The following is a 72,089-nucleotide window of genomic DNA, read 5'->3' on the forward strand; positions in this document are numbered from 1 at the left end:
ACATTCTGTGCTCTCCTTTTTTAGTAAGGAAAGGAAAGAAAAAAAAAACTTGGTTGCCTGGCTGAGGAAAAAACAGTGTATGTGATCTTCCATTGGCATTATCCATTCCTAGGTCCCACCTGAAGAGAAACATTCCTTGAACCTAGGAAATAAGTCTGCAGGGAAAAAGCTGAGTTATCTCTATTGCCCTTCTCTTTGCTTTTTTGCACCAAGACAAATTGGGTGCTGTCTGGCATGGCTGTGTTCCAGACCTTCTTGGCCTGGATATTATAGCAATATAAATGGCTGGTTAAAGGCATGTTGTGCTAGGACTGATAACCTGGAGGCCCACCCAGTTCTTATCAGATATGCACATCAGGGTGCCTGTGAGCAGAAAGTGTGAAGAGCAATGCAGTAGGGAAAAAGTAAAAACAAACTGATTAGAAGCAATGAATGAAAGAGGAGAGGTGATTTAATGAGTAAAGACTTGCAACTAGTCAGATTAAAATTCATTTTTCCTCCACATGGGATTCCAAACTGCTGGTGCTCCATCTGGCTGCTGCCCCTGAGAAGTAGCTTCCAGTCTCTTGCCTCAGTGATTTCAACTACTGAGTAAGCAATAAGAACAATAAAAAAAAGTCCTCAAAAGCAGTGCAATTTAGAGCTGGTTGGATTTTTTTTTATTTTTGATAACAGAAGGTTCCCAGAAAACATCATTTCTAGCAATACTTGATGACATTTTGACTTGTTTCTTAACGGACCACCAACCCAAATTCTTCCACTTTTTGGGCTTTTTGCCAGCTTGGCAACTAAATGAAAAGTGCTGTAGAGCCAGAATTTCCAGGTCCTTGGAGTCTGGTAGCTCATTTAACAGACCGGCTATAGCACCTGGGAACAAAGAAGCACCCTGAGGAGATGTTGGTTTTATTGCAGGTCAAATAGTAGTTCCTGTTTTGTGTCAGACATTAGCAACCAAAATTCCAGCTTCACAGCATCTCATTCCGGAGCCTACCAGCAGCAGGAGCTTCCAGAAACTTGGGGTTCCCAGATGCATGGCCCTACCAGGCTGCGGCAAGCTCCAAGTCCCAGCTTCTCTGGAACCCACCTGGCAGGATGACATGAAACTGGGGCTTGCAGGGGAGGACTCCCAAGATCCTACATTCTCTTGTTCCTTGATTGTCAGCCTGGCTATGGAGCTGGGGAGCCCTAGAAAGACAGGATCAAAATATTCCAAAAAATCCATTTTGCTTCCTGTAAAAGCACTTTAGGAAGAAAACTTCTTTACCCAATGTTTCACATATCCAACTGTTTGCTTCTAATTAAAGCAAATTTTTAAAAAATCATACTAAATTATCTAGTAAATGAAAAATTCTAGTTTCCATATAGTTTTAGTGGTTGTAGATAGGTAGAATTGGTTCAAAAACAAAAGTTCTGCAAAGTATGGAAAAAGCTGTTTGCTCCCCTTCCTCTCCCCCACCCCACCCAATAGATTAGAAGTTTTACATCCAGGAAGAAATGCCAGGAGGGCCTGGTAGAGATCTCTGAGTGGTACACATGTAAAGTGTGCCAAAAATTAAATGGTCCAGGGGAAATAACTGAAGAGAAAAAGGAATGCCACATTGTGCAAGATATTTAAGTGTGACTGGACAGAGTACTAAGCAATGTAAACAGGCAACAATCTTGCTTTATGTTAAGATCACTAACAATTTCAAATCAGCTGACTGGCAAAGCTTTAGGATTTCACTGAAAGAGCAGTATGTGTGTTAGGTAAACACAGCAATTTTTTTTTTTTAATTTGGCTTAAAAATAGGTGAGATATTTTTAAGGTAAACCTTGTTCTGGGTGACAATTACTGTGAATCCCAGTGTCTTTATTCTAAAGCAAGTACTCTGTAACATAAGCTTAGCTAACTACTTTTTGGCCTATTTAAAAAAAAATAAAATACACCAGAAGACCTGAATAATTGAAAGAAACGCATCGTGGTAGTGCTAGGGAATTTCAAAGATGCTGTTAAACACTAGAGGAAAAGGGAGGTAGAAGAGTCTTTTAGTTACCCCCCTCCAAAAAAGAAAAGTTAATGAATGCACTAGAATATGATCTGTTAATTGTGTCTAAATTGCCTTTCATCATGACAGATTTCTAGCCCTCTATCATCTACCTTCTTTTAAAAGAGGGAGAGTTGGGCAGAAAGAAAAACACTTGTAATTTTGAAGGACTGTTTCTTGCTAGCTCCAAAGGCCAAATTCAAATATGCTATAAGGCAGGAACAGGTTTTTTTGGGTTGGTAGGTTATTCTTTTATGTTGCAGTCTTATCAGCTAGATCCCATTCCTCATAGCCAAAACACTGGATTCTCTAGGTTTTTGGTCACTCCCTTACATATGCAAGAAGCACCCAGAATTTAGGGTCAAGGGCGAGGAGGGAATACGTTTTTGTTTCTTAATCAAAACATTTAAATGTAATATTCTTACGCCAGACAGCCTTCCTCTCAGACAACAGGTCTACCCCGTTGTGCTGAGTTTCTTCCTGCCTCCTTAGATTCCTGGCATATGCAGATTACTTTGAGGTTTGGCTAAAGATGGCCAAAGGGAAAAAAGGTACATCTCTAACATGTATAAAGAACACTGCAGTCTCTCTTTCGTGAGACTCTCAGAGTGTCATCTACCAGAGGATATAAAGCTTGTCTCTTGCCAAAGGACTGCATTCACCCTACATGATGGACTGTCACAAAGAAATCCCTTAGGATGCCCCTGGAGCATTTGTGTCCAGCCCTAAGGATACAATGCAGAAATGTCAGCTATGATCCCAAACACCAGTTTCCCAAACCAGATCCCAACACCATCAGATCCCAAACGCCTTAGCACACCAGTGCAACCATGAAGTATAAGACAGGCAACACATCATTCAATTTAGGAGACTAGTCAGTGTTATCTCCTTGTCTCAGGGGAGATCCCCAAGAAAAACTCTTCATCAGTAAAGCAACTGCCCTCTTCAAAAGTCAGTTTTCCTATTCAAAGAATTTATTGTCTTGTCTAGGACAGTTATATTTCAACAGAATCACCATTTAAGCCAATGATTGTGTTAGTCCTGTTTCAGTATCTCTTACAAAGTTAATTCCTCTTGGGGGGGGGGGGGAAGCTAATCTGAATATACATTCAAAATGGGGCTCTGACTGATTGCAGAAGTAATAATCTGACATCAAATCTTCACTGAACAGACTGAGCCATCAATTATCACAGACAGCCCAAATACTAAGATTAAATATAACATCAGATTTGTGCTCACATAGCTTTAGAGGAGTTTAAAGCTAGGTATTTTCTTTTTAAAAAAAAAAAAAAATCTCAGAAAAGAAATAAGATAATTTGCAATGTTTGGCTCTAGAACTACACTTCTAATTTGAGCTCCTGCCTTCCACCTGTCTTCCCATTCTTCCCACTGGAAACCAAAGTCTGGCTTGAACAAAACTGATTTTTCAGATGTATGTTAATATAGCAACAGGCCTAAATTATGAAGTTTAGATCCATTTTTAAATATTTCCAAAAGGTTGTTGTAAAGACGACTCTAGCTATAAAATCCAAATCCAGTCTGAATGCTTTCCTTATTGGAGGAAGTTTGAGACTGGTGCTGCAGCTGAGGTGTGACTTGAAATGCAGTTTAGTCCAGAGATGGACAGAATTGAATTGTGTGGAATTTTGTTATGTTTGCTAGTTTACATATTCAAATCTTTCCAGCACCCAATACTAAAGTTATGGTCTACTTCCAGCACTCCTGAGGTCAACTTGTAGGCTTGCACCAAAAAACAACATAAAATCGTATGGTTTGCTGTGAGAGCTATTACAATGCAAAACATATTGCTTTCAACTGAATTTTGCTTTCAGGTTTGGATTTGTTTGGAACCAAAACTAGAATGAGAAAGTCAGGTAGAATACATTCAAGGAAACTGCTCCTATGGTGAGGATAGGAGCTCAAAAACTATAAGAAAAATCTGTACAAGGGGGGAAACTCTTTCTAAACATCCTTTAAGTGCAAAGCCTGTCCTATGGATTACTGCAGAAAAAGAATGATTAACTAAATTGCAAGTTTAGCAAGATGTCTGCAGAGGATACTTCCAATTCTGTTTGATAAATCATTGCTATGATCCACATAATTCTGTAACTGAGAAGGCCGCCCCCAAATCAGTTTGGGGAATCTTGACATTGAGTAGGTTGGGGTCATTTCTACATGGAAGGCTATGAACTGGTACCATAGTAATAAGACAAAGTGAAAAATGTTCTCCATGGCTGACAACAGACAGACAGAGCCAGAACAACTTGCAGCTACCAGAACAAACCCACATCCTTTTATCTGAGATTTGTAACAGCCATCATCATGCAGTGCTTCATGCTGACTCCTTCCTACATATGAAATCACCATGACTGTTGCAGAAGACTAATAATTTGTGGACCTATTTTGTGTCGTTTTCACTGGCTCAGGTTTTTTTGTGCCAGTATAGCTCTGCTAGCTTAATTTGAGCTATTCCTGATGCTGAGAGCACAAGGAGGATTTTTATTCTGAACTGGATATTATAGTCACTGAAAACTCTATAATAGGAACATGTTAGTCCCATTWGTAAGTTATCTCAATTTAGTCACTGTGCTGTTACAGTTATCATAATCATGCTGACAATTTAAACTTATGATTAACACCTTGAATCACTAATAATTAGTGGTGCGGGTTATCATTAACAACATTTTCTTCTATTTGTCAATGTCCTGTCAATCATCAACTACTAAGAATATTTTTGAGACAGTGAGACTAATGTCAGATTTGGACCAATTCTCGTGAGCTTTAATGCTGAGACTTTGACAAAATTACAACAGCAAAGAAAAATGAGCAGGCTCTCTAAAGGCAGGAAGCATACAGAACCTAAGTTGTCAATAGTGACTTTCAAGACTAAGCCAAAAAAAACCCCCCAAAAAACAACAAAAAAAAACCCTGCACATCCTTATCAACTCTCAGCATTTAGTTTTGCTACAATAGCATCAAATAGATGGGAGGAGTAAGGAATTACAATAGATTGTAGGAAAGCAATATGTTCCCCAACACTTGTATTTCACCAAAAATAACACTGTGTACCAACTCAAATGGTTGTATATTTTAGGATTCATCTGTAATCCAGCTAGGGAATCATACACAGCTGGATCACTTCTAACTGCCCTAGCCAAAAGGGTCATTGTTCCACTGCCATTGGTAAGTGTGGGTGATTCACTTAAAAGTCAATTCACTAAGTAAAAGGCAAAATTCACAAAGGCAATTCACTAGCTTTGAAAGGGTTTGGTAAATGTTTGTTACAGAATTTTTTAGCATTTTTTTCCCCCAATGAATATATGTGCAGCATGGTTATATGCAATAATAATAACTTGATTATGATCTTGATCAATAATAGATGAGGAGATAGACTGAAATTACCTGAAGTGGGATTAGACCAAAATCAAAGGTAGTACAGGATATTGAATAAAGGATAGATCAGGAATGCAGTCAGGCTTCATGAGGACAGCTTTACAATGGTGTCACATACACAGTCATCACCTCCAACTCACATTTTTCTCTCTTGAAATGATGGCTGTAGTCTTCTCTTCCCATACACTGACTCCTCCTTGTTTGTTTGTTTTTTTTTTCCTCTTTTCTCCCAGTGACTAAGCATCTAATTTGAATCAACTGTGGGAGAAGAGAGGATTGAAGGTAAAGTAGTGCTTTTATATTATTCAGGTTGTCGTTAATTGTTGTTTTCAGTTCACAACATTTAAATGAAATATTCACACAATCAGGCCAGTTGTAATTCAATCAGAAACCCATCCAACTACCCTGAGGAATCCCATCAGGGCTCCTTATGCAGCAAGGAAGAAATTTTAATTAGAAATTTGAAATAAGCTTTCCTCCAGTTTTGCCAGGAACAAAATGGGCTGGTGCTTAGTGCCTCCATATGGGGAATTAAAGCCTTGACAAAAATCAGCATTTAAAGAAACAACTAGAATTTAATATTGTGATAAATGAGTATATATTTGCCCTTTCTGGTAAGTCACAGTCAAGAATCAGAATATTCTGCAAACATTTCTATGTACAAAGTACATGAATTACCACTTATGCTGTAAGTATCTGAATTTTTAATGTATTAAAACAATGAATTGTTTAGTCACACACAAAGATATTTTTTTGAAGATGTAGCTCATAAAAGTTGGGAGCTAGAGAGCAATTTAGATTTATCTAAAGCTAAAAAATGACTTTTTAGACCTTTAGGCATTTTAAACGGGTCACATGGTATTAGCTTTGAGAGGTACCTTGAACTGTATTAGAAGAATTCTAGTAAGAATCCCGTTCAATCCCCAGAGCAAGAGTAGCAGCAATAAGGCCAGTTTCCGTTTTTCAGAAACCATGATTCTTAAACCAGTTATTAATTTTGAGGGGTATGATTCAACTCTAATGAACTGGGGAAGGTTGGCAGGGAGCAGCTATCTGTCTCCTCATTTTGTTGCTGTAGAGCAAATCAGTCATGCTTTTTCTCTTTCTGTAACAATTGTGACATCTAGAAATCTCTTGAATTAAAACAACTGCAAGACTTGTACAGCATTTACCATCTGTTATAAACCTGAGCACAATGCAAGGGTTGACACTGTTTGCTTTACAGTAGTATCTGGGAACCAACTCATAGGCTACAGCAACACAGTCACTAGGTGGTAGGTAAGTACCAAGGTGTGGGTTTTGGAGGCTTTTATTTTACTCGTTTGTTTTTAGGCTGGCATTCTCTCTTTTTGTCTTGCATAACTGTTTGAACAGGGCTTGGAGGGAAATAAAACAGTCTCTTCACCTTAGGCTGCTCTCACTTTTGCTTCCTGACCTTTACGTCCATGACTTGTTTTACTTCTGCTAATCCCTGTCCTAAGAACTCTCTTACAAAGAATACAAAGTAGAACCCAGAAGTCTTACCCTAAAATATAGGGATTAAAAGTGACACTCGCAGACCACTGCCCTGCTTGCTTCATCATGTTTTTCCTAGCTTTGCTGCCTTGGAAACTGAAGTGCTTTGTGTTCCTCACACTTACTTTTAATTAGAGAGTGACAAGCACAGTGGGATCCCATTCTTGAGTGTTCCCTAACCATTTGCTCAAGGCTGCTCAGCTTATCGGTGAGATACAAGACTTGCTCTTCACTGTTCAAATTGCCAGAGCAGGCAATTGTTCCAGCCCTTCCAGTGAGGTAGAGAGAGGGAAATGCAGAAGGGGGGTAGGGGGGAAGCACTGAGTGTGCCCCTCCTGACTCCCTCACATACTTGTCCTTAGTGGTGCCAGGCTGCAGATAAGGAAAAACACTATCCACTTCTCTTGGAAGAGCCACTTTTTTTTCCACTGCTTCCCAGAGCTGACACGTGAGTCGGGGTGTTAGAGCTGGAAGTGTTATATTAGCAATGCGTAGGTTCCTACTGTGATGGCAGAGTGGAAGCTGATGGCTAATGGGGAGGTCTCCTTTTCCCACTGGTAAACCTGCCTATGAGAAAAGCTGCAGAATTGTAAGCTAGATCCTCAACTCATCTAAACTGGCAGTGGCTTCATTGACTAGACTCACACCAGCTGATAATCTGTCCTATTTAAGTACTGTCTTAATGAGGAATATCCTGATGTCAAAGCCAGACCCTTAAGATAAGTGTCTTCCTCCATGCTCAAAAGTTTTTGAATGTATGAAACTAAGCTTCCACCTCAAATGCTTTTTTTTTTTTCCTCCTGCTGCTGCTTAGGGTCCTTAGAGATCTACTGGGAGGTAAGATGAGCCTGAATATTTGCAGGGTGAGTCTGCAAACATAGCTAAAACCCAAAAAAGCAGTCCTGTAATTTTTTTCAGCGTAAGTAAGGGCTTGACGGTAAGTTTTTCTGGTTTTTGTCTGTTTTTATCATGTACTGTAAGTCTTGCTGGTGCACACATCTCAAATGAAAGCTCACCCAATAAAAGTTAGCAGCTATGTTTTGTGTTAAAGCATACATTACAGTATTCAAGGCAATCACCTTGTTTCCATGCTGAAAAAGGAGACTTTAGTACAGCTAGTTAATTAATTGTGCTGTGTGTTTTATAAATCAAGGTTTTTCTGTCCAGAAGTATCCTTGTTTCACAAGGATTACACAACTTGAAAAGCAGTCTTAACTAGAAAACAGTTAAGTTCTTGGCAGAGGAAATTAGTGTATTTGTATAGCAACCACATCTACTAACAGAATAAGTGTTCCTTAGAGACACCTGACTGGTTGTACAGTGTACAACCAGTTTCACGTTTGATTAAAGTTCTTTGGAGCATGATACTTCAGAATAGAGAAAATGAGTCCCTTGTACCTCAGTTATTGCCCATTTCACAGAAGTTACTATAAAATGTTTATTTGTACCTGAAAACGAACGTCTTCTCTCCATTTCAAAAGACTTAAGAGCATGTTTAACTTATAGTTAAAAGCTCTGTATAACACTCTGACCTAAACTAGATGTCCCAGTTCAATACGCACAAAAGCAGCTCAGGTTTGTAATCACTATTATACACCAAGGGTTGGTTTTAATTAACAGGAGCAAAGTGATGTTAATGAAAAGGGGAAAGTTTATTTAAACAAAAGCTATTAATCCAGAAAGGGTTCAGATATCATCCCAAGGGAGTTCTCCTTAAAATTACTTAAGGAGATAATGAAAAGAAGAGGAGCAAAAAGGTCAAGGGTTTAAAGAAGTCTACTGAAAACTAGTAGTCATTAAAAGAAAAGAAGTAACAGTCCTGGAAGTTGAAGTCCTCTACTTGTTCTCCCTTGAACATGGCCTCTTTTACTATCTTGTCTACCATTTTGGTGTTTCCTGTAGGGGCACTTTCTATTGTGTAGAATGGGATGTCTCTGCCAACCATACTGGTGGTTTTAGGAAAAAGGTAACCCTGACAAAGGATCCCTGACTTAAGGAATTAAATACTTGGCTAGAACAATGAAAAATCACCTCTAACCATACCAAACCTAGAGTTTTAGTCTCTTTTCTTTATTCTTTCCATCTGCAATATAAAATAGTAATGCACAAAGTGCTATAGTTAATGGAATGTTATCTATACACAGTAGCTTCCACAGATATTGGATCAATCTGCTTTCCAGCATCAGCTGTCAATGGCCTTTTATTGCTACAAAAGGGGTAGATTCAGTCCTTAGCCTATGTATGAATCTACAACCACAAAAAAGGTAAACAGTATTCTTCCTTTTGGTGCTTCTCTTCAGGTACTACAACAGGATAAGTGATTTTCTTTATATGAAAAGAAAAATGTCCTTTAAACTATCTGTCAACATACTAATTCTTGACTGGGCATTAGCTTCAGTAGCAAAAGGCTATATTCATTTTAGGCTGAAAATGAAATCTTTTCTCTTGTCTGCTTGAGAAACCCTAACCTACTCCCTGGTTTCCAAACCCCACAGTTGTCAGTTCAGACTTTCCTCAACAAATGTAACGTAATGATAGTGATAGGCCCAGAAATTATCCTACAGAGCTTTCTTTGGCAGCTGGGAAGCAGCTGCACCATAAGCAGAGAGAGAACACGCACAGGCAAGGCTCTCTAGCTACACTGATGCACATCATGTGTGTTCCTTGGAGAAACTAATCTCTTTTGCTACTTCCCATTACTCAGCTTACCCAGCACATCTCAAGTCATGTCTAATCACCATTTCCACCTTTTAATCAGTCCAAAGAGATACTACTACATCATTTAAAGCACACATCCTATTCTTGTGTTGATACAGTGCTTTACTTCTTCCCTCTCCCTTCTATCTGAGCTTTTACTAAATCTGTTTCTTCAGTTGCAACTCACTTGACTTGCTGCTATGCATGCGAACACACAATTCCAGATCACTGAAGTGTTTTCCAATGCTTCTGACACTTGCTCATAATACTTTAATAGGCCACACTTACTGATTTTTTTTTTTCTATTCTTTCTTGCTACCATCTCTTTTCTATGCCCCCTCCATCGCTGGTTTGGGTACCCTAGGCACTAAAACTGGATCTTATCCATTTCTACTGGAACCACGCTATTTAAATGAAGCATGTATAGATGTGTACAAACAGCAGCATTGATGAAACAAGGAACACGTTGAGTAGCTCTCCGACTCACTCTAGAGCAGAATGCTCCAGACAAAGTAGATGAGGTTACTGATTTCTACCAAACTTTTACTACAGTCTGATTAGTACACAATGTTTCTGACTTGTTAGATTTGTTCCAAGGAAAGTAAAGATAGTGCAAGTCAGTTCCTAATGTATGACTGCTTTAAGCTCGGCTGCTATTAACTGAATTTCTTCTACTCTTTGGTAAGCATAATAGCAACATCTAAAACCTTGTCTTGGTGATTAACGTATTGCATTAGTTCTGTGGGTTGTGTTTCTTTTTTTTCCCCTGTCCTAATTTGACATGGTATTTTCTTAAAATGCTTTCTCAGTAGTGATTCTGTCTTGCCAGAAATGGAGGAGTGTGAAATATTCGCTGACTTGTGAAATTTTAGACATTCCTGTAGAGGTAAGATGAGCACCTTTCACTCACCTTAAGCATTGGAGGAATATCTTGAGCTGACCTAACTGATAAGAAGTAGCAGAGTTTCAACACCAGTGAGAAGGAAACTATCATGGATGACAAATACTTATCTCCAAGAGTTGCTATTCTTCATCCACATTGAAACTACAGTTTGGTACTCATGGACCTCTTGAATAACCTCCTGAAAGGAAGGGAGATCAAAACAGAGTGGGTAGGGTAAATAGACTGTTTCCTCAATGGCTGCATACCCCACTGAGGCCCAAAGTGGTTAAAAATAGCACAAGGTACAAAAGATACTGAAGACACGAATGTGGAAGCCTGTGCTTGTTCTGGCAGTCCCTAGCCAGAACCAAATTAGTACAATTTAAGACTGAGATAGAGATATAAAACAAATGTTTGCCTTCAAAACTTTGAACTGGGGAAAGAACTGTTTTTTTTGGGGGGGGGGGTTGTTTTTTTGTTTTTTTTGTTTTTTTTTTTTCAAAGGACTGCTCCTTCAGTTGTCATGTAGTTATTTTTAAAACAAGATATAGAGAATCAAGGCAAGGTAAGGAATCCTATACTGGGTGGGTGCTGTACCGTTGTACAGTATTTACAAGCTCAAGCTTTTTTCTACACACCTGTATTCTCTGCACTATTCCCATTCATAGGAGCATGGACTGTGTGTGGCTGTAGAGGAGTGAGTTCTCTACAATTTTTAGTCAGCTGTGTTTTGAGGTTTATTTGTTTAAGATTCAAGTTTGGAGGGATGTTATTCACAGTTTTACTGTGCAGACTGATCAATCCTTCCTGACAGCTTTCTATAAAAACAGAAGTTACAGTACCAGTGCTGTTCTTGAATTATGAATAGATAACACAGATGCATCAGTTCTGTGATTCATATACCTAAGAAAAGATCTGCTCTTTGCCCTCTGCTCTCCAGAGCCCTAAACATTTTAATAACAAGTGACAGGAGACATGACCAGCAGAAAGGGTTTATGGATAATGTCTAGAGCAAGTATTTTGTGTTAGGGTTTGTTTTCCTATACACAGGCACAAATAGGATACGAAAAATTAGCTCAATTCTTTATCTCAGTGTGCTTTCTTCTCTATCCTGTGAAATCATAAGTGCTGTAGTTAAACCAGAATGAACTTTTAATTTCTTAAGTTAGAGGCTGCTAGGTGTGCCAAATAGCAGGTCATCTCTAGGAACCTGGTTGTTCCAATTGCCAAACAGCATTATCTTATGAACTGATGTTTCAATTTATTTGCACACTACTTCCAACTGGTATCCTAGAGTTAAAGTCCATGCATTTTTCCGTTTCCAGCTCCTGACTATCAGTGTTGCTAATTACCCAATACAGAAGGGATATTCATGAGTAGATGCACAAATCAGTCTCTCTTTTCTGTATCAGTCAACAGAGGTAGTGACATGGGGGGAAAGGTAATGCAGAAACAGAAGTCTCTTCAAGTACCCAGTAGTTCTAAGGTGCCAATAATAAATAAATAAATAAAAACACACACACACACTATTGAGATAAACATCTATCTTGCGTTACAGTTCATCTTCATACTTAACTTTTCATTGCCTTCATGTTTAACTGTTGGGATGTTTCCAAGGAAAGGACTCCTGCTATAGACTGTCTCCCTCTGCAGAACCACAGGTTGTAGTCCATGTTTTCTTTAATCACATGCCTAGGATAATAAATCATAGCCAATTTTCAAAAACAGCTCTAGCCCTTACTCCTGCTTACTTGAAAATCTTAACTACATTTTGACTCTGACATGCAGATATTGTAAAAGGAGGATACTTGTTGGAAAAAAGAGACAGCTACAGCTGTTGAACCAGTCATTGTTTTGAAAGAGACATGTTTTTAGCTGTAAGTACAACACTATATGATCATATCAGTCAGATATGAAAAGTACAAAGAATACACAAGGATTAAAGGTGCCTTCTGGTCTTTGTAAGCAAACATCTAAAAAGTAAATTGAATGCAACTTAGTGAGAACACTAATTATTGCTCTACCCCTTTTAGAGTATGGAAACCTATTCCAAAAATAATATTTTGCCTATGGTTCTACAGCAAAACTGAGGTAGAGCTTGATATAGAATCTGTTAACTGTGTAGTTAGCAAACTGAGTCGTGGAAATCCAGTTCTGCATAACATAGAAATTTCAAATTTGGATAAGAATATACAAGTTAAATGTTTTCATTTTGCAATGCAGTATACTCAGAGGCTATTCCAGTTCTCCCCTTTTCAGGCTCTATCTCAATTTATTAGCTGTCCCTTGAAGCAAAGTGAAATTAGGTTTTGCTTCAGTTAGCCTGTTTCAAAATGAGTAAGTCTTGAACCAAACAGCAGTCTTTAGCACAACTTTGAAGATAATCAGTGTTGCAAGTCCTAACTGAGGGTTTACATTATAAAAAAGAAAAAAAAAATCCTTTTCAGCTGAAACTTGTTCAGCCTACTTTTTTCAGAAAGTTGTTTGTTAAATAAATACCAGTAAATTCATGAGGCATTCAACAGCACTGTTTGGATTTTCCACTGAATTAAAAAGATGCATCTACTGTCATAGTTTCCTGTACTAGAACAAGTCAATTACAGGAGGAAATTAGAATTTGGAATAAAGGTCAGAGAATAGGTGAACAAGGGAAGGGTAGTTCTGAAATCACACTGATAGTGCAGTTAAGGTCCGGTAGTCCTCCTTCTGTGGGTCATGGGAGCCATGGCAGTTTTGATAAATGTTTTTAACTTTTACAACAGATCTATCATGGATAACAATGGTAGAGTAAAAAAGATCTCTTTACAAAATCACTTACACAATAGGAGTCAAAGTTCCTTCAGCTTCCTTAACCTCATTGAATCGGGGCAATTCAACTGCCAGTCCAAGACTCAAACTTCTTGTTCTAGAAGCACTTGTGAACTTTGCCAAACCACTGGTTAAATCTATATACTGTCACAATTGACAGAAGATTTAAAGTTTCGAACTTCAGCATGAATAACTCCACAGTTTTCTATTCTAAATCAAAGTAATACATCACATTAGATTTCATCTAGGCCAGCTTTAATAAAAATCTAACCCCATTGAAACTCTAAACACACTTTATGTTCCAAATCCCCATATTTCAGTAGTGTACTGTATGAAATGCACTCCACACTCACAGTTTTTCCCTGAGGTTGCACAGGGGGAAGAGTCCATGTCACATGAATGAAAAATTGTTTTTGTTCTGTTTAGAAGTGGGCAAGGTATCAAAACATATTACTGCTGTGATGGTAAACAAGGCAGTGAGGCCAAAAGCATATGAAGAAAAAAAAGTTAAAAACAGTAGTATCCTTATGCTGCTATGGTGGTCTCAGTATCAATCCCATATACTGCCATAATTTGAATTAATATTACTACTGCTAGGAATTTGTCACTGTCATTTAAGGAACTACGCTTATCCATTATTACAAAGCTCCTGACAGAAACAGAACTCTCAAGTTATTGCTGAAAAAACCTAAGAAGGGGGCAGGGGGGAAATCACAGTGAAATGCTGCCAAAATGAACCTCCTTCCCTTCCAACTTCTGTACTTGCTTTTGCAGAATTGGTGTTTGGAGGATCACCTCATTTTAAAGCATTTGACAAAATTACAGTACAGTAGAGTCTAGAACTGGATTATGTGCAAATCAGTTTCCTAATAAAAAGGTTTTTTTAAAAAAAAAAGAAAAAGAAAAGAAAAGAAAAGCCTGCCAAGCCCAGATAAAAAAAAAAAGGATAGCCTGCCAAGCCCAGATAAAGCAAAGAGCATATTGCAAGAGGAACAACTAAGGAAAAGATCCTGACTAGTAACAGAGGAGCAGGAGAGGGTTTGCAGTAGTGTACTTGCTATTTAGAGGGGAAGTCTTTTTGTTAAGCATCAGAAGACAGAGTCAGAGAAAAATACTATAAAATGATACCTACAAATCTTTAGAAAGGACCAGAGATGAAAGCTAGTGGCCACTTTGAATAGATATAGCTAAGATTTCTGAACATGGAAACAAAGAAAAACCACTCAAACACCCCCAAAATTTTCTGGGAGCACAGGAGAAATTGGCTCTGTTAGAGCATAGACTTACAGGAGGAACACAACTGAAAAGCTTTGCTGTCTCCAAGCAAAACTGTTATAGGGAAGTAAGAACTGAGGACAAGAGCAGAGTCAAACATCTGACTATATGTGTCAAGTCCACTTTCCATACGTCTCCTGTAGCTGACACCAGATCAGAGTTCAGGAAGCAGGAGTTTCAGTAAACTGAGATAATGTATGGCATCAGGTACAACACCACTGTTCTCAATCTACATATTTCCTTTGGTTCTCCAATAATGCATTTAAGCATGTACTATAAGAAGAAATAGTAAAGAGTTAATCCTATGGTTTTATAAGACTATCATCCCAAGTTACTACTCATAAGAACTAATTGTGTTTAAATTTTTTTTTCTTTAAAATTATACTTAGTTGGTCATTATTTCTCTCCCTTTTTAGCATGCTTTCACATGTTAAAACACAAAGCATAAGCAGAGTGTTTAATTTACATATAGATGTAAGAAAAAGCTTTCCTTTGAACTAGTGAGTCTTCTTATGACCTGCATTTAATACATAACAATAATATCTCACAAAATTTAGTCATGAAGATTACCCATTTTAATTAAAAGCACAAGGCTCGATTTACTTTGGGAAAAGAAATGCTTATCTGAGGAAGATGCATCTATTACAGCAACACCTCTCAAAGAGGCTCTATCGGTATTGTGCTGCAGCCACTGACTGTGATTCCATGGCTATATTCTGTGATTAATCACTGTGTAACCAGTTGGATACAGCATAAAATTTCCTGGTTTTGATGTGCTGATAACCTCTCTGCTGATATTATCTTTTGAGTTGGACACTCTCTGTATCCATCCTGAGGTTCTCATAGGGGAACACAATGCAACATTCCACATACTAGGCCTTAAGGACTCTTCATCATCCACCAGGACAACCTAGACTTGTTGACTTTTTCCAAGAGACCATGTGAGTGATCATTTCAATTCTGGAATCTGTTTCAAACCTGTTTTGTTCTAGGTGGAAGATTGGGAGGTTTTGTACATTCGTTTTTAAATAGTGCTGCTCTCTGTGAAGTAGAAGAACTGAAATGATTAAGCCCGGGTGCCCTTATCTCTTCAGACAAGGCCAGTGTCCTGCTTTTCCCCCTCACACCTTCTATAGTGTTTTGGGTGAAAATTAGCAGACACAGGAAGGCAAAGAGAGTGTTCAACTTTGAGAATAGTTGCCATCTTAAACACCAATGCACGGAAGAGCTAAAAAGCACTTTACAGCTCATTTAAAAGTTCACTAGTCAAGTCTGTTGAGGCTCTTCCCGCATATTCTAACTTCCTGTTGTGTTTTTCTTCGTTGACAGGCAGCATACAGAGCATCTCAAAACCTACCTCTCCTCTATCTCAGCATCAGTCTGGCACGTCTCTCCCTAAAATTCTTTCTCCTCACAACCAAGGCAGCAGCTTGCCTAAGGCCCCAGAGGAGTCCAAGGAGAGGAGACTAATCATACCCAGCATGTGCAAAAGCCAGATGGAGAGCACATTCTGTCCACAAAATCTACTGAGTGTCCCAGAAAGAGTTCAAATAAGGGACTACACAAGAAACAAGCCTTCTCATTTTCGGGTTTAGTGAGACTTAGAGAGGTATTAACTGCTACAAACACCTCTGAGCAGGAGGCACAGAAGAGACAGTAATTGCTATAAAAGTTAACTGGAGTTCCAGAGGACAGATGAGAATTAGTCCTTGACCTAAAACATTAGCTAAAAAATACAAAATTGAGGTGGGATATTTTTCCACAGGAACCACCCCCTCCGATACACAAATTCACACCTGCAGAGATATCTGGCTTATGTAAGGAAAATTAGAGAGGACTTTCAGAACCAGGAAGGAATGGTTAGCAGGATAATATCCCACTCTCCAGCTGCAGGCAGATTGATGTACTCTCTCAGGCATTGGCGAGAGAGAGCAAGATACACATGCACAGTTGAAACTACAAGAGAAAACAGGTCAGAGTTCTAATGTGGTTCCTTCAGCAGTTTTCTTAAAAGAGTTGGAGTAAAAAGCTCAATTCCTGCACAAAGTACTAGTTCTACATTTTGCAGTTCATCTTGGTCATGGCACTTTAGCCACCAACCTTGTTACCAAAAGATTAAACACAGCACATAGAGCAATATATAGCATGTGTTCCATATAGTAACACTTCTATACCAGAAGATTACAGTGATTCAGTAGGTGACAAGTGTTTTCTGCAGTTCCCGGACATCTGCTTGAAAGCCTTCCATCCAGTGATTAAACACATAGATCATCATTTCTCCAAGGGTTAACTCTGAAAATAAGTTCTCTAGTATGCAGTCAGAAGATATGAGCATTTAAATAAAAAGCAGCTTGCCTCTTATGATCAGTTAGTAGTCAGAGCCACAGTGTGCACATAGTCCTGAGTATTGGACCTTGCCCCTTGCACCCCCTTTACTTAACTTTGATAAGTCACAATTTTGTTTCAAACTTGAAAGTATTGAGCCTATGCAACTAGAACTGATTAAACAGTGTTGATTCCTTTGCTAGCCCAGGACCAGAGAGTCACTTCTTATCCCAGCTGAGTACAGACTAGCACATTTCATCAGCTCTGTAATTTCAATTAAGATTTATAGATATTAATGACAATGGGGATAGGATGGAAAGAAAGAAGTATTCAAACTACTGTGGGGGCCTCTTAACCAAGCTCTAAATATACCGAGGCTCACATAAAAGCATTTAATTTACTGAGTAAATGAATTCTCAGTATATGCTGTTCTTAATTCAAATTCAACGAAAGCTGCACTAGGGTCTAGAGTGGCAGCGCTGGAAATGCTTTATTCGCTATACAGTCTGCAGAGGTAGGAAGCCTGCTGAGGTCTGTCCAATGCTCTTAGCCTTACAGGCAATCAAGCTTCTTTGTTCTGTGATGCTGGCAGTCCTCCAGTTTCAGATGGGAGTGGAATGTAGTTTTAAGTGAAGTTTTAAATCAATAGAAAACGTGGGCTTGATCATGACTACTGTGCAGTAGCAATAGAGTTTTCCATGAGTACATACAAGAGAGAAGACCTCTGTTTCTATGTTGAATGAACCAAGTCATGAAAGCAGTATGAAGTAACAATATTTTGCTCCCTGATTCAAAGTAGATCACTGTGTGTCCAAAAATTCTGAATTATTATTAGCAGAACAGGCAACTGTAGATGAGACAGCTGTAATATCTGATTAATACTGTAACTCCAAATGAATGAGAAAAAAATTTAAATTACACACAACAGAGGAGCCAGGAAAAACAGTAGTTTTATGAATACTGGCAGGAACCTTAATTTGTGCATTTTAGAAATATTCATGGACATAACAAATCTGACATGAGGCCTACGCCCACTAAAAGTTACAGATTTCATTCTGCATTTAAAAAAACAACACATGCAGCTGAACAGTAAGAGCCTAAAGGGACTGGTATCTGTTCTTGGAAACAACATCTAGCATGTCATGAAAATTAAGTTCTCAGGCACACTTAAAAAACTGTAGTCATTAAGTTTTGCATAAAGAAAAAAAGGGAGGTAGAATCATTTGGATGAAAGCACAGAAGTGTGAGCATTAAAATGGCCAAGTTCTGCAACAGGAAAGGAAGGAGGTTACAGGTCCAGCTGTGCCTTGGACCCCTTTAGTCTGCCTCAAGCCTACCAACTAGGTAACAGCCACAGCTTCTGTACCTCCCTTGCTTGGAAACAGCATGGTTTGCTGCATTTATCAACCATGTTAAAAACTGGTCAGCAAGATTACATTTCCAGCTTTTTAAACCTCTTTCAGTGGGGACCCATGGAGTTAGCTAAGCAAAAATTCTGCCTTCATTCAAGATGAGAAATTATTTAATGGTCAAATGGATTCTTAAGTTCTGGATACTGAGTTGACACAATAGACCTTTGTACAAAATGTCTTACAAAAGCTCAGTCTCTGTAATAATAGTTCAGGTGAGATCAGCTGACTCACATTTTTGGGTTGAATGAGCCAGACAGACACTTGCTGTTCCTTTATTTCATCATCAGCTTCAGTCTGCTCGCAACCCATTTCGTCACCATCTTGCTTAGGTCAGTATTTTCAGTTGTTAGGATTCATATGAACCTGGCATTTGGGGTAGAAGTGATGCAGAGCAAGATGTTATTTTTTTTTCAAGCTTTACAAAGTTCAGCACTTTTTCAGTTGGTGCTGTTTTAAAAAAAGCTAAATAGATTTTGGCATGTAGAGTTTTTATGAGCAGCGTCACTTTTTTGCAATCCCATTTAGCAGGCATCAGTGATTATGGAATTATACTGATTTCCAGAGGTGTTTCAACAGAACCTGTATCAAGTAGTTGAACAGCTGTTTGCAGCTGAGAGATTGCAGAAGAAAACCCATTACTGAATGAACCAATAAAAGCAGTCAAAGAGAATCAACATAAAATGAAATTATTCACAACAAAAATGTAGAAAGGAATATCAACATCTAGAAACTCTAGAACTGATGCCAGAAAAATCATCATTCACTTGGACGTTTGCTGACACTCAAGAAGCTATTAGTTAAATGGGCAAAAAAACCCACTCTTACTCCTTTAGCAAGACTTGGTCAACTGCTAGCCCTCCAGAGAGGCTGCATCTGTAAACATACATAGTATTCAAGATTCAAAGAAAGAGCAAATAACCTGTGCAAATTTTGTATGCTCTCGCCAAAAAAAAATTAGCTTTCGAAACAACTGGCAAATGACAGCATCATATGGGAGTGAGCAAAACAGTATGAAAAGACTTTTAAAGAAATAAAGCAGCAGCACAAACCCTTTGGTACTAAAATGGGATAACCCAGAGAGAAGGCAGTCTTAAGACAGGATGCATCACAGACAGGAGTAGAAGTAGCATTAATGCAATCAGGGTGTCTGCTAGCATCTACTACCTACATCAAGATAGATACAGAGTTAAAATTATCAGAGTGAAAATCTGTGCAAATTGAAAGACAACCTTGTAGCAGTAACACTTAGGATGAACACATTTTAATCAGAAATTTATGTCTGAATAGAGGGGGGGGGAAATCAAAACAAAACATTAGAGAATAAGATGAAGAAATCTGTTTATTGGATCCAAAGAAAATGAAATGGATGCTATTTTACAAAGAGTAGTATGAAGTGAGAACCCAATACTGATCAAGCAAAGACATATTAGTTAGCTAATTATTTGCTACACCTGATGAAGCTTTTGGTTTGTCTAGCTCAGTATCAGTATTCTCCCAGACAACAATACCAAATGCTTAAGAAAGAAGGTTAAAAAAAAAAAAAAAAAAAAACACACACCACCTTAGTTAGATATAAGGTTATCTGTCCCTAATGCAAGTCTCAGCCTACTCCCTAAAATTTAAGAACAGTTTTAGACTACAGGCTACAGCATCTTATTTACAGTGGCTGACAATTACCAACAGTAGTGGAAACCTAAGCATGAATCAAAGTTTTCTCCCTTCCCAATTCCCTTCTCCCAAACACACACTTTTCTTTATAATAAGAGCAACACATTATAAATGCAGCAATAAAATGCCCAGCTCAATAGGCTATACAGGCTTCTTTCCTGAACTGATATATACTTAATTTAGAGTCCTACAAAACATACTAACAGTAGGTTACAGATCACAGTGTCAAACACACACAAAGTCCTAAAGAAAAAGATTTATAGCACCTCTGTTGTTACAGTTGTCTAAAATGCAGTTCTGAATGAATCTGAAAATGTCATCAGCATCCTCCATGTGAATCACATAAGGGTTATACCAGAAATATTTATCCATTTTGACCACAACCTATACACAACAGTTTCTTTCTTCTTAACCCTAAAAATGCCTCAAATAGTATCACATCCTAGACATCATTCTGTCTACATCAATAACTATTAAAAGCACATTTTAATAGAATATTTACATATGATTTACACTGCACAAAGGTAGTCAATAGAAAACCAGTTAAGGTTATTTATGGAATCTAGTCCATATTTTGTCCAGTCTTTGATAGTTTGTCAAACAATCTGTCCAGTCTTGCTTGATTCAATTTTTAACCGAAATTAAACCTGAATACCAAATATCTGTCTTTTGTAAGACTATTTTTAGATTTTAACTGAAAAGATATTGACAACCTTAAATGAAACTTATAACTATTTTCTAATATGCAACCATGGCAAAGCAATCTCAGTTTTCTGGGGGGTTGTTTGTGGGGTTGGATTTCTTTTAAGGATTAAAGTGGCCATGAAAAAATAAGACAAATAATTTAATATCATTTACAGGTTGATTTTGAGGATAAACATCTACTGAGATGTCCTTGCTATCTGTCCTTTTTTATTGTCCCCTATCAAAATGGCAGAAGCGCAACTTCTGTAAGTAGACAGAAGTGATGAATACTCCTTCCTGTGAGCCACTGGACAATTTTGCTGTAATACAGAATATGGAGTTTTCTTGTTTTCCTTGATAGGTTTATAGAGAAACTTCAATCCACCAAGGAGTTGAAACAATATTAGTTGATCAACAGACTTCTGTCTGATCTTATGAAGTTGCAAAACCTCTTCCTTAAGGCCTATATCAGCAACATGGGAGAGAATAATAAAAGAGAGCGAAGACACACCAAAAGGGGGATAATTAAAATAGGCCTGGGACTGCTTGAAGCAGGCATGACTACATTGGCTAGAATGGGTCCATCAGGGCAGATTCATTCAAGTAAGAGTTGACAAATAAATGTTCTTCAGGGAGAGAGGGAGCCTAGGAGGCAAGCTCAGCACTGACAAGGAAAATCTACTGCGGGAGAGAAGGGAATTGAAGAATTAAGTGTACAATGAAACTCTGATTTATGAACTTGAAGACAGTTGTGGCTAACCCCCAGCACCTAGCCTAATCCTAATCTGGACCTTACTGCCAGGGAAGCACTAAATCCTAGGACCATTCAGTGACTGGTACTCACCTGACTCATAACAAAGAGCAGCATGACAGAATTATCTAATAAAACGTGTGCTAGTCATCTCCCTGTTATTTTATGTGATAGATTCCTGTACAGAGTGTGTAGGTAGCCTCTGTTCTGTGACACTGACAATCCACCATGGACTAAGTATTCCTATGGTTTTGTATCAAGCACCAATTCACCCTAGTGATGCATGTCAGAATTTCCAAATGCATCATTTAACTGCACAAGATTCTTAACTCAGAAGGGAGGGAGGATTAAAATGAAATGGTGGGGTTAAAAAAAAAATAATGAGAAGTTAAAAGTCCCACAGGACTTAGTAAAGTAACTTAGCTGAAAAACTTCTCTTGCCTGTTTGTATGTTGCCTGGCTGCTGCAGATTTCACTAGCAGTGTATACCAAGGTGCCTACTGAGTGTATGCAGGCAGCATATATCGAGACAGTGTCTGTTTCAGGCCTTTTGGTACAAGAGATGCTAAAGAAAGGTAAAAATAGGAATTCCAAAAGTCTTAGTTCTAATCCTACTTGTGTTGCTCCTTATGCCTCAGTTTCCCATCAGGAAATTAAAAACAAAACCCAATAATCTCATATCAACCTTGCAAAATAGGGAATAAATCCATTCATATTTCCAAGGTGAACAGATTCTACAAGGACACAAGCATAGCTTCAGATGACAACTATTACACTGATTGTTTTAGTGCAGACAGGCTACCAGTGACTTTTTATTCCAATAGCAATTCAGAGCCAATGCAGCTAAGGGAAGTAAACTAGAGTGAATCCTTTTTGACACTGAATCAACATAGCTGTTTGCTTTCAGGCAATGGAATGACACTGGTGTACCATTAGTGTTGCTTTCACTAGGAAGAAAGCATTGGTTCCCACCCACCCACCCCCAAGTGTTTTATTTAGTTCATTCTAAATCTCTAGTATATTGATGGCAATATGTACTTTTATACTGAAGAAGTACTGAAATTTAACATGGGACAACATGTGATATATCCCCAGCTAGCTAAATACTGATCGTTTTGTCTAGTTTTAGGTTTTTAACATATTAGTAAACAGATATTAGGTGAAACTAGGGAAAAAAAAAAATCTCTTCAACAAGCATAGATACAGCCTTAAAGAGTCTAAATCTAGGGCAATATGCCTTTGTAACAGGTGAAAGCCAGAGAAAAAGCTCAACTTGAACATTCAAAGAAACAGCAAGAAAGGGCGCCTTCTTTTACTTCTAAACTGAGCACATTTTATTGAAAATAACAGACATGGAACTTTAAAGTCCTTCTAGTTTCTTTTCAGAGCACAGACAAACTTTAAAGCCTCATCCAGAGAAATTATACACAGAAGTAGGAAGTTGCCCAGGGTAACAAATCACCCTGTTTTGCCTCTATGTGATTCTTCTCCGAATACCTGACTATGGCCTCTTGCCTGCACAGTTCTGCTTTTGCTGAGGGCTGTTTAAGGCAGTCCCGCAGCAGGAACAGCTGCTACCACCTCTATTCCCAGCCTCATCCTTACCACAAGCAGAAGAAAGCCCGACTCCCCAGGATTCTCCTCTAAAACTTCGTCATGGCCCTGCCCTTCACATCATCCCTCCTTGCAAAAAGAAGGAACAGGGCATGTGGGGAAGGGAGAAGACCCCCCAAATCTCACATTCCTTCCCAACATGCCGCTGACTCCTCCCTTCTACCATCCATACCAGCTACTGTTAAGTGATTTTGGCTTATGTGAAATCTTGCTAAACCCTCTCCAAAGCCTGCAGTCCCCTACTCATCACTGACGGCCCGCTGTCATGTCATAGCTCTGTCCCCCATACAGAGCTCCTGCCCTAGTCCCAGCTTTCCTTCCCTGCCCTGGCCCCATATCCACCTGGGAATCTCCTGAGCCCTCCCTGCCTCTCCTCCACCTAGTCTGCATGACCCACTCCCTACCTAGCCTTGGGACAGCAAACCTGAGCATTGCACACCCTGCTGAGAAGCCTTGTGCTGACTCTGGCCCCATCCTCTTGAGATTTCTTCTTTAAAAATTAAATATCGATATGTATTTCTTTGGCTTTACATCTCTTAGGTCAGAGAACAGCTTTGGAAGGTAATGCATTTTTAATGAAGAGTAGAAAATGAACAAACCATTTTTAGGTACAGCTGCAACAATTATTTTTCTCCATCTTTTTAAGCTTTTTTTGCTGCATAGTAACTTTAACACAGTTGTTTCTACAGCTATATACTCACTGAAACACTAAATAGAAAGAATGACTCTCTGGAAGAGAAGAATATTAAAATTACACTATTCATTAAATTAGTGCAGGTTTACAAATCTTCTCTCTCTCCCCAGTGTATTTATGTGACAGGAAGAGAAGAAGATAAAGATACAGAGAAACCTGTGTTGTGAATATGGAACAGAAGACCTCTGTTGTCTTGGGGCCAGTTCTTTCCATTTTTGCAGATCAATTTAACTCCATGGACTTCAGTAGAAATAAATCTGCTTGCAGCAACTGAGGATCTAGTCTTGGCCTTGTGTGCTAATCCAGATTCCCTTCTGCACTGGTGTAACTCAACTGACTTCACTTGTTCACTTGTGAAATAACCTTGCTCAACACAGAGTATGATTGGTCATGCTGTATTTATTTTTCCCACATAGAAAAAAAAACAAACAACAAACACTTATTTTTTTCCCCATCTCCATTTTCAATGTTATTCTATTTTCATTGCTTTTTTCTTACTACCTGGCTCTTTACCTAGAACGTAAGCTTCTAAATGGAACTTGTCACCCCTCTCTGAGTTCATGCCAAGTCTGGCTGTGTCCAAGTTTACTGGAACAGAAAGGAACCCCTTTGCCCAGCTCTTACATTTACCTGTCAGCAATCACCTGCTCACCTTTGACTATGTTGAAACAATCATGTTCTGGTTTAAAATCCATCTTATTTAAAACACAGAGAGAAACAATACATAAGAGAAGCACAGGTTACCAGGCTGCTTATCTGTCCTCCTGAACCAAGCCCGGAGCACTCCCATGTGCTTTCCTTGACAAGAGGTATACAAACTCTGCTACCATGGAGCTGGTGCTCGAACCTAAAAGCTGATCATAAATAAATCTCCCCCACGATAAAGCTGCACAATTATCCTACTGCAGCATGGGAGCGGAGCCTAGTTATGAAACAGCACAGGACATTGAAAGAGATCAATGGTATCAGGACCACTGATCTATTATACCAATTTCTTGCTCCCCTTATGGACTAAATCAAGCTTAGCAATTCACTCATGTAGAAGACAGATTTGGTATTCATTATAAACCAAATGTTTACAAAGAGCAAAACATTTGCTTTTAACATACCCAACCTTCTCCCAGCAGGGCCCATTCTCTGACATCTTGGCTGTGCAGGGTACATGCACTAATAGCGAGTGGTTATGCTCTCTCTCATTAGCTAAATTTGCAATAGAGGAGGAGTCAAGATAAATGGCTGCTTTGCTGCCACCATCATTCAATCATCTGGAAATCTAATTTGTATCTTATTTGGCAGGCAAGCAGCCATCTGCTCCAAGGAAATGCCTCAAAGGCAGCTGCCAAATATTGAGCAGACTTTCTGCTATAGGAAAACTAATTGCTTTTACTGGACTGATACAGGCTGAGAGTTAATGGCATAGGATGTTTCCTCACAAAAGAGCTAAAAGACGTGCTTTTAAAAAAAATAATAATAATTAACTACTTTAACTTCTATAAGAGCTAAGCACTTCAAATGACTGACAACCACCTGTGGGATCATAACACAAAGCTGTATGGGCCAGAGCAACAAATGAGAATGTTTTCAGCCCCACAGGACTCTTTCTGCCCTACAAAAGCTAATGCACATGTGCAGAAATGCACCCTGTATAGTTTGCAGCCATGAAACCCGTGGAAGTGTATCAGCTGCATACAGAATATAGACAGCTTGAAAACATTACACCCCATGAAAACATTACAATGTCTACATCTTAGATCACTTTCTTTCAGGATTTCCAATAACAACCAGATCAGAGAGGGAAACGGCATTCCCACACCAAAAACAGTTTCAGGATTTCAAAAGTATTCCCATTCTGCACCACAGTGATACTATACCTTTCAGGGGAGATGAAAACGAGGGCAGGAAGACACAGTCTAAAACAGTCATCACATGGTTAAGCATGCCATATGCAATAAGCGTGCAAAGTGTGACACCTATATTCAGGCAATTATTCTATTTAATTATCTTACACCCTTCCCTACAATTCATCCCAAGTTTGAGAATGTTCTTGGTAAGTTTGACAAGAACCAGTACATCCCCAGAAATTTTCAGTTGTGACAAATGCAGTATTTTCACAGGATTCCAAGGAAACTGCTTCACTGGAGAGTTGGGGGAAATGGCCAGTTTTAATCACAACATAAACAGCCCACAGCCTAGAAATTCCTTCTTAAGTTCAGGGGAGACACCTTTTCATTATCCAGATATCACCAGCCTTTCCCTCACTGCTCTTTTCAAACACAGTGACTACTGCCCACACGTGACTCAGGAGCTGTGTGAGATACCTAACCAAACTAACAAGGAGGCTAAATGAAAAACATTTCTCTACATTTATCCAGTGTTCTCAACTAGACTAGTACGCATTCCAACTTGAAATGAGGAACCAGATCCAGAATAAACTGTTCACAAAACATCCTGCTCTATGGACATTCCTCTTAATACTACCAATAAGTCTGGATGGGCAGTTCTAGGACCTGCCAGCCTTTATTTGTTCATGGCAGTAGATAAAACATGGTTATTTGTGGTACAACTTGCACATGTGTCTTTCCAAGTGCAGGCAGAGAGACACCCAAAGTGTATAAGGATACAGTTCATTTTATGTATCCATTGGGATTTATCATCACTTTTAAAAGAGCCCACTGATGTCAGTCATGACAGATGTAATTATAGAGATTTCTGTCCAGAAAGAACAAAGCAGATTGTCACATTCTTTCTTGTATGAGTCCTAAGGATTATACAGACAACAAATTTCCTGCATTGCTGACCTGGAGTGGGCTTGAACCAGAGTTTACAAACAAGGAATCTCTCTCCATTTTTCCCCTAATTCCCCCAACTATCCAAGTTCGCCATGTGACAGAAGGACTACTAAACATGGATCCTAAAGTAGAAATTTTCAAAATCTAACTACACACTATGTTTGCAGGATGCCCCATTAACATAAACACTCCACTGCTCCTCTGTTGTCTTTGGTTCTTCACTGACAAAGGAAAAGAACAAACATATTTGGCAATATAATCTCTCTTCAAATAATATTTACTGAAATAGTAAAAGAAAAGGGGGAGGGGGGAAAGAGAAATAAGAGAAAATCCTGAAGTATTTAAAAGACTCACAAAATTAATTGCCAGGAGCAGGTTTGGGTAAATGGGGAGAGGGGAAGGAAGAGGAGGATTTGTGAGAGTTAAGTCAATGGGTCGGGCCATTCTGAGCATGAAAATGGAAGTCATCACCCAGGAAAAAATAAAATAAAGGGAAACAGTATCTTCCATCTGCCAATGATAATGTCTTCTGCCAAAAATAAATACATACCATATCCTAAATCTCAGAATGCAATAGCAACCACTTTTACTGAATGAAAGCACAACAGTGTTTAACCAGTCTCTTCTTGTGGTATGACTGGCAGCTTGAGTGCTAGCAGGGCAGAAGGCTGGCTAGAACAGGGCATAAGGGTCTGGGTACCTCCGCTCTGAGTCTTGGTCCAGTTCCTACAGATCGGTAAGCTCTGGGCTATTGGACATGCTTTTGTGCCAGAAGTCATCAGTCACCTGGTCCATTCTGTCTTTCTGTCCTGTAACCACACCCAGGATAACATCCTGGCCTGCACTGCATCAGATACCAATATTCTGTCTGCTCTCAGGGGCTGGAGAGCTGCATAATGTCTAGGAGTCCTTAGCCTTCTTGTAAAGCCTTTCCCATTCTTGGTTTTAATAATGCCTATACAGTATCCTGGCTCCTTTAACTGAATAATATTCCTCTATAAGGAATATTATAAGGAATATATCCTTGAGGAATCTTGTACCATCACCTCTTTTCAGAAAGTGGAAAATGCAGAAACCTCAGCATAGTTTCAGCTGGGAGTCAGACAGTCAGACATAGAAAAAAGATAGTATATATGGCTTCCTGGATCACATTCCTGGCATCCCTGGAGCCCCATTCCTGGCCTCATGGGTAGCTGCCTTCCAGTGCTTAAACACTGAGGTAGTACCACAGTATCAGAAGCCACAGAGTAAAACAAATAAGCATCTCGGGCTGGGCACAAAGCAACTTGGGAAGGCCTCAGAATCTGGAGAATTATTACAGTACATTGGTGCATGCACACAAGTTCCAAGCATCACGGCAATGTAGGTTGTACCAATTTGATGTTGCTCCCAGTTTCAGCAAGAGTGAAAGACTGACAGCAACCTCTATGCTACAGTGATGTAAAGTCTTCTGCTATGCTGGCAAAGATCTTTTACTTCAATGCATTTTAGTTCACCCTAACATAAACAAGCGTGGCCTGTGCTGCCTATTTTTTGCATGAAAAAGTAGCACAGTAGCTACTGAATGTCATTATGACAGTGCAATGCAGATGTCTGTAAAATTATGCAGCACATATGGGCATGAACAGGATAAGCATGTCAAGCATGCAATGATGTATGGAAGGGTTCACCTTGTTATTAGGCACACGCACAGGCATAATTGTTACTTAGTTTTTTTCTGCATTATCAACCTTTTGCAGAAAAACTTCTGCACAGAGGATATCAAGGTAGCAAAGAAAGGTCACACATAATCCAGCAACAGGACAAAATAATTGACACTAATGGGAACCATGAAACCAGTAAAGATGGAAAGACTATAAAGAACTGAGAAACGTTAAGGATGTCAGAAGGTTGTTTATACCCATAACTCTTGGAAATGTGCATTGAAAAGGACAGACTCTCCCCATGTTTTGATGATGTTTTCTCAATGGCAATGACACCAGAACCTCATGGAGGATAGGTTTGTTTTAACAAGACACTGACAGGTAAAGGCATCCACTCCAACAAAGACAGAACAGTAAAGCTAGGAAAAGAGCAACTCAGAAGATGCGAAGGAAGGAATAAAACACTCCAAACCACGTGAGCGCGTAGAGGAAGGCATTCTGTAGATGACTGTTACTTGTTCACAACAGAAATGACAAAGGTACCTTCTGCATAGCCTACATTTTGGAAGAGTGGAAATTAATTGTGTCAGTTCCCTTTCTTTTAACAGTTCCCTCTTTTCTTGAATTCTATCAGTTTSCTGCTCTATAATAGAAATTTCAAACCTGGAAAGACAGCTAAGCTCTATACCCAACAGATCTCATTGTACATCACCGACAATGTTAAAATGCAACACTGACTGCTTTGCAGGGCCATAGTATCTCCAACTCCAAATAGCAGCAAATATGTCAAGAAATGTAGAAGCGCTGTGCCAGCACTCAAGTATGTACTCCTGAAAACTGAAGTAAGAAGGTTTCTATGAGAATCACTGAATTTCAGGGTTTTGGCGCATACCACAGGTAAATAATCTATTTAAATAATGTTTAAGTATTCAAGATACATAGGTAAATCAGGCAAATTCTCAGTGCTATATGCTCAGAATAAGTAACTGTCACTTTCCATCTCTATCTGGAAAAGTACAGCTAGTTCTCACAAACATATTTTTTTTCAATGGCACTACAAGCTCTCTTTTCAGCTCTCTGAATGACAGATGCTGGAAGCCCTAATAACTGGCCTGGCTGGCTACATCCTCTCCATGGGTCATGGAAAGTTTGCTTTTCCCAGTTCAGTGACGTCTGAATGTGGCTGCCCCAGCCCTATACACTGCCGGAACATGGCTTTCCCAGAAGCTTTTGAGGAACGCTACAAAGCTCCAGCAATTCAACAAAACATTTTTTTGCCACCTGGCAGGAAACTTCCATCCACATCCATTAACATTCTTCCACTGGTTTCTTCCATTATGATGGTCTTTTTCCTGCATATATTTACTACCAATCATTCATTTCATCTCAACTACCTTTTGTGGAGAAGGAGGTTGCAACTACATAAGCAGCAAGTATTTTCTTAAGTAAGTTCTCAGAATTGCAAACTGTGTCAAAAGAGTCAAACTCCACAAAACAATCACTTATAGTAATCTAGGGTTCTTATCTGTAGTCCATGCTTCAACCCTTTAGAGGGTCATATTGTTATGTCAGAAAGTTTATATTTAAAAAGGGCATCCAAGATTATTAAAGATTTATGTGACTTTGAAACCAAAATGTCAAGAACATTGCCAAAATATTATGAATACAACACTACAGTTTACCTGAATTTCTATTGTTTATGATACAGAGACCACAATCAAAATTTTGGATTTTCATTCCTCTGATTTCTTCTTGGAATTCTGCTTTCTACCATTCATCTTCACACGGCTCTTTATTCCACCATTTCAGATATTAGCCTACAAATTGATCTATTTTTGTGTGTATGTGTTCTTTTTAAATGAAGGCGTAACAAGACACAGTGGTAACCATAAGCATTTCATACTCATTCATTGCTGTTTTCCTTGCCTGCTCACAGGCTCTTTCAGCTTTGGGAATTTTATTATTCTTGTTTTATCTTGTTGTACTGTATTTACATAAAATCCTAAAACCTTAGGGCACGTCACTTACTTTGCCATCGCTCTGCAAGACCCAAAGGATGATTCTTGAAAAGCTCAGTGTAGGATCAGGGATTGGATTATAAATCCCTTTGAGTAAAGATCTGGAAACGTCTGCAAAACGCCACACATCTCTGTAGCACTGCTGTGATAAAATTAAAACCACTGCTCAGAGGAGGAAAAGAAAGTATGAGCTATCTCTTTAAAGAAGCTGATCTCTCACTCTCAGATGAGGTTAGGTAAGGATACAGGGTTTAAAAAAAAAAAAAAATCAGTAAATGTCACAGCGATATTTGCTGGAAGAGTCATGTAAATATTATTTACTGTGCCAAATGCATTTCCAAAGCAGATGTCTTCCACAATCTATTTATTCAGCCACATCAAAATAAAATAGTTACAGTTTCAGCCTTCTAGGCAGTTTTACCATTCACAGGTCTCTATAAGGCCACTTCATTTCAGCACCAGAATAGCAACTCAATTTGTTCCTCTACACTTCCCTTCAGTCTTCTTTCAGTTATACAGCAGATCTTGTCTATCACTAAGTGCAGTGGTCTGAGGCACTAAAAGCAAGCAGTTATATGGGACATCCTGACCTATACCTGTGGGCACAGACCTTTCCAAATTGTTAGTCATCCCAGAATCTGGTTTCAGAGGCACTCAGACATACATACTCTGCCCTTCCCTTTGGTATTGCATCTCTGCTACTCATACAAAAAAGTCTTGGAGAGTGCAGGACTTGGGCTCAGCTCCAAAAGCTTTAGCATCAAGTGCAAAAGTTGGCAAAACAACTTAAAACTTCACATAAATGTGATTTATCTGACAAAGATAGTGCCAGACAACTACCAGATTCATTTCAAGTAGTACCTTTACCCCCTACCCCTTACTCATTTGTATATTTAGACTGTTTAGACTTCAGAACAGGGATTTTCACAATCTGAGCATTTTTATGGGGCACTGGGAGATGCTAGACTTGAGTGACAGATCAGGCTGAAATACATTTCAGCAGAGAATCCTATTTCTTTATGGGAACATTTTGAAAGGTACACAGATCTACAACTTTCTTTCAGTAAAGCCTAAACAAAATACCATGACCTGAGCCAAGCTGATCCAAAACAAAAACACCAAGCTTTTTTAAAGTACAGTCAGATATTTGATTTTGGGTCAGTTCATCTTTAATCTACATTTGTTTAAACAGGCTGCCTCAGCAGCAAATGACCCTAGACATCTTAGGGTCCTGTTTCTCCTCTGTTGCCCAGACACCTTTCACAATGTCTCCTATTCCCCTTCTCTGCTGAGCAAGTACATAAACAGGAAGATTACACAATTACAGAATTTCTCCTGGGAGCTGAAGTCCGACTACTGAGACCACTCTGCAGAGTTGAAAGAGCTCAGTCAGCTGAATACTAAACCCTTGATATTTCATATTTTCATTTCAAGTTTGGGCAAGAGTGAAAAATTTATGTACATACTAGATTCTTCCCAGAACAGCAAGTTAATTTTCATCTAGCTCTATTTAGTAATAATGATGAAGGTATGGGATCTCATTCCCTCACCAGGATACATTACATTATCACAACACATACCATTAATACATTACAGCCTCTAAACTTATAAAGTTTGCCTTCTTTACTGAAATCCAGTGACCACCTACATGTAGAACTGGATTATTCTTTGCAAGGAAAAAAATCAGTACCACCAGTAACATCCCAGCCACCACTGTCTTCAAGAAGCTTATTTTCTCCACAGCTTCTTTGGCTACTAAATTACCTTCCCTTCCCTTCCGAATCCTTAAGATCCTGTAACACAACCCATGTGATTTCTTTGCTTACACTTTTACAAAGCAACTCAGAGTCCTGCTGAAGCCTCAGCAAGAAAAGTTGATCTAGAAAAGCCATTGATGTAAAATCTAAGCACTGATATCCAGAGAAGCCCCAAACCTATAATTATTCCCACCCATAAGGTTACTTTTTATTGGAGGAAGGAAGAAAGGGAAACTGTAAGTCAGCTAGTTTCATCTCTCCTGCTATCAGGTTTCTCCAGGCCTACTGTGACTAAAGTTGAAATGCTTTAACATTGTATATACAGACAAGAATTTTTCTCAGTTTGCAACCTCACATGAGATGAGAATTGCTAGAACCTATGCTCCCCAAAACAGACTTTGCCTGGGGTTATAAAACCAGACATTTTTAAAAGCAGTGCAGACAAGTTATAGATAAACATTTTTGACTGGGTCCTTATCCCAAATGCCTCTTTCTGAAAAAGCTCCTACTGTTTTTTTATGGGAGCTTGAAAGACTGTCTCAGAATCCTGAATTGCAAAGAGAAGTTTGCAGGTACAGAGTTCATACAGTTTAAATAATGTATCCACAACAGCAATTTTTTTTTTTTTAAATAGGGCTGAATATGCTTAAGGATTTACCTCTATGACCCCTTTATGTTTTGTCCTAGTTTACCAGGGAAAAGGTAGCAACTGTAAACTTCATTTGATAACTTTTTGATAACTGTTCTATGTATTTGGCAGTGATCAGAGATCACATGGAGGAATTTAAAACTGTGACTTGCTAAGAAGTTTCAAGGCACTTTGCATTCTCAAGATCCTGAGCTGAACCGTGCACCACTTAATAATCCTTTAATCTGAATGTGAATTAAGGTTCTCATAGCCAGTGTCAGCAGGCAGGCAGGCACTGTTACAGCACCAGAGAGCACTAGGGTGCAGGAAGTTGTGGTTTTGTTTTCTTTACCATGCCAACAGAACTGCAATGATACACAAGTTTGAGAAATAGTGGAAAAGCTGTTATGCCAGATCTGGTCTCCTTCCTGGGACTGATGTCTATGCTAGATTCTCAAAGATTAGAGTCTTTTGTCTCTCCTTCACCACCCACCTTCCTGCCCCTCCCCCCCCTCAGCCATTGCAACTCCCCCACAGAACAATGAAGCCCCAGGACAGCAAAGCATATCTTATTAACTGGATGCAACGCTGAATAGAACATCTTTCTCAATCTGACTAAACTGTTTTCATTCTTTATTCTACAAATGCCTTATGTTTATCCTAATATTGCTCCCTTCAGCCTTGCTCAAGCACGTTTGTTTAGACTATAATTTCCAAAATTTATAATATATCATGAATTCAGCTCTAATGAAAAATTAGTGGCTCCAGAGACTCATATCTTCTGTTTAGATGCAGAACTATGCAACTGTGTAACACCCACATGTAAGACTTCGCAAAGAGAAATCAGTGCTGCTGTCATAGAGGGTGAAAGGAAAGAAGGGAATGAAAATTGTTTCTATAGGCAGTTCAGTCCTTCGGCACTGTGTATTGGGTTTTAACTTTCTGTTGTTTTGTGGGGTTTTCTGTAACAACTGTTAGCTATGCTGGAGTCATCCAGTCATTTTACAGGCACCACTGGGCTGCCATATTGAGGAGGCTGTAGAGTTTATAGTTAAGAACACAGCTGTGCATTACACTACAAAATAGAACACATTCTTTGTTTTAAAATGTTATTGAAAACAGCTCCTTTCATTGCTGCTAGGAACTGTAGTTGAGTCAGAAGGACACTGACTGTGCAGCACTACACTAGTCATATTGTAATATCAGAGAACTTTTCAAAAAATGGTTAACTCCCCTCTGGTTCTCTTCTCTATTTCATTTTATTAATCAACAATTTCCATTTCATCAGTGCTAAATACCCATACTTAGTTCCATCATTCTGCATAAAACAGGTATGGTTAATTAAGCTGAACCTGTGATTTTTAGATGACTGAGACATGGCAACAGAATCCCTTTGAGCATCCCTTCTCCCTTGACCTCCAGCATGGTGGCATGTTTCACTTCAAGGGCTATGCTAGCACGAGGAAAGATTTGTCTCCAGACATCTTAAAGCTTGTCCCTCCCAATTATAGGGATCATTGTGGCATGCTGGAGGGGAGGATTCCAGGTTGTTCTTGACCTGTCATTCAGGTGATCTGTTGCCACAAGCAAGCTAACCTTCGAAGACTTGCTTGGACACCCAGGTATTTGCATTCTCATGCTATCTCTGACCTATGGCAAATGAACAGAACCCAAGACGTAAATTAGCAATCTGTAACAAGCATCATATTCTTTCCTCATGCAAGAGAAAATTTTACAAATTACTTTCAAGACACATTTGTTTTGCAGATATGCAGAGGTATTTATCTTCGATCAGGAGAGAGCGAACTATCAAGCCAGGTATACTTTTGAGCCTGCTCTACCAACTGCAACAATGAGAGGGCTGCACAGCTAGTCTGGAGCAAGTTGAAACATGACCTTGCCTTTCAAAGACCAACTGCAAGATGAAAGTGTTTGGATGATGTTATAAAGCTGCTGAAGAAATCCTGTAGATTACTACTGGCTGGTTTTACAGAACTCACATTTGAGTAACTTTGCTAGGGCTGAACAAGAAACCCTCAGCTGCCACAAGCTAAGGCAGCTGAGATCAGCAGTACTGAAAACGGAAGTTGAGTAGATACAAATACAAAACCCTGTTCAACTCTGTCTGTGACAAGGATCTCCTCTGAAGAATGATTTTCTATTTCACAGGATTTTTTTGCACCATGAGTAGAACAGGCGAGGTTTTTAATCTTTCAAAACAGTCTAATCATTGAGACTTCCAGAGACTAACCCAGTGAAAGCATTACAGCTTTTGTCAAATCAGTCCAGGCATGGTAGAGATTCTGACACTCCACTGTTTACAAATCAGATTGGCCGTGAATACTGCAAGGGTTTCCAGAGCTAAGTAATTCCCTTCAAGAGTTTTCAGGTAGAACATATTCTGGAGCATGTAGACAACTGAATACAACCTGAGGCAGCAGTTTCCCAGGAGCAGGTAAGACATAAATGCCACAGTGTCTGTCACGAAGTGCAGTCATCTTTTGCCTTGTGAAATGCACACTTGCAGTCTACTTGAACTGTTTGAGGGACTCCCATTGCTCCAACAATAGGGATGAATAAACAAAAGGAATATAGGAAACAACAATTCACTTACAAAAGTAAGACCTTTAGCATGCCTTCCCTCAGTACTGGGTCTATCTTCTCAAAGCTATTTCAGTTTCACTAATTTCTTTAGATGATGCAGGATCATTAAGAACCATGATACATGGTTCCTGTTCAATCACATCAATGACAGCGTCCGAAGATGGGTGAAAGATGGTTTTAGCAAAGAAGGAAAATGTTCTATTTACCTACCAAGACTCAGACTATTTTCTGTAAGAAATGTTCTACCATAAGATTTGCAAAAGAGTATTAATTCAGAACTACAGAATACAGATCTGATATCTTTGATGAAGCACTTGGTAATGTTTGTATAAGTAGGTGATCTCCTCAGCCTCCCACTTTAATTGCATCTGATTTTATAACATTCATTTTTTGGATGTCAGCAGCCGCATTGAGAAGTCTAATGTACTTAACAGAGAAACTTTTCATCTTTACATTATTTGAATCCAGTCAGTTTTGATATCCGAGTCTGAGAAAGATAATTGCTGCTTTGAATGAGCCAGTAAGACACCTTTAAGACCTTGTCTATCCTTTTTCCCCGCCATCATTTTCAAAGCTCGAATTTTATTCCTCTCAACATTGATCATGACATATGTTAATGTAACAGTTTCTCTAGCAGCTTAGATCTCCCTTGCTAATGAGTCTGACAGTGACAAGACTCCACAGTGCCTGGCCACTATCATAGACTATCCAGAACCCTGAATTAAAATATAATTTGATTGGGTTTAATACAAATTGGACACTAGAATTTGTGGATAACATTTTACATTAGTCCATTTCTTATACCAGCTTTGAGTAAATAATCACTTGGTAGTAGACATGAAGAATTAAACAACAGAAGAATTTACCACAGAATAAAGTATCACCGGGATTCTTTTAATTTTCTTTTAAATGATGTACTTGAGATCCATATGCATCCCCCTGCATGGCCTGTCAACAGAAACTCAGAAAATTAGGTTGGAAATGGCTGATAGTAGGCTTTGCTTTTTACATGAAACATCCACTAGAATTACCAAGTCTCCAAGTCAAGGGTTAGTCTTCTCCAATAGTAAAATGCTTTTCAGAATATGAGAAAAAGATATTGGATATGATATTTAATGTATTTTCACTGAACCATCCAGTACTGAAAATTTATTTTCTAGTAAAAGAAATCTATTCATATAATAAAGAGGTATACAACTTCACTGTGTTGAAAGCAGCTGCTTTATAACTTAATAGATTACACCTTTAACAGCATTGAATCCAATGCTAGAAGTTTAATTTAGTCAGCCTATATGGGAGACCTCAAGAGAATAAAAACAAAACACATGAACATCCCCACGGTGCAAGACACATGAGGGCAGCAATTCACTAGGCAACCTAGTTTTCTCCAAACACTAAAGCAGATTCCCATGGAAGTTACTGGCTGGCAAAATTCCTGCTATTCAGGATCTTCAGGCTTTTGCTGGGAGGGTGGTATTATCCTGACTGAAAACCTGCTTGAAAGCTTGCAAAGACCCTTAGATTACGTATTGCTTTATTATAGGTACAGTTGAGACTAGCTAATTCGAAGATTACCTGAGCCTTCCTGTTGCCTATAATTGCCAGATTTTGCCTACTTGGCTTGAAGCATTTTCCCAAGCTGAATTATTTTGGAAAATTTCAACCACATTGTTTCACCCATTTCTGAAAACAAGACCAGTGGAAAAAACTGTTTTGTGCTTGTTAAAGTCTGAGATGTGATAAGAGTGCAAAATTCCTACCTTCCTGTATCACACAGGAAAACAACCTACAAGACACGTGCAACTATCCTTCTATTGCACTTCGTATTGATAAAGCCTCATCTGGAATATTGCTACCAGTTTGTGTGACCTCATTCCAAGAATGATAAAACCTAGTCAAAAAATGTCCAGGCAAGAGAAATGAAAATGATGAGAGCTAGAACACACCACCTACACAAAGCAGACTGCACAGATAAGCACCGTACAGCCTTAAAAGGCTGAGGGAAGCAACATCTTCAAATACATAAAAGGTTGCTACAAAAAAAAAAAAAAAGACAATAATATGCTCTTAATGTCAGTTTAAGCCCGTTTTTCTTGTCCTATCCATTATTGCAAGAAGAATGATCTAGGTAAAACACTTGGCAAGATACAAACAAGAAAGCAAACTTTCTACAGATAAGCACTGCAAGGGAGCTAGGAGGATCTGTTGCTGAGAATTTTAAGAACATGTTAGACAAACATCTCCAAGGTTGATAAAGGTATAGTCGATCCTGCCATATGGTGCAGGACAGAGTCATGTTCTCTTCCAATCCTATGAGGGTTCTCTTCCAACCCCATGGCTATTGATCTGTATAAAGTATAGTTCTCCTAGATTTCAGCTACAGCTCTCAAGTGCTCAGTCCATCTGCAAATCAGTCCCCGGGTTTTGTCACTTTCTAGGTGCCTAACACACAACTAGTAATTACCTCTGAAAAAGMATAGCTTAGGTGAAAGGTACTGGATAACCCAGAAACAGTGACTGAATGTAGTTACCCAGGACAGTTTTTAAACTTTTATTCCTGTATATTCTTTGGTCACCTGCTGTGGTGAGACTCCTCTACTATGCCCTAATTCATCCCTGTATTAGATCCCTCTTGTGTATAGCTTGAGGCAATAAACTAAGGGCAGGGGGGAAGGTTATGACAGATGCAGTTAAGGATTATATTGTGAAAGATATGCACTTACAGATCAATTAAGATTGCACAGCCAATCTTTAATCTCAAAGTATCTGTCAAAGGTTTGGCTGTGCAGCCTTAACAGTACTCTTTAACAAGACTGTTGCTGCAAGTTTGTGATACAGACTATTCTTAACATATAACCTGTTTACTCCTTCTTGCCCAGCTCTGAACTCCTTGAAAATTTCTAACTCTATGTGGAAAGATAGAAATTCATCTGCTTCCTGATTCCAGGATTATTTGCCTGAAGGGAAGTCTGGCCTCTCTTGTGGCCTGTTCCTTACTGAGAAGCACAGATGATGCCCAGAGAATTGCCTTGGCAGCACTCAGTTGTTTATAGGACTTTGCAAGACTATATGCAGTGATTTTTTCCACTGCAGCAAAAGTGTTGATTTCTCCCCCCTCCCCCTCCACAGAAGGATTTGAAAGGACCATTTTTAAAAGGACTAAGGCTAAGCCTCCCCATTTTTGAGAACACTGTTTACTTAAGACAGAGAGAAAAGATCAAATGGCTGCCTCAGAAACCAGATGTAAAGCAAAACAATGGTCTGCATGCCATGACACACAAGAAGGAAGAGCTGGGACTATAGATTTTTCTGATCAGGAAGTAATCTACCTCAGCATTCATTTATAGAGAACTCTTCAAAGCCCTACAAACAGAAGAGGGGGGGGAGGAAGAGAGAGAACTGCAAAATGAGGAGAAGTGCTAAATGAGGGGAGGATCCAGGAGAGAGAAAATGTGCATCAAGGGAGGACATGACCAGTTAACTACAGTGAGGAGCCCCAGCAGTAGAGCGCTACCTGATCAGGCAGAGCTGACAGTAGAAGGCTGCGAGTTAAACCATGAAGCCAGTTGCCCGTGAGATCTGCGCAGAAGGAATGACAACCACTGCACAAGCTCGAGACATGCTGTTGCCTCACAGAAAGGCATTACAGAGGCACCCCTACATCATCACAGTTGCCAGAAGTGGAATCTGTTTTCCATACTACTTTCCTCTCAAATAGGTATCCTCTAGTAGTAAAAAAAAAAAAAAAGAAAGAAAGAAAAAAAGAAAAAAGGGGGGAAAGAACACGTTTGTCATTTACTTTCCTACTGCACTATTCCCTCTGGACAAAGCAAGCTTTAACTCTAAGTGCTCAAGCCCTTACCACTGTAGGATTGGGGTAAGGGATAACAACAACAAACAAAACAGACACATAACAGGCTTTTTTTTTTTTTAAAAATCAAGTATTTGAGTGTTCTTTGCAACTCAAAGAGCAAGAATCAGTAGCTTCTAGTGTCTGGAGCAGCTACAGTGCTTGTGGCACACAGACCATGTCACTGCACAAGGGCAGCAATTCCCTCTGGTTATAACAAAATAGCAGATGCTACCAGCTGGGAGCTGTTACAAAGTTTCAAAAACACCAATCAATGTAAACTGTTGAAGCTAGGGATAACTATCATCACCCAGAGATGCTCACAGAGGACTTATGGTTCCAAAAATTCCACTGGCTCCAGCCACTGGAGCAGCCTAAGATTTTCCCCACACTCAGCACTGGTGTTAAAATTATAACCAAATAATAGACCTCCAGCCAGTAAGGAGCAGAGCAATCAGGCACGCAGCACTCATGCATCTGATGCTCTCTACCTCCAAATGAGCACCAACTTCAACTGAATCTGACTTCACTCATGAAGGAAGAGCAAAAAATACCACACATTTTTCATAATCTCCCATGGCAACGCACAGGTTTGCATCAGCTTTATTCCAGCAGAGGGCAAAAGCTACACAAGGAAGAGCATTTGGGAAGACAATTAGACCTGGGTAAAGGGAAAGGTAGTAAAATATTAAAATAAAAAGTACCCACACTCTTGTCATTAGATTGAAGATGATACAGCATCTGCTTTTTTTAAATAGCATTAAATGGAATTTTAAGTTTTGCAGGGTTTGTCCAGAAAATTTAAGCGACTCTCACATTAACATGTTAATTGTCATAACAACTAGGGCTTCTGCTCATGCTTTTTTACATCACACCAGTTCATGCTTTGACAATACATAATTCCCAACTCCTCCTCAGACTGCGCTCACTCATTAGCCCCACTAAGTTTACATTTAACTGTTTGGAAAGACAAATTGAACAGACAGTGACTCCATGGAGCAAACATGATGATGCTGTACTTCAACACATAACATGCCCTCATGGGAAAAACAGTCTCGACTAGGGGAATTTGAACTAATTTAACTTATTGTCAGTGAACAAACTTTTATCGATTGGGGTCTTAAGAAACAAAGAAGGCATAAACAATTAAACACTTAGGGAAATGCCTTTCCACCCTCCTTCTCCAGGCTTAACTTTGGCCCAACAGCCCTCCTCCCCACTTCCTAGGCTCCTCTCACCTCGATTTCCCCGCACGTCGCGCTCCCTCCCTCAGTGGGGCAGCGCAGGAGGTCAGGGGCAGCACGCAGCGGTCTCTCCGTCTCTCCCGGCCTCACGCTTTTCCTTCCACTGCTCCGGCACGGGTCCCCCACGGCCGCAGTCTCCCGGGGGCTTCCCTATCTCCGCCTGAGCTGCCCCCTGCCAACGCACCCGCGCAGCGGTGCCCTGGCCTCCGCGGAGTAGTTGCCGCTTCAGCGCACAGGGGCGGTTACTGTCCGTTAGGAGGCAGCTGGAACCGGCCAGAACTGGCTGTGACCAGCCCAGGGCAGCTTGTGGCTCCTCGCCGTGCAGCCCCACCGCCAAGACACTGCCATTGGTGCCCACTGAAGAGTGTCGGCAGAGGAAACACCTGCAGCTTTAGTTAGTTCAACGCACAGCAATATAAATGCAAAGCAGCAATTTTGTTACATTTACTGGACAAATAGGTTGGAACAGCATGAACGTTGGTGGCATGCGGTAAGGAAACCGCTGCTTTCACAGACTGCGTGGCCCTGTTCAGTCATAAAGGCTATACTGGAGGGCCTGACTGGGGCTCTTCTGTGCTGCTAGATTACTCAGATGGTACCTACCATTGCTCACTTATTATTGCTGTGGCCATCCAGATGTTCCTACCATACTGCACTTTGGCACAGCTCTCTTCAACACATTGCATTACACTGAAACAGTCAATTCTATCACGTCATCTTTGCTTTTGTCGAACTATCCCGATTTGTCCTGGTAGCTGGACCCTTGCATCTTTTTGTCTCTGGGCGCTTTTAGGGCAGTTTATGTTTGATAAGATATATTCCTTTTTTTTTTTTTTTTTTTTTTTTTTTTTTTTTTTTTTTTTTTTTTGGGGGGGGGGTCCAGAATCCAGGGAGTACATCAGTGTAGTGATCCTAACTGAAAGACACCAGTTAGCGATCCACATAACTACGAACACGTGTCCCTTGGCCACAGAATAAACTTATCCAGCTAGTTGTAATGGAGAAGACTGTAGACAACAGCAGGCAATTACAGCACCTGCACACCCGTGTCTTCATCCTGAAGTGAAGCAGCTAGTTTTCATGTGAACATCATTTTGCTTGACAGTGGAAACAATGAATAGAATTGTTTTCTTCTAAGAAAACCCTCTAAGGGCTCTTAAGGCCAAAATGCTAGTGAACCTCTCCAGTGACAGGATCTGCACCATGTGCTGTGCCATGCCCTGATCAGAGGGCTGTCTGACACTGCACAACTCGGGGTTCCCAGCGTCTAGAGGGACATAAGATTATCCATTTTCTTTTTCCTTCTAAAGTTAGCTCCAATAAATGGTGCTTTAAGCAATACCTTGTGGAGTCTGAGTGCCTTTCTTACTGGGATAATAAACACTATCCCTGGTGCTTTGCACCAGGGCACAACAATTAGTAGATTTTACACATACTTTTCAAAAGTTTTATTTTTTAAAATATGGTGCTTATTCTGCACTGATTTTTTATATGAATGATTGCCATCATTTATAATAAAAAAAATTCATATGAATGAAATTAGAGGAAAACAATGTAATATGAGCATCAGGAAAAATATTCCAAGAACAGTATTCAGCTGTAGAAATAGCACTTTCATTCCTAGGGAATGAAATCTTCCATCTTACGATTGTTTAATATTAGATTGGACAAGCCCTGGGGAACCCATTACCAGGGGAAAATCCTGTAATAGACCATGGGAATGGATTGACACGATCTGTGTCTATACTAATCTTTTCCATCTTTAATAGAGATAATTCTGTAGTGATCCTATAGACAAGGGTACTGATATAAGCATATTGTTGGTACAGAAATTAACACACAAATATTCAGCTCTGACATTCCTTATTAGCTGGGTATAAGTTTCTGCCAGGATGCTTTCCTGCAGTATTTGGCAAATGAACCCATTTTGATCAAAAGCTAATTTATTGCACACTGGAGTTCAGTGGGTTTGATCTGTCACTGAAAGTGACAGATGACATCATCAATAGTTCAAGAAATAATAGAAACAACAACATATTCACACATACCAATGAAGGTGGTATCTTTAATATGAACATTTACAACCAACTCTTTATAATTGCACAAATCAAAGACTAGTAAACATGGAGTCAATATCCTCAAAAACAGGAATACAGAGATAGGTATAGTCCTAGTCCCACAGGCAGCTAGCTACTCAGCTGAACCGAGTTTCTAAAGTGCTAAGTAAGCATTTTCCTGCTGAGAGAGATTTAGACTAACTACTGTGCAACTCAACACAGATTTTTAAACTAGGTCATTCAGGCAGTGGTAGCAATGTGGTTATGATAGCATAGACTGCAAAGAACTTAAGAAGCTGAATAGATCCTTAGGGAGCTGGCCTGGGGCTGCTGCAGCTGACTTAAAACCAGCCTTGATGGAAGCGTAAATACATTTGTAGAAGCCTGTCTTTAGAGATGCCCTCAAGCCAAGAACCTTGGCCTCAGCCATATGAGCCAGAGGATGCTGTCAGTGGGCAAGAGATACCTCATAACTTTGGCAAAGGGTGTCAGCAGATCAGAGTCTTGGTTGTGCCAATAATTTGTTATGCTACTTTTGAGCCACTTGGTTTCCCCATACTTCAGGTTCTTCCAGCTAATACATATCCCCCACTTCTAGCACAACTGCTTTTAGGGGCTAATTTTGCCCAGAGGGTGCTGTACTGTGTGAATGAAAAGTATTGTGTTGCTGTAAAATGCAGTGGTAGTTGATTCAAGTTTACTTGCTGTGAGTAAAAACAAAGTTTCATAAAAGTTGCTACAGATCTTTACAGTTCACGACTGCACAGAGGCTTTAAAGACAGAACCACTTACAAAACTACCTAGAAGATGGCAGACTGTTCAAGCAACAGTCTTCAGGTAACGCAGCTAAGTAGTGCTGGGGCCTCATAATAAATTTACCAGGGAACACATGCACTTTCTAGTGCCCCTTGCTAAATCTTTTAAACAAACGATCTTTGCAGTCTTTTCCAGCCATCTTGAGAGAAACTCGTTCCCTTTACTACCGCACCAGCTAAAATGAACATAATCAAAGGCAAAATACAGTGAACAAGACTAAAGGAGTAACAGTGCAGAAGACAGATAAGCCCAGAGCATGGCCAAGAAGCTATTAGTTAGCCTATGTGTTAGGCAAGAAGAACCTTGGTTTATATGAACAACCTAGTATTTAATAAAAATAAGGCAAGTAGCAGCATTTTTATTTACACTTCAGCTCTTTAAATATCTAAATGAAAAGCAGGCACCAAAGACCACTTAAAGGCTTCTTCCCTTCTCCCCCTATTGAACCAACTAAGAAAAGCAAGCATTAAAACAGTTGAGATGCATTAAAAAGATACTAGGACATGAAATCACCCATAATATCTTTAAACACTGGAAAATCATGCAGAGAGGACTCCCACTGGCAATATATTTTATTTGCTGGGAGYCTGAAGCAAGACATAAGCTCTAACAAGCTGTCAGCCAGATCCAACAGACATTCAAGTCAAAAGAACAAGGGCTTTTTTGATTACAATAGAATTAGCTCAGGCTGTTACTGGAGAAGAGCCTATAAGCTTATTTTCCCACCTAAAGGAAAAGGAGATAGAGCCAGGTTACTTTTGCTACCAGAGTGGTCAGGGTTTGTATCAGGCAAAGCTGGGACAGAGAGCTGAGGTAAAAGGTCGAGAAGAGTAGCTGCAACAGTTTCCATTATCTCCTTTTTCTCAGCCAACCGTTGCTCTCACCTTGCATATCCTGACATCTCTCTTGGCAGCAGCTACTGCTACTATCACCAGTTCTAACACTGCCATGAAAGCCAAGTAGGCAGCCACCCCCTATTTTGCCTATGCCTAAAATTAGGGTTAGGCACAAGCAGAAAAAAAAATACAGACCAAATTGCTATTTTAGGGAAAGAAGTTAAAGAAAGGGGGAGAGAGGAAAAAAGGACAGCAAGGAGAAAACAGACCTAGAACCCTAAAATTTGCCTTTTTGGAGTAATTAAGCAATGAGTCTGGGGTACACTCTCAGGCCCCACCGAAGTCAATAGTTAGATTCCAACTGAGTCTAAAGAGAACCAGGAGTTCACCCTCAGTTTCTTACATGTTTCTGTCTCATATAAAATATAAACTTCCCTAGATCAGTATGTAAACAGCTGTCTTCAAAGACAAACCTATGAATTTGAGGTCAGAACAATACAAAACAGCACAGGAAATGGCAGTTCCTTGCTTCTCTGAGGTGAATAATTCCATCATTTCTCCCCCTTCTCCCTTAAGGAGGTGACATACCTAAAACCAGCTCTACAAGCATAGAAACTTCAATAGCTGCATGCCTTCCTGTAATGCAAAGTGGCTGCAAGATACCCAAATAAAACAGGGTTATATATCACAGTAGCTGTGCAGAACAACCACAGCACATTAGCAAATTATTAGTCTCCAGAAGAGGGACAAGAATTCAGAGACAGCACTCCTTTCTCTTCGGTACATCACCATGCAATAGGCTGTTCCAGGAGACAGAGTATCTCAAGACACTCAAAGGATTAAGCAAAAGGAAAATTTGATAAAAAGAACATAATAACACACACAATAGCTATCTGAAAAAAAAAAAAAAAACCATGAAAAGAGTAAAGAAACACCATACCTCATATACTGCCATGCACTTTGCTGAGTTACAGCTTGCTATATGATGAAGTTAGAACAGGTTAGCAGTCCTTCCAGACAGTCAACTTCAGCACTCTAGTAGGGCTCATGATTATCCATCTCTTGAACTAAAGGAGGCAGACAGAAGCAAATGAGCTGACCATGAGAAGCAGGTGTAGACAATGTCAGGTCCATGCCAAGACAGGGCTAGAAAAGGCTGGCTCTCATTTTCAGTTGTGGCTACCTGGTCACCTGGGAGAATAGTTTTTATTCTTTGCACCTGAGGGCTGAATCTAATCCACCTCCCCCTCCCCCCCCCCCCCCCCCCCCCCCCCCCCCCCCAGGTCTGAATTGAACAGCTTAGATCTGGAACCTCACTGTCTCCTCAAGACACATACTAGTTTTCAGGGTCTTTTTTTTCTTTTCCTGATACTGATCTGAGAGTATTTGTGGATTTATCTTTTCAGGCCCCCCCCCMCACACACACAGGAGATTTCCTAGCAACTTAAATATACATTGCTTTTGTTTTTAAAGATTTTTTGTGAGATGCATATTTTCTTCTGCAGCCTGTTTCTATATTATACTGCTCTACTTTCTAACCAATATTTTTAAACAGGGCATGAGGAGCTTTTTACGTATCTTATGCAAACTGCACATTCCAGCTTGAGCTGAAGACATCACTTGCCAACTAAAGCAATGCTGTGAGGTCACTGTTCTTACAGAGCACTGTGATGAAGACAGATGAAACACTCCCAAAGAAAAATCAAGGAACTGATAGTTATTTTCAGCAGGAGAACTTACAAAGCTGACCAAATGCAGCAAGATAAAACTGGGATTGCATAGTCAAGACTTGTTTTAGGTCCTCAAGCACCAGGCAAATTGCACAAATGTTTTTGAGGGCCTCATTAAGTATCAGCCACTTCAGTAAAAGTTGTGAAAGGGAGTTAGGAAATAGATCTTATGGACCAAATCTCCATGGTTTTATGCTGCTCACAGGAACAACACCCCCCACCCCACCCCTGGCCATTTGCAGACAGTTATCTGTAGTTTTATCTGGTGCGAATTAACCTACAGCCAAGGCCAGTGGGTTCAAAGGATGCTACATGGTACCTCTGCATGGTGACTAACCCTCTCCTTTTCTAAATAAAGCTGCAGAAAACTGAGATGCTGATTCATGATACATGCTGATTCTCCACTGTTTCATACCCTGGATAAACAGCTACATCTCTGCAAAGAAGCTATAAACATCTGCTGGAGCAGTATAATTGTTCTACACAAACTCTGGAGAAGTAGTTGACTACCCGCAACACCAGGGAATAGGAAATTGGGCTGTTTATGCCTTAGCCAGGCATTTGTTTCTAGGCCCTGTCACATGCTGCCCTGTGGGAGATCTAGTTTTTGTTACACTGTTTTGTTACACCTAGCACAAACAGCTGGGAGGTTTCTAACATTGAGGACTGAAAAATGCTCCACTCCAAGGTAGGAGTGCAACCAGCTGGCTGTCCCATCCCCTGCCCTAAGGCACTAAGTTAGAGCAGCATACAATATCACCCCTTTATTTTTAAAACACACATGCTGTCTTTTCAGAGCAGAAAATCTCCATTTACAATGCCTGCAGGAAATCAGTGGGACCACTGCGGTGCTGGAGAGCACAATGAATCACGCTCATTCCCAAACAACCACTTTATGCAGGTGTAAGAAACCACTTAGCCCATGACCCAGGAGCTGCTGCTGTTTAGGGCAGCCGTAGGGTTTCTCCCCCACTGGGTGGTTGGGTCTGTGCRCCCCAACTGAGCTCCAAACCCCACCAAAGATGGGCTTCCCTGCTTTGTACCACGCTCCGACTCTGCGAGCAGCAGCTGCTCTCTTTTCCCAACTTACACTTGAGCCCAGGCTCAGTAAAGTCACACGTTTTTGAGAGTACAACAATGCTGCTGAGCTGGAAATCATTTTGCATATTTTGAACACTGCTCTCACGTTTCTTAAAAGTGCAGCCCATGGCATATCTATTCCCTTGTACATCTAAGGGCATAATTCACTTCWGTATCTTTCAACCAAGATTTAAGAACAAAAGCATTGTAAATATTTAACTTGGTTTTATCTATGTTTACTGATGTCAAAAGCCTCTGATGTAGAGTGGCCCAATTACCAGGTACCTGTGCATCTTTCTGTTGCTCACCTCCAAAGGTATTTTTTAGATAAGCCTGAAAAGTACAGTCTTGTTGCAACATCATCAAAGCAGCACATAACTGTAAGGTCAAAACACAGTAGTTTTTCACACTGTTTTCCTGTCCTCCTTGAAATACTGTCTTTCCTGCCTCCTCCAAATGCTGTCATGCATTCCTCCTTACTGTGTATTTTGTCCTACTGGTGAGTCTAATAGCTCCAAGAAACTCAGGTAACTTCATGAGCAACCTGGAACAACCATTTGTGTTGGAAAGAGCTGGAAGCTAAATATGAGCTTTCAAGCCGGGCCTCCTCAGGTGCAGTGGAAGACCAGACTGGCTAATCTGAATGCACTTAATAACAAATTACAACACCTGTGCCAAACTAATGCTGCCTCCAGGGCAGCAGGTTCCCAAGGGATACTGCTGCTTGCACATATGATATTCAAAATTTGAAACAAAGCAAAAAGTCCTTTCCAATACATTGGTCATTAAAATTTTCAACGTTCAGGCATTTTTTTGTATGTGATACATTTACTAATTCCTAGTGATTCTATATTTATTTAAGTCTTTCAGGCTTAGATTTATCTCTTCCTTCAAAAAGGTTGAGAAATCTCCCTTTGATCAGGTCCAGTGGGCAGCACTCAATAGAAGGAAATCATACTCCTAAAATGGGGGGGAGGCCACAGAGCTGCAGTGCCGCCCTCCAGGCTCTTGTTCCAGCACTTTCACAAGCTTTGCACTGCAGACAGAGTTCACAATTTAAGTGAAACTCGCTGCTAAAATACACCCAAAAGCTGTCTTCAGCAAACTACTCTCAGAAACTGCAGCACCGACACTGTTTGACTGGTGGCTCTTCCCATTCAGACAAATCCAGAAATCTCTGCATACTCCCTACACATTTCTCCTTAACTGCATATCTAGAGCAGAATGTCTTAGGGCCAACAGCTCACGCCTGGAYTAGCTGGTATAGCACATCACTTCCCAAATGTTTGAAATCTAAAATCTCCTCAAGAAAGCAAAAACAATGCATGTTTTCACTACCTGGATACATTGTTGAGACAACCCCTGTTGATACAAGATAGGAGACTCTTCTATTGAGAACAGTTTCTGAATCCCTCACTTTGCTTTGAGGTGAAGAGTTTTTATGCTGCTGCTGGAAGTCAGGCACTTGCCCAGAAATCATGCCAAAGCCACTATCAGTAACAAATGTTCAGATTTATCAGCACTAATAACCTTCATCAGCCTCAACAGCTTTGCTTTGTGAATCTGGGTACGCACAGGATATGCACAATGCACTGGAACCTTTAAGGTGGAGCTTTACATTAGTTGGTTTAAGTGCACAGTGCAGGCTGTAAGATGCTCCTAAGAAGCAGAGTAAGCCCGGACAGAATTCACTGCAGCCACAGCCAGCATTCTTGGTTATGTCTGCGTGACACCATTTTGCAGTACAGATGTACTGGCAGTTTCAGACAAAAATGCTTCCATGTATTTACTGGATTCAGGTTCTTTTCTACCTGCTGGTAGCTGCCCACTCCTCTGTACMCTCTCTTGTTTTCCATAAAAAACAGCACCACCACCAGCTGGATACTCCCCAGCTCTTATGTCAGCTTCCCACCTCTTCATCTGTTGCATCTCTGCACGCTACTGAGAGCTTTGATTACAGTGTACCTTTCTCTATGCAGGTGGCATTGCTATAGTAAGTTGGTTATGTGTAGTAAGTCACATATCCACAAATTATCTCCATCTTTGGTGTCTTACACCCAGCTAAGTTTTTTGTTTTCCTATATAATGAATGGGAAGGGGCATAGGCTGAAATCAATAATATAGGAAAGACTGGTCTAGAGTGTCATAATGTACTACTGCCTGTCATTTGTCACATGCTCCAGAGAATAATTCAGTAATCTGTCCACAATTTTCTGATGAGTTCACACTTTCATATACTACCACAGCTCAACTCCTCATACTTTTGAACCTCTGTGCAAAGATCTGGGACATCTGGAGGCACACAGTTATAAATACAGTCCCATCTTCACCTGACCAAAACTCCCTTGAACCATAAGCACTGAGCACAAGATTTGATGAGATTCTCACTCCCACCAGCCACATATGTGTGTTACAGAGCACCTGTGCAGGGCACACCAGTTTGCACTGGTGTTCTCTACCCAGCTGAACCACATCCTTCCTAACAGACATATTTGTAGGGAATATCTTTTCAGTATTTAAAACTGTAGGTGTAATGGATCCTGCCCTTGGATGAGGAGAGTGGAGGAAGCAGATGATCTTTTGTGGTCTTTTATAGCCCTGTTTTTTTAATTACTTTGTGTTTTGAAGTACTTATGTACAACCTAAAATAAGTAATCAAAAGTTAAAAGTAAACTGTAACTTGCTTTTTAATCACTTTGGGCCAGTAACAAAAAAAACACATAAATGCATCTATTTTTGTTTCAGGAGCCAACACTCAACACAGTTAAAATGTTAAAGCCAACTATAAGCCATTTGAAAAATGTTATTCTTAAAGGATTGTATTCTGTATTTATATTTATTGAACTTGAAAGATAAGACATCAATAAAAGGTTATTTCCTGTCTGTCCTCAAAATCTCACATTGTAGAAAAACTGTTAATTCATCTTTGTTCAAGACATCCCTCTCTCCTTTCAGTTATCCCCAGAACTCCCCAGGAGGGAAATAACACTTCAGTTCTGTCTTTTTAACTTGCCTGATTTACATAGCTCCAATGATATTTAAGTGCCTTTGGCTGCATTTCCCTTTCCTTTCTCTCTTTCTTTACTCCCAAACTCTCAAGGCAGATGAAGTAACAGTTGGCAGTGTCTTGCTCATTACGATGTAGCCTATGCTGATCTCCAGTCACGCCAGTGTGGTTGCAGCTTGGTGAGTGACTCTCCAGATCTCATATGAATTTCAGTTTTCCTTCAGGAAGCTACTTCTGACTAAGTGTGTTCCCCAAAGGGGGAGAAGAGGAGAAAGAGCTCCTTCTTGGAGTCACACCATCCTTCCAGAAGCAAGCGCTGGAGGAAAGCAGAGAAGTGCGGCAGATTAGACAATTCTGTTCCAGCCTAATTTCTCCCCTTGCATGAGCAATGGGGACAGACCCTGTCAACCTTTGAGACGTTGTGAGTGAGGAGACACTGACACCACTCTGCCCAACAAGGACAGGGAGGAGACAAAGACAACAAACCCTGCTAAAGAATCACAGGATTGAAGGGATGCAGAACAGGGATAGATTTGGATTTGGGGACTGAATTTATTATAGGGTAGGAAGGGACAGATGTGGAGTAGAAGAGTTCCTGCAGACAGGATCAAAGGAGCCTCAGTAAATGTGTGTGATCTTCAGCAATGCTCACCTCTCTCACTCACTAAGGGTAAAGCACAGGGTCGCCACACCAAATCATGTTTTTTAGGCACCAATACACATTCCAGCATTCACAGTCACCAGCTGAAGTTTGACTTCCCTTGCTACTCAGCTTTGCTTTCTGTTTCCATTTGGCACACTTAGCTCTTTCGATTTTCTTTCCTCTCTGTATGCAAAGGGACTTGAAGTAAGGGAAACAGCAGCAACTGTTTTCCTTCACTGCTTCCCTGATAGTCCATGTGGGGAAGGAAAGAGGAGAAACAGGAGTTCTCTCTATCACTCCCAGCATTGTGCCAGCAGTCACACAGCTGCTACACAGTTTCTGCTTTCTGTCTTTCTAAAAAGGGATTGTCAGCATTCTCTCCACACACACAGGCAGGAGACTTGACTAACCTCCTCTTTCTCACAAAGTCCCTGTAATAGTCTCTTAAAGTGCTGGGTTCCAAATTAGCATTTGAACCACTACTGATTTTTAAACTGTTTAAAGTGCCATGCAAAACAACACCCTCAAAAATGCCTAAAACTAATTTTAATCCATGCTGTCTCTGTTTCCTTTTGGCTCTGACAGCCACATGTCACCTTCTGCACTGATGCCTGGCACAGTGCTGAGAGCTTCTCCTGTCACCAAGATGAAGCACAGCTCTTTCCATGACTGGAATTCAAGCAAACTACATTTAGGAATGCTAGAACTATTGAACTTTTTGCTTCACAGAGAATGGGTGCAAGAAGTCCACGTTTTCAGCAATTATTCAGTTTTTCAGCAGTAATTCAGGATTTTCTCAAACAGAACAATATCATCAACACAGAAAAGCCTTCAGAAATAGTTATATTCCCATGATGAGCCCCTATCACCAGCCACAGTGTATACTCCATCTGCTGCTCTCACTAACCCCCCTTTTTTTGAACCTGGATTCATCAAGAAACGGTTAACATTTTGCCAAAAGCATACAATGTTCTTTGTGTTAAAGCAAAAATAAAAATGCACTGTTCCATTGCTTTCAAACAATACTTATAAAAAATGCTACCTTCTAACAGAAAGGGTCATTCTGAGCATTTAAAGACAAATATTCTCCTTTAATGTGTCACAGTATCACCTTGTAAAAATTTGTGAGGATTATGCTACTTTGTGTTATTACATTAGACCAATAAAATCATTTGAAAGGAACATCCACCTCTCTCAGAAGTTTAACTGAGACAAGACCCTGCAGGGTATTCACTTTATTGCCTTTTTGGCCATTGTGAATTTACTGACTATTTGGTTTAGAATAGATCACTGTGGACACATAGGAGGTTTTTCTCTTTTTCCATATTAGAAGAAAGAAATCTGACACCAGCTGTACGGTTGCTACTGCTGAAGGCAGAAAAATCATGTAATCAATCCCTTATTATGGAGTGACGTTGAAACGACCACAAATGCTCAGCCAAATACTGTCAGAATAACACTGTGGGCTAGAGGAGGGAGTGTTCCTCAGCCCACAAAAACAGATTCCAAAGGATGTATCTATTATTTCCCTTGATTTAATATGGGAACTGTAAGTATACCTACACTACCACCAGCAGGGTATGATCCTCTCTTCCAATGGTGAAAAGATGCAGCTCTTTGGTTTCGTGAATTTTGTAGTGTTGCATGTTCATAGGTCAATACTGAATCAGTAATCAAGCCCTGCATTATGGAAAATGCTGTCAAGAGGAGGTTTTGCTTTGTTTCTTTTTTTTTTTTTTTTTNCAGCAACTGTATGCACATCCTTGGCTATCACTGCATCAGTCATGCTGCAATCTCCACAGCTCTTTTCTTAAAATAGAAGCATTTTCTCCATTCCTGTCACACAAACGAATCACTTTCTTATAACAACAGATGTCAAGATGTTGCCTTGGGACAGGCTATACAAACACCTGTGGTAAATACATGAGCAATTTCAGTGTCCAGAAACAGAATTAGGCTCGGGCACAGCTCGTTTATTGTTCCAATAGTCCTCTGAATATAAATAGAAATATCTAACTTTCTTCTGCTTTAGCCTTCTCCACACCTTCTACTGAGAAGTAATACAGGCTGACTTTACTCCTTTCAAGCAACCCTAAAGCCTCTAGCACTCCACTTGGCTTTAAAAACCATTGCACAGCCTCCTCAGTGCAGCATGCTGCTAGTTCCATATTGTTTGAAGCCACACTGATCTCATTTTCTGTGACGGCTACCCATTCACAAATAGAACGGCTTTTGGCCTAAGAGATCATTTATGCACCTACGGATCTTAACAGTAGAAAGACAGAGGAGGAGGCTGGATCTTTGTTGACCCTACAGATCTACCCAAAAAGTACTTTTACCTCCTCGAGACAAAAAAAAAAAAGAGAGAGAGAGAGAGAGAGAGAAAGCACTCTGAAATTGTACAGAGCCGGTAGTGTACTTCTTCAAGCATAGTCTTATTACTTGTCTCAAAAATCTAGTTATTATTTCAGGAACTGGCTAAATTCCATCACATTCTACTCCAGTACCCATCTATTTTAATTTGAAGAGTTGTTTCTCCTTCATTTCTGATTTCCCTTTGCTAAGCAGCTGCAGTGGAACAGGGTAGAAATGAATGCCATGGGGAGTGAAGTGAGTTTAGTGAGATAATCTTAAGGCCCTGTGGAATGAACACCAGCGTACAAGTGGAATACAAAAAGATATTTGTAACAAGTTTTGTTTTGTATTTAGGGAGAAGGATTTTTTCTATTCCTTTATTTCATTTTCAGAGCAGCATCATAATAACCTTCCCCTGTTGCTAATGTTCCTGGAACTGCAACACCACACAAGCCGAGCAGGACAAACTGCTTGTGAAAACTGATTTTTTTCTCTCGTCTCTGACAACCTAAATGGACAGATTAAATGATGATCTACTGACCTTTCTTTTCCCTCTATGCATACACTTTGCTCTTGCTAGCTTGTTGACCAGTCTTCAAATATATTGCTTGAATGGCCCCATTCCATTAGGGAAATGACATCTCTCACTTTAGAGTGTTATTAATATCACTTCTTGAAAGTATTTAACCAATGACAATCTAACATTAGCCCACAATGGGATTTAAAGACATTATGGTTCATTTATTTATGGTTTAATGCTGGCTTCTTCCAATATGTTGTCCTTTCTCATTACTAATTGCAAAACAACAAGCTTTGAAGTCCACAGTATCCTGTGAAAATGCTTGCATGAGAGGTTCATTTATTTATTTTACCAGTATTATTTACATATACAAATCCTATCCCTGTTTTACAAGTCAGTTATCAAAGAATAACAGCTAGACCTCTGGCAGATACATTTTTGCTTCAAGATGCCTCCTCTTCTCATTGTTCTTCCTGTGCAGGCAATTAACATATTATATTTTTCTCTCCCATAAAATCACAGTAAAGTATGAGAAACATAACACAGAGTTCAATCAAACTCAACTGAATAAATGCAATAATATCAATTAAAGCTTTGGAGAAAATAGCTTCCCGAGAAGGAGGATAGGTTGGCAGCTAGAACTGATTTAAGAAACAGAGAGAGAATCATATTCAGTTCTGTCAAATTCCCAGTTCTTTCCAAAATTAGATCAATGTAATTGGATTTTCATTGTCCAAAGAAAACAGAAGGAAAAAAAATATGCCAAATGTCCTGTCTGGAAATTGGAATAAAATATTTCAAGTCTTCATTTTGTATTCTGAACTTTTCAGTGTGCCTCCTGGCAAGCAGGAAAGCAGCTTTGCTGAAAAGGACCTGGAAATCTCAGTAGACTGCATGGTGAACAGTGTGCCCAGGCAAGCAAAGAAGGCCAGCAGCATCTGGGGTTCTTTTAACAGGACCATAGCCAGAAGATTGAGGGAAATGATTATTCCCCTCCACTGAGCACCTGTTAGACCACATCTACAGTACTGCATCCAGTTTGGGTTCCCCAGTACAAGAAAGACAAGCAAGTTCAGTGAAGGGCCACCACAATGGTTGGGTGCTGAAGCACTTGCCCTGTGAGGGGAGGCTGAGGAACCAGGGCTTGTTCAGCTGGAGAAGAAGCAACTTCGGGGAGACCTAACAGCAGGCTGCCCATACCCACACAGAGGTTATCGACAAGACAGCCAGGCTCTTCACAGTGGTGCATGCTGGGAGGACAAAAAGCAATGGGCACAAGTTGAAACAAGAGAGGTTCAGCCTGCATATAAAGAAAAATATTTTCCCCATAAGGACAGCCAAGCATTGGATCAGGTTGCCCAGAGAAGTTGTGCGGTCTCCATCCTTGGAGGTTTTCAAGACCCAACTGGGTAAAGCCCTGAGCAACCTGATCTGATCCCACAGCTGACCCTGCCTTGAGCAGGAGATTGGACTAGAAACCTCCTGAGGCCCCTTTCAACCTGAATTATCCTATGAGCCTATAAACATAATTGACTTCTTTTTCCAAATCTGATTACATACACTGCACTGAGAAAACTCTGGGGGAGCAGAACTTGGCACTAAGAATAAAGCAATTTCTCTAAGAGATCAGTAAGGTATTATGGTGTTCCAAGATGAGAAAAAGGCTGGGTCTATCCTTGTCTATAAAGTCTCCTTTTTTCTCTTAATCTCTTAGCTGTTTTAAGTTTTGTGTGTAACTGCTGTATTACAGCTCTTGTAGGGGATCAAAACTCTCTACTTTTTCCAACTTTACATTGTTTGAATTCTTATATTCTTATATTATATTCTTATATTAAAAATGATAACAAGGAATGCCAGAGATTATTGTATGGACTGACTTAATTCCGTGCCAGCTAAGATAGTATCATGTTAATTAAGCATTAGTAATGACAGCCATAGGCTCAGAGACAGAATATGACCCCTGAATTAAGATGCTTACTTGAAACTTAGCCAAGATTCTTTTCCCCATTTTTTTATGTATCTGGAACCTGTTAACAAAGCATAAAGTAAAAAATTCAGTTACTTGTAAATACATTTTAAGTATATTTTGTATTTTAAAAAGGCACTAAATTATGATGATGTGAAACACTCCTGCCAGAATTAATAAAGATAACATTTTGATTGGAGGAATGAGCTTATTCAGCAAGATTTAGATGTGAAAAAATGAATGGTAATGTAGAACATTAATGTAATGATATACCACTTATAAATTGCCAGCTCTGCTCAAACCTGACTTAAGTTGCTCTGCAAGAGATCAATAAAATGCAAGGCTCAATGGAAATGTTTTTTTTTCCTAATAAAGGGAAGCGGAAGATGTCTGTGGGCAACTTGGGGCAATATCTTAGGACTGAGGTTACCTTAGCAAGGATGGACTCTTAATACAAGTTCCATTGCCTTTATTACTGGTTTTCATCTTTATTATCTTCTGTTCTTATTTAAATACACAGGGGTAATAAACAATTTATAGCATTGCAAGTTTACTCTTCCAGAAAATGCAAATCATAACTGTGAATATATCAATGATAAAACAAGTAAGCAGATATGCTAAAAAGAGACATATAACAAATGCTTACAGAGCTTCACCAAATTACCAACCATCCATCCTTTCAAAACTGTTTTGTACTGCTCATCACAGACCACTCTAACCCTTCAAGAGCAGCAGAGAGCCTTTCTGATTCATCACTGTAGGTGCTGTGACCAAGCCAATCTTCTCTGAAATCTATGAAAGGTGAGACTGTAAAAAGGAATTTTTTTTCAGTAAAGGCCTGCCTGCCCAGAGAAACCTGAGAAGAAGAGACTGCAACTAAGGTACTAAGAAAGATGCTATCTTCCTTTAACAGCTGTACAGCATATGGATTTGTTTCTCTGTGGCTGACTCTGAAGGCTAGTTTCTAGGAGAAAGAGATGGCCATAGAAGATCAGTACTTACAGCAGCAACACAATTATGTTCTGTGTTTGCTAGAATATGTAAGATGCCCAAAGGCAGACAGGCATGAAAAGCCCTGTCATGAGGAAGCAGAACCAGGTCTGCAGTGATCCATCATTGCTAGGTTTCCCAGCTGGTTGATAAGACAACCATTATACAGTGTTGTCTACGATAACAATACTGTGCGTTATCATATAGTGTAACTTTGATACAGTGTTGAAACTTTTATCCATCTAGGAGTCATTTTAACTGACCCTTTTCAGTCCCTCCTGGGCTACACTTAAAGCATTCTGAAGCATTCAGTGCAAGCCAGGGTCCAAACCCATTTTTCCAATGCTCTTCCATGAGCCTGGTATTAAACTGTTTTCTTTATGCATTAGAAAGAGGCAGAAATTTCTTGATTGTCTGACTTGGCCCCATAAACCAGAACAGAATAAGGATTAAGACCTGGAACCTTCTTTCTCCTCTTTTCTCCCTTTTAGTATCCTAGAACAGAAGTTCATTTTCATCTGAAAATTAGGATAAGGTATGTTAGGGCCAGTCACTTATCATGATGCAAGTCATGATGAGAGATCAGCATTTCTAATCCGTGGGCCCTTTCAGTAGTGGAATTGTACTTTACTTTTCCTGCTTCTACAGGTAATGTTTTTTCTATTTCCCAGCCTTCTTACACCAAATTCCTTCAGATTCCAAAAATTTCTCGATGCCTCACACAGCCAAATTCTGTCACAACAGTTACAGATCTGCCGTGATATACTATACTATAATATACTAATATACATTAGTATAGAACCTAAGTATTCATATCATACCAGACACTAGAAATCTAATGTGTTTTGGGAAAGGAGGTTGTGGGGTTTTATTCTATTTTATTTAAAACGGAGAAATTTTTTTTTTAACTTGAAAATAATTACTGATTAAACAGTACGTAGGAAAATGCTCGAATAAAATGGTGACAATTTTTAATTGGATGGAGGCTAGAGAAATATGGATTATTCAAGCTTAATTGATGTTTTTGCTGCAAGTATAATGCAAAGCTTGTTACATGTCCAGTGTCAAAAAGGTTCATCACTGAAAAACTGTTGCCACTTGCAATATTAACATGACTTGTTCAAAAAATATCCTACTAATTTCTCCCTGTAAATCAGCAGCAAGAAGACTAGCCAATTCAGAATATTAGAAATAAGAAACGAAATCTTACTTACTTTATCTTGCTGACTCTGATCTGATCAATTTGGTACCAATTCAGGCATTACTACCATTCTGATTTTGTGCACATAAAACCTCAACAAAGAAGAAACAACAACTTTTTTTTCAATCTCCTTTTTAAAAATGTTGAAGAATTAATACCTTGTATTTCTATAGTACCTTCTATCCAAGAAGTACTTGTTGTCAGGAGAGGCAAATGTATTTAAATCTCATATTTTCTCTGTGGCTTAGATATTATGCAAGGAGTAAAACTAAAGAAAGACCAGGGGTTTGCTGAAGATTATGATAGGCATCTACAGCAGAGCAAGGAAGAGCACTCAGATATTCTGATTCCCCATCCTGTGCTTTTCCTACAAGGTCATCCTAACTGAAGTTCAGTTCTATCTGTGTACAATCTGGAAAACATTCAACCCAGAAATGCTCTACAGAAAGAAGGAGAAATAATAAAATGGACATTAGGATGTTCCAGTAGAAAAGCTGGCAGATCTAGCCATCTGCCTCCATGTTCCCAACTGCTATAAGAGCAGCAAGCTCTACAGCCTTTCTGCTGGCTTCCCGCAATGAGAAGTTCACATTGTCCCTACTCTCAAATGCACAGTGAACTACTGAACACACATTCCCTAACATCCCATGCTTTATCTGAATGAATGATTAAATGAGAAAAATGGAGTCATTCATTTATGACATTATTTAAGTGATACTGGAGACACAACACTCAGAAGAAAAATTCAGAGGAGAAAGTAAACAGTGAATAAAGAGAGTATGAAGAAGCCATAGGAGTTCAGTTTCTTTTCATCTGTGAGTTTTATACAAGCAGCATTGACTTACATGCTCCTAGATCAGTTCTTTGTTAAGAAATACCAGTGCAAGCAGGTTTGTGCAAAATTCTATCTACGTACAAGATGCAACAGAGTTAAAGGTAATAATTATTTTCCAATCTTAGGATCATGCTAACAGTGACTTCCAACCCACACTGTAGTCCATTATTTCTTAGTCCTCTCTTTGATGGAACATTAGGCTTGAAATGCCCAATACCACTTTCAGGACTATTATACTGCTGCTGCCATTTTTACAAGAGGAAAAGTCTATAACCTGCCACTTAGGACAACTGGATACCACAGCAGAATCCAGGAGGGCAAGGTCAGGTGCAGAAGAAAATCTTGAAATGGCTGCCTTAAAAAGCACACAAAAGAATGTACATTTTAAAAGCAATGCCTACTACTTTCCCATCTGGGAAAAAATAATGTTGTGATCATAAAAGCAATGGCAAAAAGGGAAAAAACATGAAGTGCCTAGGAAGAATGCTTCCTGAACATTTCCGTCTGTAAATATTGATTAGTGAATCTTTACATACTACATATGAGAAAAATAGGGTCATAGAGAGGTTCAGTAACTTACCTGTGCTTTCATAGATGCTCATCCTCAAAGTGGGTCCACCTGTCTCTAGGTCCCCGGGTGTATCAGCTGGTAAGCATCTCATCTGTTGCATCCTACTAATCATCTAAGTATACTTAATGCTGAAAAACTTTATCACAATCTCAATTTGTATTTGTTAAGGAAACAGCAACAACAGTAAGGAAAACTGAGTATCTTCAAGTTGATCCAAGTGTTCTGTGTATGCAGGTCATTAGTTGACCTGTGGAAGGCAGCGACCACATTTTAATATTTATGACTGATATTCTACACACAGTCTTTCTGAAATCTTTGACTTAGCCCATGCATCAGATAGAGTTAGTTCTTATCTTAATTCCTGAAAGAAGCCAATACAAATCTTTGGCAGATGTGCAAACCATATGGGACCATGATCAGGGCTGGAAGCAGGGGTGAGTTTCTTCTCTGCTAGTGAATGGTTTCTGTACAGCTTTGAATTTGTTCATTCATTCGTTTATTATGAGATATTAACCTCTGACAAGCTAGGAATACACAGGTAAATGTCAGAGACACAGAGAAAATGCTAATTCATACATGTGGCTATTGTTCTTATTTATGTTATGTACTTGATAGAAAAAGGCAATGAAAATTAAAAAATTCAGAATGAGTATACATAAAAATAATTTTCACACTTCTCCCACTGCTGTCATACAATATTATATAATAATGGTAATAATACAAATAATAATACTAATGTTATTCTACATTCACAGTTCYCAAAGCTTTCTACAGATGTGGGCATCTGTTAAGTTATAGCTACCTACACACATTTAGCTGGCTTGCTCAATGGCAACATGATGGCTATGTGGTGAACCATGCAGGATACGAGAAATATTCTTGTAATGGATGTGGGTGCTGTGGGGTGCCTGCATGACCCACCATTGGCACATGGCCTGGATAACAGTACCTGTTAAAATATGAATGTGAGTGCAAATTGTGTGTGTGTGTGTGTGTGTGTGTGTTTGCATGTGCGTCCAGCGAAGGGCTACAAAGATGATTAGGGGACTGGAGCACCTCTCTTATGAGGAAAGGCTGAGAGAGCTGGGCCTGTTTAGCCTGGAGAAGAGAAGGCTGAGAGGAGATCTTATCAACGTGTACAAGTATCTGAAGGGAGGGTGTCGAGAGGATGGGRCCAGACTCTTTTCAGTGGTGCCCAGCGACAGGACGCGAGGCAACGGGCACAAACTGAAACACAGACACTTCCATCTGAACATGAGGAAAAACTTTTTCACTGTGAGGGTGACAGAGCACTGGAACAGGTTGCCCAGAGAGGCTGTGGAGTCTCCTTCTCTGGAGATATTCAAAACCCACCTGGACGCGATCCTGTGCAACATGCTCTAGGTGACCCTGCTTGAGCAGGGGGGTTGGACTAGATGATCTCCAGAGGTCTCTTCCAACCTCAGCGATTCTGTGATTCTGTGATTCTGTGTTGAACACACAAAACTGTCTGGAGGGCATTTTCACAAAACGAATCATGTTAAAGAGGATGAGAACCATCAGCCCCCAACAGGTCATGTTGAAGAGGAAGACTGGATTAAGCATCAACTGGATTAAACAGTAACTGGGGAATTACAGAGACTTTTGAAACAAAGATGGAGTCAGCCTGGAAAGGAATATGAAAGAAGTATGAAAAAAGTATGAAAATTTGTAACAAATGAGACATTGGAGTGGAAACAGCAACAGCCGAAACCTGGTCTGACCCTGCCAGATATCGCCCAGCTGGCATCACACCCTCTGCCTGTGCTGGGCAGAGCTGCCTCCCCATCCGATGCCATGGGGAGCCCAGGTGCAGCCGCTGGGTGTCAGCACGGGGTGCAACAAGCAGGGACCCACAGCTGGGGTGCCCGTGTCGAACTGTGGGGTGCTTTCTCACCAGCGTGTGCATTAGCAGATCGTACCAAGTGGCATGGGTATGCACAGAGCTAGAGCACCCCAGCTCCTGCCGGAGGGTAGGTGAGCAGGGGTCCTGCGCTCCCAGAAGCGGGGCACACGCCTGCAACCTGCACTGCCTGTGCGCAAGCAACCTGGGGGACGCAAATTAGAACCATTTAGGATTAGCTATAGAAGGGGTTTTAGAAATTTGTAGGTGTTCATTAACATTTTGCAAGTGCCTAATATTGTGTTGTATTACAATGTGTAGTTCACTAATTACCTGTTAATTACATGTCATTAATCAACAAACCACTTGATCCTGAGTTTGTTTAAACTATGTGAACTGAGCAGTTTTCCTCTGTATTAGGTATATATAATACTGTGCCACTGCAACACTGTCGCTTTGAATCTCATTTTATGCTGAAGGCAGGAAGAGCTTTTTCAAGTGGCTGAGTTTCTAGTATTTTTTTTCACAGTGTATGGAAAAAAACAATGGTGGAAAATCTGAATTGTGCATGTTAAAGGTTATGACATAATGCATTGATTAAAAGGTAAATTAAAACATAGGTTGATGACAACATTTTGGCATAAATATAATTGCTATCTAAAAACCTCATGGAAAACCAGGAAAATTTGGAAAGGATTTCGTTCACTGGTATGCATTTTGTTTGAAATATTTAACTTCACATTTTGACTTCAGTGAATAAAATTTCAGTAATTTGGTTCAGCCACTTGTGCTTTTATGATATGACTGAGGCAATCAAGCTTTGTGTTACTGCTAAGAGGAACCATGTCTCCTTCACCCTTGGCCAGGTGTGCCTTTCTCTCCTGCTTGCCAGCACTGACCATCTCATTCCCTATTTATAAAACTCTTCAGATATTTTCTGAATAAGAAATCTGAATTCTTCAGATTTTTTACAATCAGTTTAACTCCCTGAAGTAGCTCATTGTGGGCTACTGAAAGATTCAATAAAAAGCATGAATATCCCTCAAGAGGCTTGTAGGTACCTATCTAATGGTTTACCTCCAATTCTTAATTCTCTCAATTTCTTAAAGTTTGGGGAACTTATTCAATCCATTCCTACCTCAAATGTAGCAGCTGAAATAATATTTTCCTTGTTTCAACAGCTCTGGGCAGATTGCAGAGACTTTCTAAATAATGATTTTGTTAAGGCTGAGTTTCAGATTAAGTTTAACTTCAATTGTACATATAAAGACCTTAATGAACTGATATAAACTGCATGAAAATGTGTAAGTACTATTTAAACAATAAATTCCAACTTACAACTGGATTGAATATTTAGAGGCATTTAAGAGAAAAATATATGACTTGCTTAAAGTAATGCTGTTACCCATAGTAACTCCTAAACTAAACCTTTGCCTCTCAGGTTTCATTTTGTTCCTCCTCCTTTTCATCTCAGAAAGATGGAAAGGGATATTCCACAGGTGCATCTGGCCCAGTCTCTCTCCTGGCTCTGCAGGACAGCCACTTTCAAAGGCTCTGTTCCTACCTGCAAGGTGCTCAGTGACCTTGCTAGAAGTTGTCATCGTCCAGAGCAAAAACCAGGATTAACAGTCCACAGATACAAGAAGAGCTCACTACCAAATGGAAAGTTCACCTGTGCAGGAGTGAGACCTTTTTTAGCAATCGTCGTAAGACTGTGCGACCAAGTCCCAAAGGACAGAAGACTTATCACAGAATTATCATCTTCTGCTCCAAGTGCCAGGTACAGATCTATAGCCTGCCGTCTCTGAGGAGAACATGTTACAGGATGTACATTTAAAGAAACAGCCTGCTGTTCCCTCTACCTGCCCTCTGAAAACAGAAACAAATTGCATGTATGATTTTCCCCTCCTGGAAAGGATTAGAGAGAAGCATCTGTGCCTGACACTCCTGTTACATACCTTAATGCAAAAGAAAATTAGTTTTGAATGGAGTATTAACATTGTTTCTAGAGGAGAACAGGTTACCATCCCTGTAAATTTTAGGTCTTGTTAAAGAAACATGAATTGAACAATTAGCCATGTTCTCAGAAAGTACATCTGTCACTGCAATGCAAAAAATAAATCTCAATAGAGTTTAATTGGTGTCTCACACTAACTTGTCAATTCACCCATGTTAACAGCTTTCTCTTATCTGATTTAAGGTTTATCTGGTTTCAGCAAATGTACACTTAGGAGGTATTTAGGTTTCATCAGTTAGTTGGTAAGACAGAGGATTACTCTCAAATAAGGGACCTATTCATAAAATACACAGTACATAACGAAACCTGAATGAATTTGTTTTTACGGAAAGCCTATACCTTTAAATTCAACTTTTAATCAGAGAAGGTAAAAATGTCTTACAATGGCAGCTGAGAATTATTATCCCCTTCCAACATTTGGAGAAGCTAAGGTGTGGAGACTGTAATGATTTTTTCCAGTATCGTTTCAAATCAATGGAAAAGCAGAGACTAAAACAAAGGTGTCCTGAAATTCAAAAGCCTTATATCAGCTATTGTATTACACTGCTCTATTAGCTGTGTGATCTGCACCTTAAAGCAGAATAAAGAATAATGTACCCAGTCGCCTTGCTGTGGTCTAACCAGTTACCAAGACTCAGCTGAACCGCAGTAACGGTGTGTGTATTTACCCTTAACTTGCTATTAATATGAGGTAATCAGATTCAGTTTAAGACTCCTTCATTGCTGACTAAACTAAATCAAATTTGCTTCACATTTGCCAAGGGCTAAAAGTGAACTCATAAACAATTCTGCAAGTCAGGCAATGTGCGGTAACTTGCTAAACCACAGTAACGTGGTCACTAGGATAAGCCCTTCTTTTGATGAGGTAAATCATGGATAATACTGCTTTGTTCAAGACCTAAAAAACCTATCCTGGTAGAAGGCCATTGTACACTATACCACTGCCATTATGTACAGCCCTTATTTTGATCACTGATTTGTTATCATTCTAATGTATGTATAATAGGTATACATAAAGTACATATTATATGTTTATAATGTACAAATGGATATAATCTAAAATATACCCATTACCCCATCATTACAATTGTCAGTCCCCAATTTTTATGCCCCTACATCTTGCAGCCTCACAGAAGATGAAGAGTTTCCCGCAGAGGCTAAATATCAAGGGCAAGATACAACACACAGATTTGAATCTTCAGAACATTTATGTAGCAGACAAGGCAAGAAAGCAGATTTTAGCTCTTCCCCCCCACCTCCCTAATTCGCTCAATTTCCCCTTCCGGCACCTGTTTTACTTTTTGTACCAAAGGATATCTAGAGAGTAATGGGCTATTTTCTAAATGGTTCATTTTCATCTGTAATAAAAAATGCCTATTACCCAGTATCAGACTGCAGAAGAGTCTCCACAAGGAAGCAGTAGAAATCTTGTTTCTTGAGCTGCTGACTGGACAAGAACCGAGTGCACATATTGCTGTGCTTGCAGGAGATGGGCTGGATGGGGTCCCAGCCTCTCTGTCCTAGCCTTTATGACAGGATGAATTGGAACATTTCAATTACGTGATGCTTTCTATGAACAAACACAAAAACCCAAACACTAAACAGATATCAAAAGACAACACATTTCTTTTAATGTAATAACAGCAGATGGAGGATCACCTGCAAGGTAGGACATTCATTTAATATAGGCTCATATTTCCTGTTCATGCTTATGCTTACCTCGTATCACCTCATCTGGTGTTTTTCTTCCCCCATTTTTTCACTTTGAATCATACAGTGTGAATATTTTAATGTGGTAATGTTCTTGAGACAAATCATAGAACGAATAGTTTCCCGTCACTTTAATTAAGGGACACCACATTGTCTGGAGTTCCCAACAGTGGCAGTTTCTGTTTACTGGGAAACCTTTTACTCTCAGTGAGGAGGATCATTATCTGATACTCTCAGAGTGAAGTGTCTGATGAGAAGATCATGATTAATCAGGAAGTATTCTGAAGAGATAGGCTCTTGGTGACAGGCCCATAATCAAAGAAGCAATAAGAACGTGCACTAAAGCAATTTCATGATTAACATGTACGTGATTTTGGCCACTGCTGCACGCAAAGAAAAGTGTTAGGAAGGATAAGTGGACAAAGCTTGAAAAAAAATTTTCTTTCCACAGTTTTTCAAATGAAATCTGAACTGAGCAGGAGTAAAACTGTAATTGCTTACTGCCTTCTACCTATGGGACCAGGAGATACACAGGCTAGTAAACGATAATTAGTTTTTTTCTTAGTTCCAAAACTACTCACACTCCTTATTCATTCCTTCATAGCCTACAACATATCATGTAGTAAGATTTCAGAAGAATTTTTATATTTAGTTACAACAAAAGCTGGACTGAGTATGGCTAATAGGCATTGATTGTAGTCAGCCTGCCAAAAAGGGTCTGCCATGATTTTCTTGTCAAATGACAAAAAAGGCATCTTCTCATTGGCCTGACTTGATGATTTTGCTGTTTCCTGTTTTCTTTGTTCATTTTCATCAATTAATTAAGACAACAGTTTGTCTTGCTGTCTTTCAGGAAGCATAATAGAGAGTCATGACAAAATAATGATTCTGTTAACCTGGCAGGACACCTAAAAGATCTCCAGAAGGTAAACATGACTGGTATGCTCACTTCCAATGTCTTCTTTCATAGAGAGATAAAAGCAGGTAAAGGACCAAAAGCCAGAAGTTTTGAGTTCTATTGAATCATTGAATTCCCACATTCCTCATCATCAGTAAAACTCTTACTACAACATTGCAGTAGGAGAAGCAAAAATATGTGATCACTAAGCCTATCAAAATATCTGACAGTATTAAAGAGTTATTGCAAATTTAAGCTACGGTGTGAATTTGCACCCTTCTACAGTAGATAAAATATAGTTTAATCCTTTTTCACTGACAGACAAGGTACCTTAGGATGTAAGAACACACATACAAGCAGCTTATTATGAAGTAGCTAGTGTCCTGCAAATTTGTACCTTCACTAACATCACAGTAACTTTTTTGTGTGCCATACTCTAAGAAGGGAAACTGTAGAAATAGCTGTTACAGATGCTTCCACTCATAGATTAATAGATCTGGGTTTACAGGCAAAAGTATCTTGAAAATATAAAGGGTAAAAAGGGTATGAAGTATAGCAGCATTTTTCAGCCACTTCATCTTCACTTTGCACAGATGCAAATGACTGCAAAAGTGCAGAGCAATGGAGAATCTGGCACTTTATAAATATTAATTAGCAAAGAATTACACTGCCCCTTTGTGGTGCTAAGCATTATCATTCCCATTTTATAAATGGTGCTGCAGTCACCGAGCAAGGTTAATTTGCTAGTTCACACTAGCACAACTATGACAGGGCCAGCAATAGAATAGAGGCATCTCACTGCTACTTGTTAATCCCATGAGCCACACAGTTCCATTTTTTCTGCGACTGCATTTCTTGGTTTGACTTTCTTACTGTGTCTGTCCCCCAAAACAGCTTAAATGACATCATATTGCTGTCTCTTTACCTGGGAAAATAGGTGAAGATTCCCTGCAGCAAAAAGCTGTCAGTGTCACAGCACAATCAGCCACGGATGGTTTCCCTTGGGACAGAAGCATGACAGCCAACAGGCAAAACTAGCAGCTCTGAGGGACTTTTTGTTGACAAAAGGTTGGTTTAAAAATAAGTCAAAATATTGTCATGTTAATTGTGACATTTCCATTGACTCTCCAGCATTAAAAGGCATAGGAACACAGCCTCCGCAGTCTAATGACTGAGACTGATCATAAATTGAAGACAAATCTCAAAAGATTCTAAGGGTTGATGGAGCACCCAGAAACCTTGATAGTTTGATGAATCTTGGATTTTTGGGACTGGCAATGCAAATCAAGCACTCCTCTAGTCTGACCAGAAATGCTGAGAGGGAAAAAAACCAAAACAAAACAAAAGCAACTCTTCTGAAAAAAAAAAAGATGTTCTCTCAGTGTTTGACAATACCTGTCACATCAAGGAACTGATTTAGAAAAAGGGAACTGAAAATAAAAGGTATTGGAACAAAATAAAACTACATGAATATTTTTTAATATTCTCCAGACACCAAATCACTTTCCTATTTTAGAGATGATTTGTGTTATTTCACTTCATTTGAACATGCTGAAAATTACCTTACTAGAATTCCATCATCAGAAGTCTCTGTTAATTTGAAAAGGACAAATACAGCACGTTGCTGGTAGATCCAGGTTTTGTTCGGCAAAGCTCATAGTCACACATCTGTATTACAGAATAGCTCATACCACCTGGTTTCATCATGATGCAGAAGCTTGAAAGTTCAGATGAAAGGACCCCACAATCCACCTATAAATACAGGCATTAGTCCAATACTTCTGGAATAAACTAGAGGACACTATTCTGAAGGCAACTTATTGCTGAAGAGAATTGTCTTCTGATAACTTCTAAATGGCCAAAGCTATCTAAATGGCTCCTTCTTGAAACCATTGATAACCTTTCTGTTGCCCTCAGCTAGCAATGAATTAGGTACTATATTTCTGAAAGTGACATCTGGAGGACAGTAAAAATAGTCAGATTGTGTGGAGTCTTGGTTCTACATACATACAAGTTGTTTAAACTATTCAATTTTGTTTGTCAAAACAAATAAGGAAACAAACTAACTAGAATAATGTCTTTCATACCTGAAGTTTTTTATTTGGAATTCCCAGACAGGTCATTAGATCTGCTTGATTGTTACATGACAACATCCAAAAGCTAAATGTCAGTTGAACTATTAATTTTTGGGGGGTGATTATTATAGCAATTTTAGAGCATGATAAAAAATAGTGAATTATCCCCAACAGCTGCCAGAGTTGTGCTGTTCAGTGGTAAGGTGGCGTCAGGAAGCAACTAGCACACCTGTATGGGTCCTAGTTCCAAAGCAAATCAGGATCAATTCTCTCCCCAACACAGTGTACAGCAGTGACAATTTGATCTTTATTGTCTGTGTTCTCAGATGCAGGTATAAAAGCCATGGTGTGCATAGGTACTTTGGCCAGTCTCCTTTTACTAAGAACTTGTGGCAGGGTACCATATTCCACGGTGCTTGAAAATTACTCCTGAGCTATCTTAACCCTTATCTACAAGCCATACCCCTATTATCACTCCTAGCTACCATCGCTTACTTATTATTAAAAGATTAACATCTGCCTAATGATGCCAATTATCTTTTATGCTTTCTTCCATGTTTCATTTAATACTTGAGAGGAGCCCTTTATAAATGTCTTCAAAACTAATACATTATCTTCTCTTTTTTTTTTTTGTTATGCCTGCAGAACCTTCACTTGAATTTAGCTACTAATTCTTATAAAGTCCACTATGTCTTTTTAATCTCTTGAACTTCCCACCCTACAACTGTCTGCATCCATCTTTTTTCTTATGCTTAGAATGGAGGCCCTTGCAATAGGGAGCATCTTTTTGTTCTCAGTTTGTACTCTTCAGTAATATGATGACAAACATCAAAAAGAAAATGAGAAACTCTGCAGATTCTGTAGGTAGCAGATGAATTAAACTTCTCTAATATTTTTAATATAACAGAAGCTAGAAGTTTTTTTAAAAAAAATCAGGGAAACTCTTATAATCTCAAGATAATACAATTTCATATCAGAATGTTAAATACCATCATTGCTATAAGTATGTTGGAACAACATAACAAAATGCGAGCTGTTTAATCATATTGTTTTGTGCTGTGAGCACAACTCTGCTAATTCTGCTAACTCCTGCCTGGAACAAGTGGCAGTATTGTCCAGCATTTCACTTAGCAAGCATTCCCTGTTAATATTCATTCCGAGAGTGATTGTCCCTGGACTGAACAGAAGGCTAATATCTGTGTGGAGACTGCATGTCTCCCTGAGCTGATGACGGTCACTGAGGTTTTGATTTATTCTCAATTGCTCTCCATCTTTTATAGTTAGTGCTCCTGTAGAAACAAGATGAAATACTAGAAAATCAAAATTGTTATATTAAAACTCTGCAAAGGAGTGCGAATGACCACATAGAGAAGACCCAGACACCTTATGTCAGAAAGCAGCATCATGTCCCCTGCATTACAGGAGATACTACACATGAGTTGGTAACAGATAGAAATCGTCATCATCTCTGGCAGTGGCTAATATTCTGAGGGCAATAGTTTCCCCTGGAAAAATACATCAGCACAGCCATAGAGCTCTAATGCAGAGGAAGAGTATGGGCTGTCACCTTTTCAAACACTGTGAACTCCCGCTATTGGTTTCAGGATTGCTCAGCCTGACAGCTCTTCCTGGGTTACTAATGGGCACAAGGCCTCTAGAATAATTATTCATTTGATGCAGGCACCTTCCCTTCCTTTAATAAAGGTATTAAAAAACAAACATTGGCTGCAGATCCACTTAATGTAAAAAAAGAGACAGTTCTTGTCTTCACCCAGAAGCAGAAATAAGCAGATGGTGACCTCAGTATTAATGGTTCATAGCAAGCAAAAGTCCCATTAGCCCAGAGGGGCCTGTGACATTGGAAAGAGCACACAACATTTCATAAACGCAGTGCTGAACATCACAACAGTGCCCTTCCCCCTGTGCTTAGGAGAAATTCATCAGTCTAGGACAGCGGCCCTTGTGTTTCCCAATCCACAATCCCATTTCTTTGCATCTTTCTTGCTTTAGTAAGTGCACGTGGACACATCTCCTTTTCTGCACAGAAATACACACACTTAGAGCCTTGACAAATGCTTAGCAGCAAGAACTTTCAAGTCTATGGCTGAACAGATCCACTTTACATCAGTATTTGATCCAAAAGTAAACTGAGAACTGTGGATTCTACACCACAGTCTACTACTGTGTTCAAGCTGAGAAACATGGCAAACAATGAGGTGAATTAAAATGCTACAGAAACCATGCATATAACTGTTAGCACTGCACTTCTGGAATGGTAGCTTTGCCTTCTGAAAAATTCATTTCCTCTCCTGTAAATGCTGTTAATAAAAGCAGCCACTCTTAGAAGTATACATTTTTCTTAATCTTGAATGGATTGTGACAGGGTCTCCTTAAGTACCTACTGACAGATCATTGGAAAGGAATCATAATGTTGTCCACCCCCTCCTTCATTCTTAAGGCTTAAATTACCCTGACCAATACTGCCAATATTCAAATATTATAAGCCTCTTCCTCTGCCCCTCTAAATGTCATAATACCAATGTTACTAAAGCAATGTAAAAATGGATTTGTATTTCTGATTTATCTTCTGGTGCTGGTATGGCACAACTATTGGAACTAAATTCAGTGAGAGACCATGAAAGAAGGGAAGGGAATTTTATTTCAGTGAAAACTGATTTCACTCATTCACACTTATTCTCTCACAAATTTTACTCATTTATTCTTTTATATCCACATATTCACAAGCACCAGGTAGCCTGACCATGAAGGGCAAGGACAGCAGTTGTCAAGTCCTCAGAATGTCTTCTGGGTTCTTCTTAGATTGGAGATCATGTTCTAATGTTTGGATGTGCCTTTTATACCCTCTAGAAGTTGACAATGATTGTGAACCATTGTCTCTTCATATTGCCCCACCTCTCTGAATCAACAGGCAATGCTGCCGGGTTTTTTACTAACACTGTCATTTGTCTCTTATCTGGGTGTTTTATGGCTCTAATTCTTTATCTTCCTGCCATCATTTCTTACTGACTTCAGTCTATCCTCTGTTTTAGTCTGCCTTTTTTTTTTTTTAATCCAATCTGGGTGTCTTTAGAAGCATACTGTGATCTTGATGACCTGCTAATCCAGTTACCATTCAACACACAACATTCTTTTATCCTTCTTTCACCATTTCTCCTGATGCTTTCCTATCCATACTTCATTCATACCAATCTTAATGTTTCTATTTCAAATCTCTACATTGGAAAAGTTTTGACTTGTGTTTCCAAGCTTTATTCTCCTCATACATCCAGAAGGTCTATGAATATACGTGGAGTTTCTCTAGAGAAAAGATGGTATAACATAGATAGCCAAAGCAAAAGGTTTGTGCTAGAGATGCCTATGGGATTTTTTTCTGTAGATGAGAGAAGCCTGGCAAGAATATATGTAAAGGTGCAGCAGAGCTTTTCTGAAGGCTCCTATGAAGGGAGTTTGCAGAAAACAACAAACACTAACTAGCTAATTACACATTGCTACAGCTCAGGAGTAGCACATGACTAGAAAGAAGCGGGGGATGGAAGGATTCTCCTGCTGCACTTTCTGATTTGTTGGTGATTAGAAATGGCAGTCTTTATGCTGATGCAGTCCCCAAAGCACGAGGGCCAGATGCGCTGAACACATGTAGCTCTGAGACCACCTGCCAATGAAAGAATAGAACTATCATTTGCTGAACATGGCAAGGGCACCTGCTGATAAGATGCGCTGCTGCATAACAAGCAACTATACCATGTTCCCTAAAGCCCTAAATAATTTCAAGATCTAAAAAATTACTATTAATTTTTCATGCAGATTGTCTCACTTCTGTGTGATTGTGCAAGTATGTGAATGCTAAGAGCTGGCATGAGAAAACCCAGAGCCAAGCAGCAAGAACTGGAAAGAGCCGGAAAAAAATCCACCTTAGTCCTAAGTGATATTATAAATACTTCTCTAGTCCCCCATATGGCTGAAAAACCTACTCTCAAGACACTAGACCCCATTTCCTCTCACAATGCACACATCTTGGCAGATTTTGTGAAGTAAAAGGAAGAAACCTGTGGCCCTCAGTCAGTCAAACTCAGCTATAGGTCCCTGCTTACTTGCACCACAAAAAGAACTGTATGTTTCAGAGAAGCTGAATCATCAAATGCTTTACAGAGTTAAGCACATAAGTAAAAGAGTAGCCAAGAAAAATACACAGGCCAGAAGAGGAGATATTATGTGTTTTCTGTAGAAGTCATTAAAATAAGATGCAGTGTCACTAGTGTAGAGGAATGTGCCAAGATCTTCCCTGACGGCAGGAGCTGCAGCACAAAGGTTTGACTTTCAGGAAGTCATTGTTAGTTCCACTGTAACACCACAACCACCAGAAAGCCACAGGAAAGACCAGCTGAGGATGTCCTTTACAGACAGGAACTATAAAGATAAATGCCCAGAAATGCTTGATATGTAGAAAGCTAGTAGTGATCAGAGGTTTGATCTGGATCGGCCAAGACCATCCTTCTATAGTGAGCTAACCAGAGGCTTTTAAACTGAAGAAGGGTCAGGTTTTATCAGAAAAACGTAAGTAACCAGCTTTTAAAGTGTAAAAAATAAAAACTGACTACATCACACTGAATGAAAATAAATCAGT

General features: G+C 39.5%; 1 long non-coding RNA gene across 3 annotated transcripts; it reads right to left on the minus strand.

The window, feature by feature from the left end:
• Positions 1-642: 642 nt before the first annotated feature.
• LOC112965008 lies at positions 643-40,529 on the minus strand. Of its 3 annotated transcripts, none has more exons than XR_003253153.1 (5): positions 40,271-40,529; positions 12,089-12,204; positions 10,540-10,711; positions 5,558-5,675; positions 643-1,185 (listed from the first exon to the last, which is right to left on the minus strand). It is a non-coding gene; the product is annotated as an uncharacterized LOC112965008 (long non-coding RNA). The 3 variants fall into 3 exon arrangements; XR_003253154.1 differs by having other exon boundaries at positions 5,427-5,675; XR_003253156.1 differs by lacking the exon at positions 40,271-40,529 and adding an exon at positions 36,049-36,112.
• Positions 40,530-72,089: the final 31,560 nt, after the last annotated feature.

The sequence above is a fragment of the Apteryx rowi genome, unplaced genomic scaffold, assembly GCF_003343035.1.
Source record: "Apteryx rowi isolate R43461 unplaced genomic scaffold, aptRow1 scaffold_1005, whole genome shotgun sequence".
Classification (NCBI taxonomy): Eukaryota; Metazoa; Chordata; class Aves; order Apterygiformes; family Apterygidae; genus Apteryx; species Apteryx rowi.